The sequence below is a fragment of the Vanacampus margaritifer genome, chromosome 10 (genome assembly GCF_051991255.1).
Source record: "Vanacampus margaritifer isolate UIUO_Vmar chromosome 10, RoL_Vmar_1.0, whole genome shotgun sequence".
NCBI classification, from domain to species: Eukaryota; Metazoa; Chordata; class Actinopteri; order Syngnathiformes; family Syngnathidae; genus Vanacampus; species Vanacampus margaritifer.
The window spans coordinates 8,610,333-8,681,571 of record NC_135441.1 but is presented as its reverse complement, the minus strand read 5'-3'; the positions used below and the strand labels follow the sequence as shown (position 1 = coordinate 8,681,571).

The following is a 71,239-nucleotide window of genomic DNA, read 5'->3' as shown; positions in this document are numbered from 1 at the left end:
TTTATGATTCTCCTGCAGCACAATTTCAAGATTATATTTATATTAATTGGGATGAAGATTTTTTTACAGTGTTTATTTTTACTCCAAAATGTTGTGGATTAAATTCAACTAATACTGAGAGATCTTAACTATCGCAATTTTCAGTTTCTGCACAACGAAAAAAGAACCAGATTTGACTGCAACCTGGCTCTCTCGTTAAGTCACTGTTTACTTACATGGCCCTTGTCGTCCATCTCGTTGTTGGTGAGTTTAACTCTGTCAAAGCTGATCACCTGACGCATCCACGTCTCTCCCGCGCACGGTGAGTCCGCGTGCACGTAGAGCCTGGGTGAGATGCACGAATGGTCTGTGTTTCCTGCTACCATCCACTGAGAACTGTGGTAAACATACCTATATGGGGTGTATAGCTTTATTTTAGTTTTAAAATGAATACCTTTACTTTTGTTGTTATACGTTGGCAACTTATGACATAAATCGACTTCGGTGTTCTGTAGCTGCCTTACATTTATAATAGAACATTTGTAGGAGTAGCCTAAGCTTACGTTATCAAATACAATTAAACACACCTATAACGTTTCGAGTCTACTGGCATGACGTCCATTGCGATGTAATACTGCTGGCATGGATCCAGATTCCGCACCTTGACACGAACGGATGGAAACATTCTCCTATGGGGGGGAAAAAATGAAATTTCAATGCAATTTTTAAGTGGTTTATATCGTGCTCCTATCCCTCTCTGTGCCTCTCTGTAACGGCCAAATTCAGATCAAAGGTTCAGGTCGGGGGCCCTGTGTGGGACATCAGCACTCCCGAGATTTATGACCTGTTTTCTCGGTAATTAAATTAACGGAACCCAGATTTCAGTTAAAGCCCACTAACTCATTGTAGTGCAAATAAAAACATATGGGTTTATTTTCGACTTCAGATGCCGTTATAGGCCGGTTCCACATGCATTTGGTAAAAATTGTTTTTTTTTTTAAAAAGGAGAGAGAGAGAAATCATTAATTTGATGTGAAAACTTTACCTTTAGCTCTTAGCTCATATTGTAAATTGCAAAAAGCCACTGTTACTTTAAATGACGACAAAAATCTCAGTTTTGTGTCATGCACATTCAATTCTGTTTCAAACTCGATGTACACCAATTGTATAACACCAAGATGTCTACAAAATATTTCATGTCATGTCTTTTTTTTTCAAGCAGACAGTTCAAATTTGTTTATTGAGAAAATATTATATTTCCTATTATTTTGTGGTGGGTCTGTGTCTTTGGCATGTTCGTCAATTAATCTGCCAAATACTGTATGCTTTTTATTTATTAATGTATTTATTTGTTTATTGTATTTTATTTAATTAAAAAAAAAAATTATCATCAAAATAGCATCTTACCTTCCAGCTTTGGTGATGATCATTTCCGTGCCGATCTCAAAGAATCTCTTCCAGAGCTCTGAGCCCTGCAGCTCAACACGAACCTCTCTCTCTGGAGTGCATTCACTCTCTTCGAGTTTGCTGGATAACCCGGCCGGTTCGGCCTCCGTCACCTGAAAATCCTCTTTAGTTGTCTCATGGGTGAGCCGGCACTCGGCTGATCCTGTAAGCGAAACCTTTTACTCCTTAATTGCGCGTAGGCACTTAAGACTTTTTTTTTTTAAATAGTGGTAAACATTAATATTTTGACAAAATTGTGGATTATTTGAACGTTGATTTGAAAATTTTGAACACTTCAAAAAATACTGCAGGTTTTTCCTCAGTTATTCTTAAATTAGGCCTAAAATAAAATAAAGAAATAAATCCATTCTTATATGTTCCTCACCGGTGAAGATGCTTGCGTCAGTGTCAGTGTGTCCACGTGAATTTAAGACAAGTTCCTCTGACACTTTCATCCTCTTGCAGGGTTTCCCAACCAGCGCTTCGACGGAGAAGGCGTGCGCCTTGGAACTGAGACCTTGCATTTTGCCCGACGACATCCCAAAACTTGACTTTGCACCTTTTCGTATCCCGGCTCATTCAGGAGCCGCTGCCGAACCTCAGCACAGCAGGGAGCTGCGATCCCCCTCTCGCTTCGGGTCCTTGGCGCTTCGTAATTAATCCGATTCCATTCCATGTGTTCTCCTAGATGTTCCCCTGCATCCAAGTCCTTGATTGTTGACACGCCTCCCCTTGCTCACTATTATCCCCCTCTCCACTTCATTCGTTTCAGAGGTCTTCCTTAATTTCTCTGCCTCCGTCGGCTGTGCGTCACAGGAGAAAGTGGGTGGGGAGATCCAGCGCGCATTCCTCCCCTTTGCCTCTATTTATTTATGTATTTATTTATTTATTTATTTATTATTTCTCTGTCTAATTAGAGATTTAAATGGTGAATCACATCTTCTAAATTTTATCGATAGCCTACATTTTAAAACCGTTTCCCAAGTCCGCAGACTCTCACGTTGATTTGGTTGATCACCCCAAACCACTCCTTTTATTTGAAGGCAAAATTAAATTATTCATTAGTAGGCCTGCATTATTTTATTCTCAGTAGTCGGCGGAGGTGTGGGCAAATTCGCAATTATGAATAGTATACCCCCCCCCCCCCCAAAAAAAAAAAAAAACAACTAAAACTGCAAATCCAGTAAAATGGAAATTGTCTAACAGACGATGAAACCTCTTGAGTATGTTTGATTGAATTAAATGTCCGAAGTGCTTTGCTTTGCTTAAACCATATTGAATGTTTTTCTGTTGCTTTTAAGAGATATGCATAAATAGAGAGGACATTTAGGAGCACTAATGGTTAATTAGCGGTACAAATATTTTCGTCTGTTTATTCAGACCATCTGGAATGTGAAATATCACCACATTTCTTTTGAAGCAAACATTTCCTATAATAATTTGAAGACTTTCCTTGTCCCGCGTTTCTGTCGTGTAAAAGTCGGTTTCTTTTTTCTCTCTCTTTCGTGGTGACCGGTGATTTTGTGCGCCATAGTCTGTTTCTCATAAATGAGGAGATCAGATGGAGTTTGGCGCACTGAGGGAACTGGGCCGTAATGACAGCTCGGGATTATTACATTACTGCTCGACATGAAATAGATCCGCTTTACACAAATAAAAGTCGGCGCGGGCTCTATTTAAAATGTTTTAAATCACATGATATAATTGCTCTGAGGAGAAAACAAATGAGCGCTGTGTTTACAGCACGGTTGGTTTGGTTAGTGATGGAAATCTCTGACAACAGCCGGGAAATGGAGAACTATGACCAACAGAAATCACATGTTCTCTGTCATCATAACCCTGTTTCGGACCGCAGTTTGGATTTATGTTTATTCTCTCCCAGTTTGTCATTTGCTTTCAAAGTGCATCCCAATAAACCTGCGGTCTACAGAGAAACCTGCAACTACAAACATAACTAAGCACAGGCCTTATTCATGAACGAACATACGTCAGAGATTTTCTTGCCTTCCTTATATTTTTGGGAGATGCTACTGTCATCGTAAACAGCCTATAAATCACCATCATGAGATTATGTGATGTCAGTTGAATGGTGAAGTGCGTTCAAGTGATGTCTGTCTCGCTCCTAAACCAAACAGGAAGATCATTGTGGTTGCTTGATTCTCAATCCAGCACCAATCTGCCTTTGTCCCATGCAAGACATGCTTGTTTCCTTTAATTACGCGCAATAAACAGCGTGGGGAAGCATGAGGCTCAAATTCTATTTGACACGGGCCTCACTCAGGTTGTCGTTAATGCGGAAGTTGTGTGATTTGTTTTGCATCATCAAACCGATAATAACCCAGTTATTGTCTGTGTATGATTCAACATGCCAAAAGGGTTATTGGCTTTTAAACATGTGTCATCTGATAGGAACTGAAAGATTATAAATTAAATGTATTGCAGTGAATCAAGTCAACCCCATATTATTATTATTATTATTTTTTACAATAATTAGTTTTAGGCAGCCCCACTAGTCTAAATACGGTGTTCTGGTTAATATTGCATAAGTGGAATATGAGTTAAGCAACAAAATCCAGCCATTTTTATCCATCTCATGAGACGGCCATTTTGCCACTTGCTGTAGACTGACGTCAATGTTGCTTAGGTCTCAGGTAACAACCAATCACCTCGCAGCTTCTGAAAACAGGTGAGATCTGATTGGTTGTTCCTGAGCCCTGAGCAACTTCGATGTTATCGTCAGTTGACAACAAGTGGCAAAATGACCGCCCCCTGAGATGGATAAAAACGGCTGGATTTTGCTTCATAACTCATATTCCAAAAATGTAATATTAATCAGAATGTCATTTTTAGACTAGTGAGGTCACATATTATTGTCAATAAATGTTTCAGGTTGACTTTCACTTTACTCAGGGCTGGGGCGGATCTATAGCGTGATACAGGGCTGTGGGCCACCCCAAAATCATGAAAAATCACGAACTGTCTTGTTAAAAAATAGCTAAAAATCTTTAAAAACAAAAAACAAAACTAAGGTGGCGCTGGCACTCTTTGATTAATCTGTATGCGGCCCTCAAAGGAAAAAGTTTTGGACACCACAGATGGCCATTCAATTGTAGGACATGGTAAAATTATTGTAGATTTTCCACTTGACGACCCCCTTAAAACGTTACATTTTGCATAATAAATTGCTTTAATGCAGACTCTTTCCTTTTTTAGTGAGCGCTCGACATTTTACCATTTTGACCAGGAATGACTAAAGCTAATTTCATTTTTTTATATTCATATTTGAGCAGGCTCACTGGGCATTTATGAAAAGTCAGTAGTTAATAAAATATCCAACAACTATAATGTGTGAAACAGTTTCAAAGATCATTTTATAATAAAAGTGTGCAATTTATTAAATTCATAATGTGAAAAATCACTAAATTAAGTTTTTACCCACCCCTGAAATCTTGGATTAATGAGTGATGTCAGTTTTGTCTACACTGTATGATGTACTTTGACCTTTATGCACACATCAAGTCAATAAATGGGTGTTATTTTGACAACATTACAAGCTCGATTCACTTGGTGTGTCTATAGCACACTTGCGTGCCTGCTTATGTGCGAAAGCTGGTGCCCAGCAGTAATCGCAAGCAAGCTGGCACCCACGGCGGGCGTCTTTCTGCACTTTTAGCCAGTACATGCGCACCAAAATAATATGTGAATGCGAGTGTATAAACAGGGCTGTCTGTCCGCTGCTAAGTGCTGAGTGGATGTGACGGGACCTCCTGATGGTTTGTTTTAACTTAGGTCCTGATGCTGAGCAGTTAGTATGTGTTTGTGTGTCGGGGAGTGTGAGGGTTATTCTGGGCACGGGCTGCGGGAGCGGATGCCCGCTCGCTGCCAAGTGTCAAACTTCCAGCAGCCGTCAGCTGTGAAATATGTGGAGTGTTTGAGTATGAAATGCTGTAAACACTTAGTGCATTGTAGCAGTAATGACATACGAGTCCCTTTCTTTCTTTTCTTTTTGTATTTGGTCAAATAATGCAATCAATCAAGCAATTATTGAGAGCTCATCTGGTGCACACTTTATATGCTGTTCTCATTGTTTTCAACAGTTGTTCCTTCAGTCAACAAATTGGATGTTTGTTATTCACTCTGGCACTCAGTCATGTAAAGTGAGTGTGCCAAAACCTCCAGCGTTGATGTGGAAGAATGATGAAGTCAAGAGTAGAACGCACGCAGTAAAATCCTACATGACTGATTAGGGCGACAAATTCTTTTGACCTTGACATTTCATCAGTTGCATGCATGTGTGTAATGTCCCATCTGTAACTCATAAGCTCCCTCTTGTCCCGTCCTTGCTGGTGCAGCTGTCTGCACAATTTCTTGACACAATGCAGCAGCTTCGGCAGCTCTTAATGGGAGCGTTAGTGTGAGCTGTTGATGTTTGGGGCACACATTGGTTCACTGACCTTTGATTTTCTGTTAAAAATCATCAAATTCTCACACCTGAGAAACTCTGAAACTTTTTGATGGGGAGAAAAAAAAACATCTTAACTTGGCTGTACACGGCTGAATGATAAAGACACCAACAGGAACCAAAAATTAAAAACATTGCCTTGAAGATTTTTTTGAAGATTTTGGAGTGCGCCTGCAAAAATGTTTTTCCATGTCCAGTATGTGGATGTCGATGGTGGATCTGAGAAAAAGCTGACTGACACATGAGACGATGTTGTTTGATAGTTTGCGTAATTTAATGTATAGAGAATTGTTCCACTTTTCCTTGATTCACAATAATCTCAGCCAGGAAAATATTCAGGTTTTTCATTGGCTAAAATGGCCTTCCAGTTAGAGTTGCACCTGCCTTACCATGTACTTACCTCCAAAGGCATTTTTTCTTTTTTCCAATTAAGAAACTCAGAGGCACTAATTAGCGAACCGCCAGGCTTCCCGTTCTTTCTCTGTTGATCATTGCAATTTTTTTAGACTGTGGTCAAATTGTATGTTACAATTTTAAAAATGTGCAGAATTCCCCAATTTATTTCATGTTTAAGATTAGATAGCTCTTAATATGATAAGAAAAATGCACTTGGCTATCACCAATGTCTTATAAATGCAATTATGCCATCTAGTGGCAGAAAAATTTACTCAACACAAATTAATATCACACTCATTTTTTTACGGCACAGCACATCTTTTTAATTTTAACTCCTTTTTATGATGATAATTACTGTATCAATTACTAAAATATACATTTTTATTAGTTTAACATTTTATTTCATTGTATATTTTATTGTACATTTAGAACAGATATAACATTTGCAAAAAAATCATGAGTTCGCAGTTGAAATCATGTGAATAATTACGATTTAAAAAAAGTACCTTACACCCAAAACAAACTATACATGATTAAAATAATAACTCATTTTCTGAATAAAGATAATTCAATTTTACAATCAAAAATGTTTTCTTGTGTCAAGGTTCAGTTTATGAACATTAATGATCCTCAATTACGCTGTTTTAAAAAAAGGTCACTTTACTATAAAAAGAACACCCCCCTTACCTAGAAATGATAAACCACATATAATTGCTTGTTTGCTTGATTTCAGGGTGATCAATAAATTTATTATTGCTGGATTTTTATGATCATATTGGCATCAATATGATTTCTTGTCAACATGACAAATGTTTTCAAACCACATCATAGTGTGTAGTTCAAAATCTGGGGACCCATGAAAAAAAATATCATAAGGTTTCCGTTACTTCAATTGAGCAATCATTTTTTTCCTGTCTTTTCAACCACACGGAAATATTAAATGCCTGCCATAGTCCTTTAATATGACTACACTGTGTTTACTTTTTAGCTCTTTGAAGACTCTTCAAATTTATGGTTTAGTTTAATTTTTGGAGAATGACCAAGAATTGCAGTAGTCATCCTCTCGAGAGACTGAGCATGTGTTGTCTATACTTTTAATGTATAACCTCTGTGCTCCAACTTCAGGCCTGTGGGCTGGCAGCGTTCGTGGAGCCTTGTACTGCCTTCCCACAGTTTGGGGAGATTTAATGGCTCATATGCCAGGGCAACCAGCCTTTGCGGGTTGTGTGTGCCTCACCTTGGCCAAGAGAATAAGGAGCGATGAGGGTAAGAGGAAAAGATGAGAAGAGTCTTTCTGCCAAGCCAAGACGCAGCCGCTTCTCTCACCACAAATGTGTTGTGAATTATTTTAACCCTCTTTTGTCTCCTTTTTCCTAAGCCTCTCCTATTTGGACACGATCTAAGTCCATCCGCAACACTTTCTCATCCTAATCCTGAATACATGTTTATCTCTTTTGTTTTGATTGCTATTTTTTTTTGTTGAAGAAAACTGCTTTTTCTCTCCTTTCCTTTCTGTCCCTGGCAGTAACTGTGTGGTAAACGATTGTGGTTCAAAGAAACAAAAACAGACGTAATTGGTAATGAAAGTCAGACTCGCCATCTCAGTGGAGAGGCTTCTGTTAGTGAAGGCTAAGACGGTCTGCGCTGCCAATGCAGACTCTAATGCAAAAGGGCACGAGGATCCACAGGGCTTTGGCAAGTTGGGAATACTTTAGATCCCTGGGAACGGGGATACCCGTAGTTCTCTGTGAGTGGCTGGAAAAGAAATCCACAGGGTGTTACACTGTAATTTCCTAATACCATAATGTAAAGCTAGTATAATACAGTATAGCGTGCTGTTTGGATGGAATAATTCCTAACAATGCTGGCCCTGAAACGTAAACTTACTTTCAAGTTGTTAGCAGAATTTTGAAGAGTTATTTTGCATGCACGCTTTGCAGGCATAGTGATAATTTAGGAGGAAATCCATTGCTTTTGTGCGTGTGTGCGGTCGGAAGTTGTTGTCAAGCGTTCTGTCACACGTCTCGGTATGTTTTGTTCCCACTGAGGGCAATCATTCTGAACACTTTTTTTTCTATTGTGGAGGGAAATTATTTTTAGATTGCTCTTATAAATGATGGGTTTCATATATCTGGATGTGGCTGGGTGGAGAAGTGAAAATTTCGGAGAATAGAAAGCCAGTGGAGCCGCAAACTCTTTCAAAACAACATGTGAAAAATCAGCAGTTCTTTAACAGTTAGCTTGTCATTTTTATTTGACTCTTCAAATGGTCACAGCGGTTGTCTTTCAGGCCAGCCCTGCTTGGATTGGCTTTTGGCAGCAAGACGCAGGCCTGGCCCCGGTTAGCACACTTATTATCATCATCACCACACACTGTAATTCACATGTCAATCATAGCTGGGAGCAAAGCAGAGCCGGGGCGAGATGAGCTGCTTAGAAGGGGCCACTGTCTGAAGTGAAGAGCTGGGAGGGGCAGGGGTTGCCCTCTGAATACTTCCAGCAGGCCCTAATCAAAATGTTCATTGCTGTGTCTCTGTAAAATGGGATTACAGGGTATGATTTGTTTGATACCAGCTGAGTCTGAGCTGGACTGAATGTTATTCAAGTAAGAGTGACCTCTCAGGAAAGGTTCAACTGTCAAAATGCGGAAAGTCTGGCCATGGGTTACAATTTAGACGGTGCAGACTGAGCATAGAATTGGAATCGGGAAATGCCAACCATGTAGCAAGAATTTTTGTTTTGGAGCCAGCAGTATCAATTTTCAGGGAGCCATATCTGGTAACTTCAAATTATGGTAATAGAAATATGATCCCCTCCATTTAAGCAGGAAAATATGGCCAGAAACATCATTATTGTGAATATTATTTTTATTATCTTTGAGATAAACTTAAGAGGTCTTGTCTAAGATTTGTTTTTAAGTGTAATTAGGGATGGGCGAGTACCGATACCAGGTATCGGTATTGGGCCAAAACCTGGCCTTATTTCACGGTATCAGTACTTACTTCCATTTTACAGTCAGGAAATACACATTAGAAATCTTAAGGAAAAATGCTACGTTGGAGTACATAGGTATTTCTTTAAAATCATCTGTCATTCATTATTTGGATCATTTTTACGTATCCAAAGTACTTATGGTATTAGTATTGGCATCGGTGACTACTAAAGACTTGAGTACTCAAACTGGTATTGGACTGACAAAAAAGTGTTACTGAACATAATTTCAATGAGCAGCCTGTAAAGGGTAAAACTTTGTATTCAATGCCTTCTTAAAGTAATCGCCTACGTCATTTTTTTCAGATTTTTCAGGAAACACATAAAAATTTAACCATTTGCATCATGAGGAGATGATTTAGGCATCAAAATATTTTTTTGCAAAAAAGTAACTTGGGAAATTATTTTAAGAGGGTGACAATATTGAATATTCAAATAAATCATGACGGTACACATATTCCCACAAATTCCAACCAGAGAAATCAAAGTTGCCGGTTAAGTCTACAGTCTACTCACAAAAAATGTGTCTAATATACTTCAATGCTGAATTTTCAACTAACCACTAAACATGAACAATAGTTACTAAATAGAGAATTCCAGAAGGCACCAGAAACTTCCAGCCATTTACTCTACAGTACAGCACTGGTGAGCACATGCAAACTTCACACAAGACAGTCTGAGCTGAGATTCAAACTCAGGCCCTCACGACTGTGAAGCAGCAGTCTAACCACTATACCACTGTGTTGCTACAGGGTCAGAAACAAACAAAAACATTTGCGCATTGACTCAAGATCATCACTGTCAGCATAAAAATCTTCCTACTAAACACTGTTGAAATAGTTATCAAATGTTAAGAAATTAATAATGAAATTTGCTTTTTGTTGTTGCATGCATGTTCTCTGCACGTACAGATTCATGCAATTCTGACTGTCTATAGCCCAGAATAAAAATGTCAATGAAATGTTACAGAAAAGGTAACTTGAACAAAAGCATGCTATTTCAATCAAAAGCACGGTTGTTGCCCTCTTTGTTTGCCAAAGCACAGTGCCATCGAGACTGTGTCTCTTTTACTCTGGCACACGCACGCGCACACACAGTTTGCCTGCCAGCGTGTGGTTTGTATCCATGATGCCTGGTGGCTTGCGCTCTATCTGGACTTTAAAAAATGATTTATGAGTGACTCGGGCCTATATTTAAAGAAAATGAGCAACTGTCAGTGGTAATAAAGAGATCCACTTTCAGTCTGGAAACGCTGCACACACTAATGGATTACTGTCAATGGTAAACTGTAGTACATCCTCTAAAGATGGCCGGGTAGCGTTTGTGTTCTGTTATATTGAATTAAAGAAATGTAAATTGTAAGATAAGAGGATATCGTTGTATTAAATCTTGTGTCAAACTCTTAAGCCTCACCATTAATCACATTTCATAAAATGTGGGCAGTTTGAAGGAGTTCACTTTTTTGGGCCCATGAGACACTAAAAAATATCTATAAGCCTTTGTTACTTTTTCAATGAATGTGTCAGTCATGTAGACAAGGCCCAATGTAAGTGAGCGTGTGCTTTCATGGATGTCTATGTGTGTGTGTGCGTGTGTGTGTGTTGAAGATGAGCACTCTGGCAGTAAAGTGAGGTTATGTGACATCATTTTGTCTCCTTCTGGTTCCAATCAGTGCCATCCTCCCACCACTAATGGCAGCTGATAGATCAATGACTAGAGAGAGAAAGAGAGAGAGAGAGAGAAAGAGAGAGGGAGGAGAGAGAGGGAGAGAGAGAGAGAGAGAGAGAGAGAGAGAGAAAGAGTCCATGTGTTTAGCGGGGGTCCACCGAAAGTCTGTAATCAAACTGCTGGCAAATTAGCGCTCCATAACTACATCCTGAGCAGGGCTTAGACTTCTGAAAGGCAGGAAAGTCCTCACAGACAATCGAGCACACATGCACAAGTAAGGCTATCACTTTCTTTCATCTCATCACATTTGTCCTCATTTGTAGCGTGGTGAACTTTGACATGGCGAGAAACATGGTGTTAAGGATGTCACGTGAAACACAGGCCCACATGCATTGTAATGCTGCGTACAGTACAAAATATTTTTTGAAGTTGTTTTGAGCCACTTGTGCTGTATGTTGTGTGCTCTTTTAATAGTAATATTTCTCACAATACTAACATCCTTTGTTAATAAAAAAATAATGTATTTGTTATTATTTATTTATATATATTTTTTTTAATTATTAATCGTAGTGGTAGTAGTAGTAGTAGTAGTAGTGTTATACAATAAATATGTTTTAGTATTTTTAGTATCGAGATCATATCTTCAAGTGTTTTATTAATGTGGGTTACTACTTAGGCTATGCTAATATTGGAGCTGGCCAGATACCGTACATTTCATGTTATGTTAAAACGTTACCGCACACTAAAGCGAGACAAATTTATGTACGTGTTTTTTACGTTTGTGTTGTAAATTACAAATCAAAACTTTTGACTACCTCAAAAAGCACATATTGTTACATGTATAGAGAGAGAGAGAGAGAGAGAGAGAGAGACAGAGACAGAGACAGAGACAGAGACAGAGACAGAGACAGAGACAGAGACAGAGACAGAGACAAGACAGAGAGAGGGAGAGAGTTGTATCCATGCAAAGTCAAAGTCAACACAACCAAGTAGCTCTTTGCACCAGTCTCAAAATGGTCATTTCCGTAGCATTTAAGCTAGTTGTAAGAGTATGACCGGCCATTTTCATCTCTCCAGGTCCATGCTTGTTCTTTTGCACCATAACTGTGCCAGATCTTGTACTGTAACTGCGACTCATCCTGTATGGGCTAATAACACATGCGTCAGCCACACACAAGCTATAAAAGAAAATAAAAAAAGAATGAATACAACAAAGTCCATTTTAGCCATTTAGATCGTTCGAGAAATGAAACCGGTAGTCTGACCAGTGATGAGTTACGGTCCTAAGGCAGGTGTAATATAAATGATTTTTAGGGGGTGCTGATTAATAAAAGGCTACAACAACAACAAACGCGAATCCACTGTGTATTTTATGTAGCACAAATCTTTTCCCCTTTGCAAAGAATCTTTCCAATTACTCATTTTGTTAACTTATCGATTTAGCATCAGCGCTACGCGACCCAAATCATTAGCATCTTGACATACGTAAAGGGCCCGTCGTTGTAACAGAGAGAATCCAGTCCCTTTTCAAAATCAAATATTTTTAACCCTCCTGCTGGAAAGTTTACTGGCATTGCTCGTGTGGATCTTGGGGCTTATGCGCTTAGATCTGCTCGGCAGAATATTAGTGCCAAAAGTCACATGACTGTTTTCCGTAGTTGTAGAATTGCTTTTTTCGTACGTGAAGGATTGTTTTTGCACTTGAAAGATATTTTTTCATACTTGAAATATTTTAGTTTGCACTTGAAATATATATTTTTTGTACTTGAAAGATTTTTGTTGCATACTTTAAAAATATTTTTTGTAATTGAAGATATGTTTCTTTGTATGTGTAGAACAAAATGCATTACTTTGTGAATGATGTTTTGCATTTGAAAAACACACTGATTCTGTTTGCGAATTGCTGGATGTGAGTAAATCCCGTTTTGTGTTTGTGGGGTTTTAGCATTATTTTAACTCCATATGGAGTCCTGTAGGTTTTGGAGGTACCCACACATGGGAGGTGACAAGCGACAGCAAAATACATACCTCGTCGCCTCCCAGGTCTTCAACACACAGGACGTGGCAGCCGCGACGGCGGCAGCAGATGGCCCACTGTGTAGCATGCCCTGCGTTCATTGGCTCATCAATGAAACCTTCGTTGATTGTTTGAAGGCCCGGCGACGGAAAAGATGAACATGTTTCAACTTTCTAGTACCGTGTCGCGGTCCAACGCGTGCACGACTACGTGTATGCACGCGATTTTTCACATGCACGAATGTCGCGTGTGGCTGAGGGGGAGGGGGAAGGCGATTTTCGCCTTGTCGCCCTGCTTCCATAGGAAATGAATTGAGAGCGAGCGACGTCGCCTTCCGTGTGCAGAGCCCATTATGTAGAGCTTGCTGATGAACTGATCATGTATCAGCTGTATTGGAGAAGGGAAACATCCAAAACCTGCAGGACTCCGGCCCTCGAGGACTGAGTTTGCCCACCACTGAGCTAGAGCGTATGCGGCCCTTACAATCACTGTACAGTAGCCATGCTTTCTCGCATGTGATGTATGTCTTTTATTTTCCATTGAAGTTGAATAAAAATGCATCATATGAACTCATTCACTGCCATTGACGGCTATAGACGTCAAAAATTAATTTGAACTATTTCTATTAGTATAACATTTTTTCCTACTTTTGTTAACAAAAGTAGGAAAACCTAGATTTTTTTTATTGTATTATAACAGATAAAAAATTTGTGATTAATCCTGAGTTAACCAGTGAAGTCATGCGATTAATTACGATCAAAAATTGTAATCGCTGGACGGCACTCATTTTTCGTAATCTTTTTTTTTAAAGAAATAAAAAGATTATTAAAAATAAAAATTACAACATTTTTATTTTTATTTTTTAAAGAAAAGATTATTAAAAATTAGGGGCATCAGGCGATTACAATTTGTAATCGTAATTAATTGCATGACTTCACTAGTTAACTCACGATTAATCACAGATTTTATATCTGTTCTAAATGTACAAAAAAAATCTAGGTTTTCATATTCTTGTTAAAATGTTAAAAATTGAAAAAAAATGTTAAACTAATAGAAATATTTCAAATGAATTTTTGACGTCTATAGCTGTCAATGGCAGCAAATTAGTTAATATCAGAATACCCACTTGTGATTACATTTCTTTTATGTATTGTCAAGTAATTAACTGAACTCATTATTTGCCTTCATGTGACATGTGGCCAAAAGTTTGACTTTTCACGTGCTTGATGGCTTTAAACTGGATAGGTCAACACATGTTTCCCATACTGAGTTGCTCATTTCCTAAGTCTCAACTGGCTTATAGACATATCTCAGGTTTGGTGGTGCGCCACGTGTGCTGGCAAGTCACTCATTTGAGACTAATTTAGGAACGACTTCACACAAACGTCCCGAAAGCTGCTGCAACCGAACCCCGATCTACATGCTGACATCCTGCCCTCCCGACCACCAGCACCAGTTCTCCTCACGTTTCCCTGAGGGGTGTCAAGCACTGAGGATAAAAAGAAAAGTAGAAGACACGCAGGGCTACGCAAAAGCGAATGTAGCTTTAGAAGCTGATACTTACAGGAAAGACTCATTTGTCACCCTTGTCTGAGAGCCATGTGTGATGACCAAGACGGTGTACGCGGGGCATGCATCATGCGAGTGTGATACAGGGAGGTTTGTCTTTGAAGCAGCATCACTATTCACCACCACATGTGCACAAAGATCCATTCCCAGTCTCCTGCTCCCTGAAACCACAGCATCTCCTCCACTAAAACACATGGAGCTCATAGCGGTTTCACATGAAGAAATGTCAGCGATGTTATGAAGCACAACGCAGGACTGAACAATTTGGCCTGTGCTCGTCTTTTAATGTGATGGATGTGCGTACTGAGCGAGTATGTACATGGTGAGTGATGTTATGCGCAATATCTTTTTTTCACATTTTAAGCTGCCAGCTACACAGTGACCGATTTTTGTGGTTTTCTGACAAAGCAGGCATGGGGTTTGTGTGTGTGCTGGTCTATACACATGAATTAGCAGATGTGTGTACGATGATGTGAATTTGATTGTTTTTACTGGACAGTTACTAGTACTACAGGTTACAGGGAAATACTGGCATTCAGTACACAATTATAATGTCCACTTCGGTCTGAACAATTTATTGACAAAGTAATACCAACCCCTCTCCATTACTAAGGTCATCCGCACTGCCACTTTCAGCCATTATGAGCTTTTGTCTCGCAATTAGAGGAATTTATTTCCCATATGAAACCCTTCACTGTAAAAAATGCTTTTTTTTAAATTAAAAAAAAACAATTAAAAAAAACCTATTGCACCCCAACATGTTTGAAATTTGCTGCGATAACAGTTCTTAGCTTTCTCATTTAGAGCATGCTGTTTTTGGTCATACCTGTTTGAAACAAGCGTCTGTGTCAGTCACTGTGTCACTGTGGAGAACCTCAAGGCTCAATGCTTTGACCAATTTTCTTTATGCTGTATTTGCTCCCCCTAGGATCTACTTCAAGAAAACATAGTGTCCCCTTCTACTTTTATGCAGATAAGAGTTAAATCTACACTGTAAAAAAAAAAAAATAATAACATGTTTGGGGTTTTTTTTATTATATTTTTTTCAGCAGCTGCAGGGGTGCCAAAAAAATACAGTGAATTAACAGAAACTTACTTCTCAGCAAAATTAACTTTTTTTTCGTAATTAAAATACAGTTTGTATTTATTTTCAGGTTGTTTTTAATGTTTAATTAGAAACATCATCATCACACTTTAAAACAATTAAATTACCTAGAAATATGATAAGTAAACATTGTATTACCAGTAGTAATGCTTAAAATTTCAGAAATGTGCTGATAGTTGTTAATGACAATGAAAAACTATGGGGTTTTAAATGGCAACAATTAATTGTTATGGTAATTCATTTATATAGCAGTTACCCACCAGTTACAAGGCCCTCAAATCTCTTTACGTACCTTTAGCAGATATGAGATTAAAATAGATTAATTAATTAATAAAATTCCTGTAATTTCTGAGATACATTTTTTTAATCGCCTGACAGTACTAGTCATTTTAGATCACATGAAATGTGTACTTAGTTGGTAGTGCTGCAGCAGAGGCACTGCAGCATCCCTGTAAATTCAAGTCCAATTCTTTGCTTTGCATATTATTTACCCTCTAAAGGTTTCCCCTTTCCCCATTTCTCTTTAGATGTCCTTTCAAAATCAATGTTAATACAATGTCAATGAATGTTACTGTCTAGGACATTACATTAACTGTAGTTATTTTCAATTAAATAAAAAAAAACACTAGTCAATTAATTTATCGTATAAATACAAATGTTTCCTCTTAATTTCTCAGTAAATTAAAATGTTTTTCTTCTTTTTTTTAAAGAGTTTTTTGAAGTTGTATTTTAAAGTACATTCCCTAAAATAACAGACAATATTTGTGAAATTAAGATTAAATTGTGAACATATTTTAACTATAAATATTTGTATTTGTATTGTGTTTCTTGGTAAAAGAACAGAAATATTGTGTGGTTTCACAGTTACTGTGATTTCATGTTATTTTACATTCACTATATAAGATCACAGTCTATTTTTGAAAATTAAATGATATTTTAAAAATATAGGAAAAAATATAGGAATAAAAATTCTGCTATTTTAGGATTTCTATTCTTTTTTTGTTTTTCTTTCTTCTTCTTTTTTGTATTATTATTTTTTTACAGGGTACCTGCCTTTGCAGTGAAACAATCCTGACTACTCAAAACCTTTGTTTGCATGCCTGGAAGGTGTCAAAGCACAGCTAGATTTAAACTTTGACATGCACAGCTGCATGCCTCGGAATATTAGATGAGAGGTTTTTTTTTTACGTGTTATTTGCTTGTTCTCTCCTTTAACCTGTACAGTCCTTTGGTTTTAACTTTGCCATTTTAATGTGCTTTATAAATAAGGTGGTATGGTATGGAAATTCTACCTGAGATGTCAGCTATATGGATGGAGAGTTTAATCTGCTATTAATTAGCAGAAAACTACCCCAAGCATCAGACTGTCTGTGTTCTGGCCACTTTGTCATTCCCCTTCCAGCATGTTTCCATGTTCTCATCAAGTTCACCACCTTCCCCCCCTCACCTTCATCTGTTGTGTGGGGTGCTGACAAGCCATCAGCATTAAATTGTAAGAGGATATGCACGTAAAGATAATCTGTCTGATTTTGATCTCAATCGCTACCTGCTCAGACCAAAGTCAGCAAAGCCGCAATTATCTGATTTGGTCTAACGATTATCCTGTGGTGTGAGGTTTAACCCTCCCCAAGCTGCTTGGGGAAAGATTGGGACGACAATTGTTAATGTTAAATATTTTCAAAGAAAGCTTCTGTTATGTGGAGTTATCAGGAATCATATATATCTGAACTACAGTTTGGACTTTGAGATTGCTAAGAAGCTAACTCAAGTCTGGCACACACAAAAATATTTTTTAACATCTGACATATTTAGTGTCTGCCACACTGTTAGATTTTTATTTAAATGTTGAAACTGTTCATTTGCAATAATCGTCCACAACTGTTTTCAGGATGAGGGGTCATAATAATTTTGAGAGGCATCCGATAATCAGCCTTTTGCTGAGTTTGTTGGAAGGCGGGAGTCTAGCTCAAAATCAACAAGATTATCTTTATGTGTAGGCTGCTTGCACAATTACTGTTAAATGTTGGCTAGTTGTCGTGCAGTGTGTATGTGTGTGTGCGTCTGTGTATGTGTGTGTGTGTCCATGCATGTATGTGTGGGCAAGTTCTCAGATCAAACACAGCGTAAGACGAGCCCATAAACAAGCCTTCGGGACCATTTAGGATTATTGGAGTGAATGGTGGAGGCTAGGAGGAGAGGGAGTTAGGTACAGAAATCAGCTGCTCTGTTTATGTACCTTTCAGTGGTGATTACCGGTCCAATCTGTCTGTTTAACGGAGGAAATATCATAGTCTGGCGAAGTGCTTGGGTTGGTGGGAGTGGGAGATTCTTATGGTTGCATTTTCTATAGGAACTGGAGAGATGCCACAATTTTGCATGGAATTAGAGCGTCGGTGCAGCAATAAGTGTTTATTTCTTCATATGAACGAGCTTAACTAAGCCAAGAGAGTGAAAGCAGAGGACCACCACAGACCAGGCGATTGAGGATATGTGTCAGACATACTGTAGTGCCATGACTCGCGCCAGCGGTTCCACATAGTGCAGTGAAAGATGTTTCTTTGGGCAGCAGGCACACTGACAAGTAGTGGCCAGCCTTTTGGAGACAGCACTTTAAGCAGGTCAGTTTACAGAGAGGCGTATTCATGGAGATGAATAGGCAGTATTATGCTCGCTAAGTGGTTGTTTAAATTCATTACAGTGCAAGATTAACTTTTTTTTGTCATGTGCATTGCTGCTTCTGGGAAACAGAAGGTTAAATCATTAGGAGTATAGTAGATGAAACAATGGCAGGTATGGATGCTGGTGTCACCCTGAATGTTTCTCAAAATCTGTGTATCGACAGTTTTATCTTCTAAAATAAGTAACTTTGTATAATTTCTCTTTAGTCTCAATGGCTGCAACAGCAAATCATACCCGCTGTATGGAATTGTTAAAAAAAGATGTTGATAATAATAAGAATCCATCCATCCATTTTCTTAACCGCTTGTCCTCACAAGGGTCGTGCTGGAGCCTATCCCAGCTGGCTTCGGGCAGTAGGCGGGGTACACCCTGAACTGGTTGCCAGCTAATCGCAGGGCGCACAGAGACAAACAACCACACTCACAATCACACCTATGGACAATTTGGAGTGTACAATTAACTTGACATGCATGTCTTTGGAATGTGGGAGGAAACCGGAGCACCCGGAGAAAACCCACACAAGCACGGGGAGAACATGCAAACTCCACCCAGGAAGGCCGAAGCCCGGACTCAATCTCACGTCCTCTGCACTTGGTGGTGGACGTGTTAACCAGTCACCCACCATGCTGCCCAATAATAATAATAATAATAATAATAACGGATAATAATAATAATTATTATTATTATTATTTTTTTTTTAATTTTTTTTTTTATTATGTTAGGGAAAGGGCATAAAAATCCAATCACAGTTGAGAGAAAGACACGCGGCAAAAATAAATATATATGTATATATATATATATATATATATATATATATATATATACACATATATATATATATATATATATATATATATATATATATATATATATATATATATATATATATATATATATATATATATATATATATATATATATATATATATACACATATATAGGCTATATTGAGTCTGTTGTCAGCATGTTAATACTTTTGTCATACATTTTATGAAAACTTAGAAATGAATGCAGTCTGCCAGCAGAACAAATAAATGAAGAAAAACACTTTCTGTGCTATTTTAAGAATTGAACATTTCATCCACCAATTTTGGGCAAAAATAGAGACAAGACAACCATTCAAACACGCATTTACACTATCACTTACTGGCAACTAAAATATGTGCCTGCACAAAAAGTCAGGCAAACCACTACAGTATCCGTGACTCTGAATTTAACTAGTAGACTATAACATTTACATTTTAGAGATGTTGCGCGTGTATCCAATCCAAATACAAAGACATGACTATTCATTGTACAACAGCAAAAGTAAATATTGCTGATTTGATTGACTCCTCCTGTGCAATTTTAATATATAACCGTTCAAATAGTGACTCATTGCTACAGATGGGATTTTACTGTACCAAGTCTGCATTATTTAATTTTAGGGTCACCAGAAAAATTAGATTGCTCTTCCACTAGTTGGCAGAAGGTTCATAACTAATCTGCGTATTGTGACATTTTTCCAAATGTAAAATAACACAACACAACCGACATTTTGTGGATTGGATTAAACATTTTAACTGGGAGCCACAAGATGGAGCCAAATGCAACACTACACATCACAACCAATAAATACTACAAAAAATTCAACGCAATGGACGTGGCAATTTGTAACAATTTGCTGTTGAACTATCAACATTGCAAATATTGTTCAAATTAGCAGCTTCGTGCTTATATGTACATGTGCGTTGTGGAACCAAAGGGAATTGTTTCGGCTGCCATTTTTAATCCCAGTCAGCCACAGCCACCGGAAGTGCTGGATAAACCCAGTCTGAGGCTGCAAAGTGCGTCACAGAACAGAGCTGCTGGGAATTAACACTACAACCCAACCGACCGACACAGACAGCGCAACGCTTATTTATTTCTTCTTTTTTAAATCCGACGTATTTGTGGCACAATGGTGAAGATCGCTTTCAACCCGGCTCTGGCGCAGAAAGCTCTGGTCAAGGAGCCCGTCGTGAAGGTGAGCGACAATGCCTGCGTAGTTAAATAACTGTTAGCAGGCCTGCACCGGCCGCTGCACATACTCGGTCCGTTGCATTTCTGCCCTGTGCAAGCCGAATACTGTGACGATTAGAGGGCAATTTTCCTATTAATATGTCCGTTCGTTGTGTTGTATTTGTGGCATTGCTTGCAAGAACAGGTTTTGTTGTGAACTGTACAAATGGCAACAACAACAAAAAACAAAAAGGGGAGAGGGGGGTTGTGGTTTCAGAGGCATGTATTCATGCACAACGAGTAACGTCCTTAATTTCCGTTGTGTGCAGGACCCCGAGCTCGCCACCGCTCCGGTGGGCATCACAGGCTCCACAGGTCGTTGTTTGGTCACACTACTGGGCATCGCATTCATCCTCAGTGGACTCATCGTCGGGGGAGCATGTCTTTATCGATATTTCACTCCGAAGGTCTGTCTGATTATCTATCTATCTATCTATCTATCTATCTATCTATCTATCTATCTATCTATCTATCTATCTATCTATCTATCTATCTATCTCTGCGTGCTGATCAAATTTGTGTACTGTATTAGAACCACTGTGCTCTAAAGTATATTTGGAAGACTAGGTTTTTATTATTTCAGTAATTTTATTGCGTGCGCGCACGTGCTCGTTTTTGTTTGTTGTGCCATCAAGTGTTTCTAATATAAAATGCAGTCTAGGCTCATTAATATGGAGGACCAAAAGTGCCAAAATTAAATAAATGAATACCTCATTAAATAATTAAATAAATACTCCATTAAATAATTAAATAAATGTGTCATGTATTAATTAAATATGGAATTAAATAAACCAATAATTAATTAAATGTGTCATGAAATAATTAAATGTGTCATTTATTAATTAAATATGGAATTAAATAAACCAATAATTAAATAAATGTGTCATTAATTAAATTACCTACATATAAATAAATAAATATATATATATATATATATATATATATATATATATAATTATTTCTGTATTTATTTATTTCATTTTCCTGTGTTGCAGCGTTTCATTAATTTATTTTATTTGTCAAACTCGCCCCTCAAAGTTAGTGGGCGGGGCTGATTCACTCAAATCTTGTCTAATCGACTGCTTCGGCCTGAAGAGGTTAGAAACATGGCAGCTAAGGTGATGGATTTCTTTCTTTCTTTTTGCTGATATAGCGTGATCGAGGTATTCATTTATTTAATTTTGGCACTTATTGTCCTCCATACATTAAAGGTTGGGAAACATACATAAAGTTTAACTGATTAAATGTGCTTTGGCTCCCCCTGGTTGCATATTACGAAGGGAACACATTATTGGGGCACATAATTTAAAATTGCAATTTTACTACAATCAAGTTGTATATATTTAAGACTATAGTGTATTTTTTAGATTAAAGTTGTAATATTACAAAAATTCTAATTTTACGTTTTACAAAGGTAAATTCACTTTAAAAAAATATTTGTTTCATTATGATTTAATTTCAATTAATTCTCAAAAATAGGAAAAATTTATCAATCCACCTTAATCTTCAAAATATGTAACCATCTTTAAAATATACGTCATTCTCATTGAAAATAAATTATATGAGCTTTTAAGATTATAACTTTAACTCTTTTACGGCCAGACGTTTTCAGAAACTGGTTGTTCCCAGTGCCAGCCGATTTAAGCATTTTGACTGATCTTTCAAGGTCCACAGAAAATATTGTGTTTGGAAACACACATGCTACCAAATGAAAGATTGGACTCTCATCTTTCATCAGAAAAAAAAGTTTGTTTCTACCTTATTCCGTTCTTCAGTAATCAACAATAGAAAATGGTTACTTTCACCGAAATTCTCTGTTTTGAAACAAAAAGCGGAGAAAAACGGCTTTTTGTGAAACGGTGTTATTTCATGCACTCTAGTGAATTCTACACTTCTTTTTGTCCATGAATGATGCCACAAACACCTAAATAGTGCTTTACTTCTGTAAAACGCTTTCACCAACAATGAAAAAGTGTTTTTTGATTGCAAAATACGTTTATTTCCATTCAACAGTGTAACAATTTGACAAAACAATTTCGCAAACTATTTACAAATGTGTGCAACTGTGGTACTACTTACAATTATGTGGATGTTTCAAATACAGTTTTTCTTTTTGTAACGCTCTCCTGCGTGCAAGGAGACGCCGCTGGACTCGCACAACAGTTTACTTTCACTTTGTCCGTTTCGCGTGCAAACGTTACTTTCTTGACAGCCTTTTTTTCCGGGGAATAAACAGCAAGTAGCAAACTGTACACACTTCTCCGATCAATATGCATTGGACTCGGGGCACTCTCCGTCGTCCGATCGAACGTCCGCCTGTGCGTGCTCGATTGTGCCCCGCGTTTATGACGCCGTCATAGCCGCCGCGTCAGCGGTTCCAATTTCGCCATCAAGCTCGGATTCACCTTCATCATCATCGATGACGATCATCGTCGTCATCAATGTGCTCTTTTAGCGTTGGTCGATGCCTTTAGTCTTGTAAGTGTAGAGCTGCTTTGCAAACGGGCACCACTTCCTCCTCAGCCATCTAGCTCCCCCCCACGTCTTCTACTGCCGCGTCAATGCTTTCCATCCACGGAGTCATCATCATCACCATCATCGATGATGATCATCGTTGTCATCAATGTGCTCTTTTAGCGTTGGTCGATGCTTTTGGGCTTTGAAAAAAACGGCTCGGGCGTGAGCTCCTCGCGACCGGTCGCCATTTTTCCTTTGTTTTCCATTCTGATCTCCTGCTCGACGCTCTAGCTCCGCTTCTACTGACGCCCACCCGATCTTGTCAAAAGACAGTCATCGCTGCCCTCTAGGGGCCAAAAATAGTCCTTAGGCACAACAGACCTAATTGAAACTTTCACCAGAGATGCGGAAGGCTTCCCCCCACCCGTTTCAAAAATTGGATGACGTCTTTTGACGTCATTGGCAGTGCTCCGTAGGTTTTTACTTGACGTCTTTAAACGTCAGTGGCAGTGAAAGAGTTAATCTACTCGGTTTTTTTTTCAAATTATAGTATCGCCTTAGTACTCCTACTTAACTGTATTTCATTGATACAGGCCATTTGCATTTGCTTCTACCCGGTTTAAAAATAACAGTACATCTCTACATGTATGTGTAGGCGTCTAATTCCTGTTACTGCACATTTTGACAGTACTGTGCTCGGTGATATTTACAGACCCTGCGGTTTAGGGGTTGCACAACTTCAGAATTTTAAGGTCAACACAATTGTTACAAAAGTTCAACGTTGACCAGTCACTGAGGATTTTCAGTACGGTACTATAATTTTGAAAATCCTGCTGGAGCCTGCTTTTTATGTCCTTAACTGGTTCTCCCTCACTCACCAAAGCTGAACATTCACAAATGCAGTAGACAACAATTAAAGTAAAATAAGGCGACAAACTAATTTCCTTCAGCATAATTACCTACAGCTGCAAGCAGTCCATGATTTTAATGGCAAAAACATTGATTAATTAGCGACTAGTTGATGAAACTGTGAACATTATTATGTAGTATTAACTATAGTTAGCTTGAACAAATCTAATGAGGTTTTGTGCATCATAAGGACTTATGCCCATTAGGGGTGTGCCCAAAAATGGATTCCCATAAGAATCGCGATTCTCATTTAGTACGATTCAGTAATCGATTTCATGTAAATTGTTTTATACTGTCAGTGTGGTTCCACGCGGTCTGATACAGACTGTACCCACATTAGAGAGTAGAAGGAAAAAGTCACAATCAAGTTATTCCAATAAAAGTTGTTTTTTTTGCAACGTGGAGCCGTTCTTTTGAGTGATAAAAGTTCCGCGAGTAGAGCGCTAATCAGCATTAGCAAGTCAGACTGGAGTAGATCATTACGATTCCTTCAACATCTATAAATTGAAGCAAAAATCATTGTCAATCAAAACATTTTGAATGAAAAATAGTTCCTAATCGAAAATCGATTCTGAATCGAATCGCACCCCCAAAAATCGGAATCGAATCGTGAGACATTCAAAGCTTCCCACCCCTAATGCCCATGCCTGTGTCGTTCAGAGGCTGTATCACGGCTCCATGCAGTTCAGCGACATGTCAACTGTTGGCGATGCAGAGAGACAGCCGTATTATCTCCCACGGGTGGAAGAAGAGGTGGAGATTACCGACAGCATGGCTGTCATCAGCGTCCCACCTCCCCGTTTCAGGCCCGGTGACCCCGCTTACATCCTCCATGACTTCAACAGGGTGAGGCAGCTGTACAACTCGTGCGCAGAAAGTGCATTTTGAAAATTTTCCTGATATGCGAGTGTGTTTTTGTGTGAGCAGAAGCTTACCGCATATCTGGACTTGACTCTGAGGACTTGCTTTGTGATACCACTAAACACATCGGTGGTGCTGCCTCCTCAAGACCTCATTGACCTCTTCTCACAGCTGATGGTGAGTTCAATGGTGAACAAATGACAGTAAACTGAACGGACTGCCCCACATTACAAAAAATACATTTACATCGAAAATACATCCAGATCCATGCCTTTCAGTGGAATAATTAGTATAAAAATGTTTAAAAAGTAGTGCGCTGACTGTAAATTTAGATTGTGTGGTATGTATGAGCAGTTAATCCAATTTCCTGTCATCCTATCCAGTCTGGCTCGTACCGCAGCTACTTGGTGCAAGAGGACCTCGTGGTGACCGAGCGCATCGACGACATCAAGCCTCTCGGTTTCTACATCCGCAGGCTGTGCACTGGCAAGGAAACCTACCGAATGGAGCGCCGTGCCAGCCTACCAGGTCTGCATGCATCCATTTCATTCGACAGTGATGTCTATTAATTTCATAAGGTTACTTAGGTTTTAATTTCCATTAGTCTTCCATTTATCCATGCTGCTTTGTCAATTGTAGAAGAGTCGTAGTAGTGTTGATGTTGCTCATTATGCAGCTAAGTAGAGATAGATGAATGTTGTTTTTTTCAAGGCCAATACCGATTATTAGTAGCAAAGGAGGCCGATAACCGATATTTGGAGCCGATATTAATTTTCAGTGAAAGGGAAACAAATACTGGGGTGAACATAAAAAAAAATACAAATTCCAATTTTTAAAGTAGCACTAAGAAACTTTTCAACCTTAATAAAATATTTTCATAACTCTTCTGATGAAACATTGACTTAAAACTAGTTGAATGGTGCCTTCGCCATGGCCTGTGTGGGTCTTTCTCATTTTTACTGGCACTAAGCAACTTTGAGGAAGATGGTAAGAACACTGCCACACAAAAAACTACAACTGTGCTGACTGCTTTATCGCATATGTCAAAAGCTACCCCGGATAAAAGGACAGTCAATCAACAATGGCCCGGATTTCACTCGCAGGAGTGAGCTAACAAAACAACGCAATGCGCTTGTCCTCATAGGAAATGTGGTCTTCCTTCAGACATAACAATACCGCTTTTCTCTGTATGGCGTTTCCATAATCGACATAAACGGAAAGTTCCTTAATGTTGCTTTAACTTGAATTTATTGAACAACTTTACAGATTTGCAAAATGTTTGAGTTTTTAAAAAAAAAAAAAAAATTTAGAAAATACACATTTTAAAACTCTAACAAAAAAGTTCAGGGAGTTCCCTGGGTCATCAGCGTGTCTTTAAAAAACTAAATGAAAACTTAAGTAAATAGATCCTTATTAATTTTTCCAGTAAGTAAAGTTTTCCAAAATATCTGAAATGTAAATTTTTTACGTATCCTTGTTATAATTTCAAACAATCGCAAAAGATACAGAGCGTTCCCCGGGTCAGCAGCATCTCTTACAAAGTTAACTGAAAATTTAGCTCCGTGAGGTTAACAGTTTTAAATAGATTGTTTATTGAGCGTCACAATTTCTAACTCTTTTACCGCCAAAAACGTCAATTGACCTTAAGGACACGCCCACTGTATACCGCCAATAATGTCAACTATGGGTTTTTTTCCCCCTCAATAGGTAGTGTAACGTTTCGTGCAGCGCTGGTTTGTGAGTGGGGTTGGCAAAGTCAAAAACACCCACTAACTATGGCCAGCAGATGGCAGCATTGTATCTCTTTTCAATGGGCTGCCGTGTATCAAATTATATGAAAACATGGCGGATCTTAGAAAATGATCAAAGGGTTTGTCACATTAAATCTAATTTTCAGAGCGTCACTAAATAGAAAATTATTAGTGTCAAAGTCACTGTTGTGCAGAAAATGTATCTTTTTACAAAAAGCTTATTTTCTCCTTATTTTTTTCCATTTTCGCTTGATGTCACTCAAATTACCTATTATGGAATCCAGTCTTTGCTATGGTATCCACCATGTTTATGTAGTCATAGTACACATTATTCATTTATATTGAAAGATGAATGAAAATGCTCAAAATCGGCTGGCAGCTTGTTTTTTGGATAAACGTTTGGCAGTAAAAGAGTTAAAAAGGCCCATACCGATATTAGTCAAAATGCCGAATATCGGTATCTTCTATCCCTACAGCTAAGTCCAGTGGTGGGACAAACAAGCAAACCTTAATTAGGCGCTTGTCCTCATTCCATGTTTGATATTGACATCATTCTGCTTACATGTTGGTATGCTTTTCACTGTTGATAATATTTGTTGTTAGTATAAGCAGGGCTCTAAAATATGAGAAAACATTAGTGAATGCAATGATGCATTCTTCATGGGACAATGGGGACGTGATAACAAATGTGTTGTTAATATTGGTGATTGTAACGCAAGAAAAAAATGGGATTAACTTCTTTGTGTCCGCCAGGCGGAGGTATCCAGAAGCGTTCTGCAGAGGAGTGCTTCACCTTCCATCACTTTGAAAACAAGTTTGTAACCGAGACTCGGATCTGCAAGGCTTGATGGGAGCGCGGCGCAAGTGTGAAGGCGATAAACGGAGCGACGGATGCAGAGAGTCGGCGGGAGTAGGTGGCAGAGGAAACGAGCTTCAGATGAAGTTAGTCGTATTTAAGTGCATCTCCAGATTTGGTTTGCATTCCCTGCTTTAACCCTCAGTGATGTGTTTTGGTCTCCTCTGCTACATTCCCTTAAACATTCACTGGTCTTAGATTTCAACTATTAACTTGCAGTCTTGTGTCCAATTACAGCAACTGAGGATTTACAAAACATTAGTTTCATCTTTTTGGTCTGTAACTTCCTCTAACTCTTTGTTATGCTTCTGTATTTCAACATTTGTATTACAGCAGACCTGTTTGTGTTGGCCTCCAGCTCCACTGTTGCACACATTCAGAGAGTAGTAGAGCAACTTTGTATACTCATGACATGTACAGTATAGTTATTGTGGGTTATGTTATGTTGTAGTATGATAGCACACATCACTTTGGAAGTGTTACAGTTGCAGTGTAAACTATAGAAGCAAAAATCCAGAAGCTCTTCCCAGAAGTCTCTTCTGTCCTGCTGTAATATAATATTTCATGATGACATACCTGAAAACAGTGTAGCGTCCTCTACAGTGTGACCTGTGTTTAACCTAATTTGTGTTTAAAGCCGTGAATGATAAAGCATATAGTTTTGGTTAGGTGATCATTTGAATTATCTGTCGTAAAATAGTGGAAAGAAATTGTACAAGCTAAAAACAGTTGGGTCAAAAATAAACCAATTATGGGTAAAAAAAAAAAAAATGGACAGATCCTGCTATTGGGTTAAAAAATGGTCATAATGTATAAAGCAACCCAGAAAGTTGGGCCAGATCATCTACTTTTGTCAGTTCGACTTACCTTTGGGTGAAAAATTGGGTCATTTTCTATTAAAAACAAAACCCAAATTGAACTATAAAGTGGATCGGTCCATTTTTTTGTTACTTTTGACCCAACTGTTTTTAGAGTGTAAGTTAGGTTTGAGCCAGTTTTTCCAAAAATATAATTTGTTTTGGGTTGGATCAAGTATGCTTATTACAATTGCCCTCGTTTGTGAGAGTCAGAGGTACCAGCTATTTTCAGTGGCGTCCTTACACGATGCCTGTCTAGAAAGACAATCGAACATGAAGTGTGCTTGTAAATGTTTTTAACAGAATACACAATTATTCGATCCACATGTACAGCCCTTTAACGGATCTCACTTTTTTTTCTGATTAAAGATGAATTTAACATTCATTTCATGAGTTTGGTTGTCATTATGTAAATAATTGATTTTTTAAAAATTTATATTATATTGCAAATATCGCTGCTATGTGAAAAACACTTTACCGGTATGTCCATTTTTTCCCCTGGTGTTTTTTTTTTTTTTTTTTTAGGTGTTTGGGATGTCTGCATTAAATTTTATCCCAAAAACCTTAAAATAACAAAATGGACATGTGTGTTTCACGTAGCAGCGACGATATTAAAAGAGAAGCCAGTTTAGGAGGGTCTGTTTCTTGACACCTGTTGTTGTTGTAGGTGGTATAGTCTTCTTCAAATTTACAATGGATCTGTCATTACAACAGGCAATTTTTAAAGCAGTACACACATCTCCATTATATACAGTATATTTACAAAAAAAAAAAATTCACATTGCATTTTGCATGTAAATTACATAACCTTTTCCTCTTCAAAGTGCAAAAATCGTGGTTAGTGGTTTCAGCAAGTGGTCCATTAACAAAATGTCATGAACACAAAGTCCTCCACTTGAGACATTCACCTGCTTGAAATCACACGCTCTGGTATTTCTGGCTTGCTCAGTCGCCTCCAGAATTCTTTTGTTGTGAAGTAATACATGATGGGATCCAGGCTGCAGTTCAGGCTAGCCAAGCACAGTGTGACAGGGTGACATATTAAGATCAGTTCCCGAAGGGTGCAGCTGCTCAACGTGTTGGCCTTCGCCAAGAAGTCCAGCGGCATAGTGATGTGATAAGGCGCAAAGCACACTAAGAAGACAATGGTGCAGCCCAGCACCATCCTCAAAGCCCTTCGCTTCTCCCCCTGATCATGAATGGCCCCGGTTGTCTTCATCCGAAGGCTCCCGGCGGTCAAGCAGGTGCAAGCTAGCACCAGAGTAAAGGGGATGATGAAACCGAGGAGTTCTGCAATGATCAAGATAACCCAGGCTGCTGAAGTACTGACCATTTGCATGGGCAGCTCTGAGAAACAGACCATGTCCGCTTCAGGAGGGGCGGTGCTGATCCCTGAGGTCACAAGGTCATCATCAGGGTCCGCGTTTCTCAGTAGAGGGAAGGCCAGGCAGGTAAGGCAGACCAAGAGCCAACCCAGGGCGCATATGACCATGTCCACTTTTCGCCTGGAGGCGTTGTACCTCAGCGGTCGCATGATGAGCTCGCAGCGGCGCACGCTCACACACACCAGGAAGTAGATGGAAGCGTACATGTTGACGTACTTAAGATAGAAACAGATCATACAGAGAGTATGGCCAAATGGCCATCTGTTGTTCAGGTAGTAGTAGATCCTCAGAGGCAGGGAAAGAACCTGACAAGAAGGGGTAGGAGAGGTTTGAGGTCACATATAGCATGTAAAAGGTAGAACATGGATGAAGCAGAGAAAAGGTGTTATCATTCTTTGTCATTATTATATTTTGGATATATTACATTTGAGAAAGGTATTTGCACTGTTGTGTACAGTATATGGAAAGGCCTGGTACACACATAAGTTTGTTTCAAATCTTAAAAGTTTTTTGTTGATTATCGGTCATGTCACACTCCATGGAGTCCAATGGGGCTCCGGGCTTTCTTCACACATGAAGATTTTTGGTCGTGATAAATATATATATATATTTTTTTTATCAGAATCGCTTCTTTACTCATTGTCCGTCGTGGAGTTTGGAAAGAAACCAAACGCACTCCGAACTAGTATATCTGATCAATTCATCACCTCTGACCACAACTTGAAAGCGTGGAGGCCCTGAAGGTAGAACTCGAGCTTGTAGCCCATTGCCACGGAGGCTAAGCGAGCGGGTTTTCCTATCATTTCCGGTCAAAGTCGGGCCACAACTCCGACCAGATCAAATAAGATCAGTGTGTAGGTTTTGAATAAAAATTACACGCATTCGGCATTCACGCCCATACTCGCACTCAGGCACAGCCACAAACACGCACACACTACGCATCCCCTCTCACGCGCCATTCAAACTGTGGTCGTGATAAATATTGAGCACGTGTAATATAGTCTGACCGACCCATTTTGGATAAATCCACTCCTAACGTACATAAGACTGAAGGATAGGACAAACTTGTATCATGCCTTTTTATGCTAGCTTCAGTAATACTGTACTCTCTTCCAATCCTGTCCCTTTAGGCTACACTGCCACCTATGGGTTAGTACACATCACTACATATAAGACGAGACAGCCGGACATTTGATGTCCTTGCTCGGGAAAGGGCAAAATGGGGAGTTTAAAAACTCAGTTATCTTAATGGGCTCTATTTTTATGCAATATGTGCACACGGGCATAACAACTACCAAAAGAAACAACGAGGTTGGAAGGCATTCTCCAAGGGCCACTACAGTGATCTGTGATTGCCCTAGCCAACGTTAAATCATCTGCAAGTGGAGATCTTCTTGTAGTTCCTTATAAGCAAACATTGTGTGTGGCAATCTCTTGCACTGCAGCCTTATAGACCGCGGTGCACTGCTCCTGCCCTGAATTTAAAGGGAATGATAGGAGGCGTTTCCATTGGCCAGGAAGCAAGTCTGTCAAAACTGTGAAATGCCTGATTTTAAATCTTTGTGTGGGATTTGTCACAGAAACATCTTTTAAGATTTGAATAATCCTTACGCGTGTATCAGGCCTAAGATGCAATTTTAATGTCTTTGCTTAGTGAAATTTCCTTTGGTTTTACATCTTTAATACAGACATTAAAAGAAACCCTGACTGTAATGACAAGTTTGCTCTATATGATTTATTTGGTTGTTACTAATAACAATGAGATTCATTTTTCAAAAATCATTTCGAGTTGAATACATTTTGTAGAAACTTTATTTGTACGTACGCTGCCATTGTTATTTACGTTGCAACACATTCACTGCGTAGTGACGTGGAATGTGGCTTAATGCAAAACTGATATAAAGAAAGCGAGGAGCCTCGTAGCATTCCTAAAGAAACAACGTTCGGGAGACTCACCCGCCCCCACGTCGTACTCTCATCATTCACCAGACGCATTCAAGAGTTTCGATCATCCCTTTAGGAACGCTACGGAAGCGTACTGCCTTTCTTTACACCCGTTTTGCATTGGGGTATTTCCGTTTTGTTTTTAATTGTTATTGTCAAAAGACAAATTGACAGTTCTTTAACAAATCTTGTCAATGTAACAACAAATATGAAACAACAAAAAATGTGATATACAAACACTCAGCCTTTTCACATTGCCGCTATTCTACTTCACTATGCACTGAATGTACAGTACAAATCAAGTTTCTACAAATTGTATTGAACTATTTTAAAAGAATGAACAACCAAATCAATCATATGGAGCTAATTTGTCATTAAAGTCAGGGTTCCATTTAAGAATGTATTTTTTGGCTTAAAAGATGTGCCTACTCAAGGGGTAAAAATAAGAAAAGTAACTGTACCTGCATCAGATCAGCCACAGCCAGATTCATCATGAACGCCACCGCCTTCTTGGTTTCTCGGATGTAAACCCTGAACACCCATAGCGCCACTATGTTCCCCACAAAGCCCGGGACAAGGATGACACTGTACACCACTGCATACATATTGTGCTGATACATCCGCAGGTCCCCTGCGTTTTGGCAACTCCCATTCATTGTTGTTATTATCATATATCATGTGGCGTAACCAGGGATACACTGAGGGTAAATTTTGAGCTTGTATCAGGAATGCTGACCATAGTCCATTGATGGGTATGTATGCATGTCCATGGCAGCCATCAAAAACAACAAAAATTTCAATATCAGCAAAGAGAAAATGTCAGCGCTCCAAATGCAATCCAGGTCAGTCCTAATGGAAGAAAAAGAAAAGTGGATCACCTTCAGTTGGATTTAACTATGTGATGATGGCACCACACATCTAGAAGGCACATTTCTAGTCAACCTGGATTACTCCTACATCGTTAAGACAAAACATCGACATCAGTGTCATGTACTTACACTGCAAAAACTAAAATCTTAAGTAAGATATAATTTCTTAAATTTAACCTGAATTAGTTTATTTTGATTTGACAAGTCAGGCAAGATCATTGTGCTTATTTTAAGATACTTATTACTTAATTATCTTATTTGATCAAGCAGTCTTGGCATTGAGTGCTAACAGCCAGTTTTAAGTGCTGTGAGGATTAAAACAAGTATTTCCCACATTTTAAGATGACAACTAACCAACATCAAAGGCCCTGAACTGGCGTTTCATTAATTTTATTATTTTAAGATTTTGCATAATCTAGTAATAATATAAGTGGAAAAAAATACTTTCACTACCAGCTCAGTGGTCTAGTGGTAGAGTGCCTACCCTCAGACTAGAAGGTTGTGGGTTCAATTCCTGGCTAGGTCATGACAAAGAAAATGGGACTTGTTACCTCCCTGCTTGACACTCAGGCTAAGTTATCCACGTGTAAAAAACATTTTAAGAAAATAGTTCCATTTATTACAGCTTGAAAGAAGTCAACATTACTTGTTTTTAGTCTGAAAATACTATTTTCAAGACCGTAGTGGTTGATATAGGCCTAGTATTATTTTTCAAAATCTTACAGGTAAATTTAAGTAAAATTTTCTTGTTCTGTTGGCAGATAATTTTGCTTATTTGAAGTAATATTTTTCTTATTTGACATTTTTTTCGTACATTTTCTACAGTCCCTTTTGCAGTGTATGTGTGTTCAATTACTTACATACGAAAGCTTTAAAGCGCGCTGCGTGTGTCTATCCGTCAGCCTCTAATGGGAGTTTGTGTTGCACTGAAGACACCCTGTTGAAGAAAAAACGAAACTTACTTACAACACACAAGCACATTCACACCCACCCCAGTCTATGTGCAAAACAGATCTGATAACAGCATGGTTATTTTCAACACATATGCAAAGCCACAGACGCTTTGACACTGCACCTACAACAAAGTCCATGAACGCATGCATGCCTGTTACAAACATCTCAGTAAAAAGCATTAGCCAATCTATAGACTAGGCAAATGTATTCAGATGTGTGGTGGACCTATCAGATTGTCACATGAGCAACTCCTGGCATCAAAAACCTTCTTATTGTTTATGAGTCATGTCAGAAAAATTATAGGATTGAGAAAGATCGATAAAATCAAACTACAAACTATACCTGCCCGTAGGCACCCAAGTTTATTCCCAGGAGGTCACTTTGTATAGATGACTCTGCTCTTCAGTCACTCCTCCAAGTGGCTCGATACATTCAGTCATGGCTTCGTCTTATCTGTATTTGTGAATTGGCTTGATGATAATTCCATTGACTTAAATGTACCTAAAGAGTTCACAGTGGCTATGTGGATGTTTCATTTCAATCTTGATCATTTTATACAAAATGTATAGCTCTTTACTCATTCTAATTTGAGTATTTTACAGCAGCACAAATGTCACCGCACCTGCCTGAGCTATTTGAATGAGTGGAAACTCCCACGGTGATGCACTTCGGAAAAATTGGTGGTTCCCAGCAGAACATAGACCACAAACAAGTGGAGCATGCTGAAAATGCTATATTTTTTTATAGTAGCTTTATAACTCTCTGTAATTTCAAAATAGTTTTCCTTAATGGTAAAAAACAAAACAAAACAAAACAGTCAATAATCATCAAATAGGAAGCGGAAACGGGTTAATGGCCATCACTTAAAAATATATTCCTTAATAGGGGCTGCCTAATTAAATATCCATAAGGGTGAAATTTGTTTACCTTATTGCATCTTGGTGGACATTTTGATATCACATGGAAAGATGACTCACTTAGAGTATTGCACCAACTGGGCAATGTGAGGTTCAGATCTCTTCATTTTCTTGTCTTCTATTAAATTTACATACAAAATGACATGCTGTGCATACGTAATTACAGACGATGCCACATTCTGTAAATGAGAAACTGAATGAATGCGTTGTCAAATTTGATTAGCTTTGGATACTAATATCTGCCTATCTACATACTACTACATACATAATGCTGAGCCAAATGTCAATAATTTTCTCTGGGTAAATTAAGTGTACACAACACTCATATCCTTCCGCATGTACTATTCCAACACTATTCCAACACAGCATCAGTGTTTAGTGGGCATATACTGTATATGTATGTATGACTGTGACATTACTGTTAGGTCACAAAATGAGTGTGTGTGTGTGTGTGTGGGGGGGGGGGGGGATACACATACACATTTATTTACGCACCTTATAGACACACACCGCCGCTTGACATAACTCACATTCCTCACACTTGCGAAACAAAGCTTTCCCAACGAGGCATTGTGCCACACACCAAACAAACAGCTGTTGTTAACTCCAAACCTCACACTTTTTCTTCAGCAGTAATTTATATAATTAGCAATGAGAGCACCTCACCTCTCTTTGTCTTCCATTTTGACGCCATGTTGCGTTGCGAGAAGAGGAAGCAGAAGGTCTGACCATCAACTGCATCCTTTCGTCATTCTATCATTTACTTTCCATGTTTTTTTGATTGTTCATACTTTGGTCTGAAGTTTTTTTTTTTTTCAGATATCACCCTTTCCTGTTGCTATGGTCTAACAATGTCCTCTTTATCTCTCTCTCCCTTTGTCTCACTTGTCTATGGGCCCCAAAAGCTTTTCGGCCCACACAGAGCTTCCTGTACGTGATGTGGGTGTGCTTCATAAGAATTTGTAACACATTGTCTCTTCAAGGGCACTTAAAAAAACAACAACATATTGACATCTATAAAACCAGGGGAAATGGAAACTAAAGATGACTTGAAATTTTCTGATTACAGTTCTATCACATTTTTGTTTTTAAATAGAAATCATTAAACTATGAAGTGCTTTAAGTTGAAGGGGGGGGGGGGCATTTCTGGTAAAATCAGAAATTCCTGTACAATGTGTTGCATCTTGAGCGTATTCAATTGGTTCCAGCCTTTAACTTGAGCAACACTGTGAGTGCTCAAAAGTGGGTAGATCAGATAAAGAAAGGCGTTTTTGGTTTTGCACAGCTGCTGCCAACTGTCAACAGCTATGATGATAAGAGGAAGTGGACGTTTGAGATAAATTTAATACAATCTACATATAATGAATGGCCATAACATTATAACAACGTGGACATGTGAAAGGAGGGTAAGAGCGAAGAGTGATATTATTTAAAATAAGTTTATCTTTGTGTTTGCAGTTTGCAGTGGTGTGCAAACAACTTCTGCGGTCTGTGTAGTGTGAAACTAATGGCAGATTAATCAGTTCAAGAATTATTTTCTACTAGTTTCTATTATAATTCATATTCAAATTCTAAGAGGCAGACACAATATTTGCTTCTGGTCAGCGCAGACAGTTTTATTAGTATTTACTGTTAAATTTCTGTTCTCTGTTCAATAAAGTTTAAGAGATAGATGATGCATGATATGTTGGTGCCGCCAACATAACAAGGCACCACAAAACAAATCTAAAGTCCATGAGTAACTCACTCACCATAACGCTAAATTAAGAGCCACTCGCCGCAGAGCCCATCATACGTGGGAATCACCTGTAGCTGTAAGTCCATGCACCTTTCTTTTTCTTCTTGGTCATAGGCTCCTGTGTTGTCTCATCACTGGGCATTTCTCCGTTGCAAAGGAACTTTCTAAATTTGTCTGTTTTTTACTCATTTTGATAACATGTCTATTAGCATTAGCTGACTGAGACAATTAGCATCTTGACATGCGTCAAGAGTCCGTCGTAAACAAAGAGAATCCGGTCACTTTTCAAAATAAATTATGTTTAAGCCTGGCTAATCAATTAACCCTAAGTATTGTAAGTTTTTTATTCTTTCAACTTTGCAGTACTGGTCCGCGTCCCGGTGGTTGGGGACCACTGCACTAAGGCGCTTGTATGGGACTTCCGACTTCCGTGTGTCACACAACTGCGCTGTTTCCGGGTGCTGTTTTGTGTGCCACATCCCATTTCTTGCGCTTCCGCCCTTGTGGCCCTATATTGCGCGTTCCCATCAATGGGTGTAGTGTGTCTGTCTCAGTTCTCCGGAGCATTTCAGAGAGCTGAGACAAGTTTGGGGACTGAAGACATTTAATATTTTCAATTTATAATTTTACTGTTTTTGAATTTACTTATAAAGCATATAGATGTGATATAATCATGAGTGTTTAATAGAATACAGTGGAATAATGATTTTGTGAATTTTATTTTATCCTCTCACCCTCAAAGCTATTGAAGATAGGAATGTGCATGATGTTATCAGAGCCTTTTGTCATTAGAGACTAAAAGTCTGGGGTCAGATCCTAATTGCATTTGTTCCCCCAGTCAAGAAGGGGAACTGTATGTAAATGTCTGTTTACTAATAGCATTACACCTTTGTTTAACCTGGAATCGACATGTCTGTATGTAAACGTCTGCTTACTAATAACATCACACATTTGTTCACTAGGAGTCGACATGTCTGTCCTTTAATCAACTTAGGAGGGGAAGAGGAACCTTTTATCTTTTGAGTATAAATGAGTCGATGTTCTGTAGATTGTTACACACTTGGGGGCCCGACATTGCATTCAGATGTGGGTGTCCTGACTGTGTCTTTAGAAGCTTCTAAATAAATCCTTGCAAGGAACCTTCTTCATCAGATCCTGAATACAATTATTTGGACATGCAAAGATTACACTTAATATAGTAATCAAAATATTCCTTCAGGACGCAGGGGTGGGGGTGCGAGTGTTGGGACGCGCCCTGTGTGTCGTAGCAGTGGCTGGAAATGGCGTGGGTGTGTGACTTACGGAAGTCGGAAGTCCGTGGCATCTACCCCGTTGGCAGATTTAGACCAGGACTGCTTGCAAGTGCTGTGCTTGTTGGTGTTCCAAACAGCATGTTTGGAATGTCTACTGGTTGAAGGTTCTGGTGGTCATGCAGAATAGAAGCTCTCTGGCCATGCAGGTATACCAGCAGCCAACAGGTTCTCGTCTCTCCTATTTTGTGCTGTATAAAACGTCTGTGATTATTATTATCGTCAGCTGTTCTGCTTCTGGTGCTGGAACTCCTCGACTATTGGGATTGCACTTCATTGGAAAGCAAGTTGGCTTTATTTGACGTATAAATACCTTTTTAATACTTTTTCCTTCACTCCCAAAAATGTATTTATATGTTTGTTTGTTTTTATGTTAGAGCACAGAGAAGGTTGATGCTGCTTTTGACCTGGAGAGGTCGCTTAAAGCAATGGTAGTTATTACAAAAAAAACAGCTAGCAGGTGGCAGCAGAGTATAAGAGATCAGCCAGGGCCATGTTTCAACAAGCTCTTTTTCCCAGTGTCTTCAACAGGTTTGTGAATAATGATGAAACTTAGCTATATTCATATGCTAATTACTGCAAAGTGGAAACAGATAGAAATATACAATTTTGTCCTGATGAAAGAAGAGACTCTAATCTTTCTTTTGCTATGTTTTTATAGCAATAGAACACAATATTCTGTGGGCCTTGCAAAATCAGTCAAAATGCAGTAAAACAGCTGGGAGCTAAGGGGATTACTTCAGTCAAATTGACTGGGAGCGAATGAGTTACCCATCCCCACTATCAGCATATGTCATGGGCCATGGGGTTCTTTTAGACATTCTACAGTTTGCCATCACTGCTAGCCCCCTTTTTTTTTTCTTTTTTTTTTTTTTTAAATATCAATACACACACAAACACACACAAAAACACAAAGATTCCAAAGTTTATCTTTGTAAAAGTACGTTTGTGATAGAGCTTAGATTGCGTAACCAAATGTTTTGGCCAGAAATTGTAGCTAAGCAAGAGCTTTATTTACAAATAAAAAAAAGTCATTACTATAAACAATACATTTCTATTTAGGCAATGAGAGATTTACAAAAGACTCAAACATCTGCTTGTGATGTGCAACCATGTCTTGTGAAACTTTTGCTGACAGAACATTTTCTTAGCCAAGTGTATTTAAGGTCAGAGTATGTTCGGGTCAGTTTGTTCGTCTTGATGTTGATCTTTTACCCTCACAAGATGTTTTAGTTTAGCTAGGTCACTACTTCTCTCATTTGGAAGAGCTACTCTCAAAGCTCAACAATCTCTGCATTGCAGGATGCTGCGAGCTGACCAAAGAGGATGCGAAAGAGGAGGAACGCCTACTCAGGTGGAACCTGAACTCTGCTGTTAGAAAGTAGTAGAGCAGTGGATTAAGGCAGCAGCTCAGGCTGGCCAGACACAAAGACACAGGGTGGAACTGGCGCACGGCCACCCTGGTGGCACACTCAGACACTAAGTCCTGCTGCACCATCAGATAGAGCAGGAAATTGATGTGGTACGGGGCAAAACACAGCAGGAAGACCAAGGAGCAACTCAGCACCATCCTCAGGGCGCGCCGCTTCTCCCCATTGGCCTGCTGCTTCTCTTGGTTCTTTACAGCGCGGGTGGACGAGGGGAGTCGACTCCGCGTGGTGGGACTCAGAGTCAAGTTGCTCGAAACTTGGTCTTTCTTCTGGTAGAGGGAGCGGCTGATGCAGATGGAGCTAGAACTGATGCAAGCCAGAGGAATCAAGAAACCAAACAGCTCAGCGAGCACCATTAAGGTGACAGCCAGAGGGAGGGGAACATGACGTATGGGCAAGTCTTTAAAACAGCCGACTTGAGTTGTGTTCGTTTTGGACGACTCCCCGAATCCACTGACGCTGGAGGTCGGAGATGTCACGCTGAGCGTTAAGTAAGTTGTGGGCTGCTGGGTTAAGGTGACATTCAGAAAGGATGACTTGTTTAATAGGAGAGGTGAGTCAGAGGTGCTAGCACGCATGAGGATGAAGGGCGAGCACGCCAGAGCGACAAGCAACCACACCAACATACTGATCACGAGGTCATAGCGGCTCCTCCACCTTCGAGTCGAGAAAGGGTCAAGCAGGAAGACACATCTCTGTACACTGATGCACATCTGAGATAATAAAAAAAAAAAACAGGCAAATTAATCTTATAAAGCCAAATGTATCATAATAAATACAAGACATTTTGAGGCCTCTATTTCATGAGTATAATGTTTTTTTTCCCATTAAAACCCTGACGTATATGATCTGACACATGCATTGCACGGATAATCCAGTAGAGGGCAGTATCACCCATCTGATGGCTTTTCCAGCGACCTAGCAAGATCGCCCTAATTGAGAAAGGAGAGACACCTATAGTTATTAATAGTGGGAAATGTTTTGGGGGATTTTTGGAAATACTTATATGTTTTATATGTCTGTTTATTGATTGTTATAAATGTACGAATTTAAAGCAGTGTGACCGGATGTATGAAATATGACACAAATCAAAAGTCATATGTGGAAGTTGATTTTCCAAAAAAAAAAGTTTGTTTGTTCAAAAGGACCAATAAATACTCTATTTACCAAAAATCAGAATTGTCTCTCATATATTTCATGGTTCAAGCTTTTATAGGGTTAAAAAGACCACTCGAAAAATGCATTTGACAATTGATTGATTTTTAAGGGGATTTATCAGAGGGCAAAAAATGCTTTTAATTGTTTGTGTACAGTACAAATAGTACATAGTACATATAGGTTAAGAGGAAAAACGAAAATGTATTGTATAGACATTTACCTGTACCTTGGGATTGTGAAAAAAGACTCTCGAAAAAGATGTACGGTACTTTCATTCCAATGTCATATTTAATGCCTATTGTTACAAATCTATAGGTAGGTACAGCCTCCATCTTTATGTCAGAGCACTGTGTAGTTTTGAAAAGTAACACTAAAAAACAATTTTCACAACTCACTGTGAATCATAGCAAGTACAGATAAATGTAGAAGTTGAAATATGTTTATCATCAGGCTCAGCATGTGCAGCAGTGCAAGTTAGGCATTTCCAGTTTTCTGTACTTCTAAATAAATACAATAATAAAATACAAATTACAATGCGGATAACACTTTAATTTGAGCAGCGAGGAGAGATACCACATTGTAACATATGATGGTTGCACTGGTTCATTAAACTAACCGCAGCTCATGCAAGAAGGCAAGACACAGTCCCCCAACCTTGACTGCATTACCAATTATCCGCCAGTAGAGGGTACTACTAGACTATGAAGCGTTCATGGGGAGTTGGAATACAGTTGACCGTTGGATGTGAACTGAAAATGTGAGGTTACCCAAGAATATGCCACCATCAAAGCAGCTTTTGTAGCTGACTTATTGATGTTGTATTTTTTCCATATCTCTACGGCAGGGGTGCTCAAGTTCGGTCCTCGAGAGCCCCTATCCAGCCTGTTTTCCATGTTTCTCTCCACTAACACACCTGGTTCATGATCAGGATCGTTATCAGGCTTCTGCAAAGCTTTCTGATTAGCTGATCATTAGATTCAGCTGTGCTGCAGCAGGGAAACATGGAAAACAGGCGAGATAGGGGCTCTCGAGGACCGAACGTGAGCACCCCTGCTCTACGGAATAGGTAACAACTAGCAAATCAGGCGTGCGTGGTATAGATAAGCTTTTTAGAAGCTATTTTTAGGGTACATGTAATATTTGAGTGCATGTTCACAAGAAATTGTGGAACCCGCCTTTTTCTAAAAATGTGTCTGTGAGCAAGCCGTTCTCTACTTCTGACACACTGTTACGTAACAATGGGAGGAACTCAATTTACAATACATAATAACTGCCACCCGTTGACTTATCTAGTTTTGTATCTTTGTTCATCTACCAATATACCAGCAACTTTAAGTGACAGGCATAAGAAGTGAACACTCTTCCGCTAGATGGCAGAAAGTACAATTAATCCGTGTACGTATCTGTTTCCCTCATACAACAGAATGGTATCTCTGTGTTCAACTAAACAGACCTTGAAATTTTGAGACAAGACCATCATTATTCCTGTTTCGTTGGAATCTGTTTTTGTGGAGCTGTGCCGTAAGATAATTTTTTAATATAGAATATTTGCCTTGGTTTAAAAAAACGGACGTGTTAGGAGTTTGATTCCTGTGTCTTGTTTGCATATGCAAATTTGGCTAATTAGTGGACTGGTTTCACGCTCGCTCCTGGTTGGCTGCTGTCTTTGGCTCCCTCGAGCTCAGTTTTGAATGTTGTGTTTACAAAAAGCAAGGAAAATCCATCGGACAGTACCTAATGCACTAAATAGGTGTATGAGTGTAATTTGCTGCTTACCAAGAATCCGATGGCTGCATACATGTTGAGATACTTAAGGTAGAAGCAGAGCAAGCAGATACTGTGTCCAAATGGCCATGTATGCGTCAAATAATAATAAATCCTTAATGGCAGAGAGAGTATGTGAATCAGATCTGCTAAGGCAAGATTTATCATGAAGATCACCGTTTTGGTCTTCCTCCTGTCATGCAGAAGAACAAACATGAGAGTTAAGTGATAAGTGTATTGTCCAACTTGTAGTGTGTGTGTTTGTGTGTGTGTGCGTGTGTGTGTACCTAATGTGTCTACAGAGGACCCACAGAGCCATGGTGTTGAGCAGCAGCCCTGGGAAGAAGAGCAACAGGTAGAAGTATGTGTACAGCTTGTCCATGTGCTCCTCCCATTCACTCATGTTGTGGCCACATGATGAGTTAACTTGGGACTCGTGCACTGATTGGGATGTATTCAAGGTCATTCCCACTGTCTTGGAAAACAACAACAACAAAACAATCCAACAGTTATTGCCTGGAGTCTAAGCTTTAACCCTGGTATTAGTAGACATATTCAGCAAAAGAGATACAGTATGTCACTTGTATGTTGTATATTTTAATGTTTTGTTTTGTTTTCCCAGATACAGTCATAACTTGAATAATCAGATTTTTGGGGGGACAAATTATGATTAATTTATTGGGGCCAAATACAGTTACCTCAATACAATTGAATAGAAGATCTCGCCGAGGATTCCCAATTCAAGATGGCGGCTAGTTCAGCACTAAATACCACTCCAAAAAACGGAAACTTCTGCTAGAAGAAATTCCACTGACATATGTAAAGTGTCTGTGTGGTTTTGAATGCAAGGATAGACATAAAGTGATTTAAAAGAAAATACAAACTGAATACTAATAAAGTATCTAAGTTCCCCTCCCTGCTCTCACTGTACCATCAGCCAAAAGACAGATAATCAACTAATGTGTTTTATATGCATTGAGACATGCTTATAAACTGATACATTAATCCAACTTACATCATTAAAGGATAGAACATTTAGCTTACCTTAGCATGGCACTCGGTTGCCCACAGACCAACCCCCCAATCTTTTTATATCCATTAGCAGGGTTGGTGAATCCAGGTCCAGAAAATTAAAACCCTGAAAGAGTTTGGCTTTAGCTACAGGTGCTTCTACTCAACAGGTGGAGATGAGCTTGTTTACTTGACAGTTGGGGAGAAGCACCTGTGGCTAAAGCCAAACTGTGGTAGGTGTTTTTTACTTTCTGGACCAGGATTCCCCAACCCTGCACACACACGCACAAACTAGACCAGGGTTTCCCAACCTTTATTGAGCCAAGACGTATAATTTACATCACAAAAAAATCTCTTTACAAAAACTTGGTGTACAGGTTATTCAGTCATGATTGTTCTGCCATTTAATGTATGTGGTTGACGTAGATGAATTAACAAAAACATTTATTTTAATAGAAAGATATTTTTTTCATTAAATGACAGCGGAATTTCCTGCGACACACCAGATCTCTCATGGTACACTTATGTGTCACGGCACACTGGCTGAACTAGACAATAGCATACAGGCTTTAATATTAAAGGACACATTGCATAAGCTTATTTCTCTCATTTCAATAAAAAAGGGAAGTGTCAGGTCTACTGTTTGACCACCTGTAGTGTTCCCTAGCTTGGAAAAAAAAAAACTTAGCCCATGCCTACCTAGCAACTTGTTTGAAGCACACAAAATTTTGCCTGGTAATGATTACAATGCGTTGGTATTGAACAAATATGTAATATGGTTATATTAATATAACGTTTCAACTTTCAATGTACTCTTCTTTGCAATTTTCTAGATTGCTAAAAAAATAACACAGATAATAATAATAACAATATAAAGATCTCTAAAATTTTGGTGACTTGCACACATTCATTATATTAGAAAGACTGTTGAACATCAGTGCGTGCACGATATATGTGAGAAACCAAACACTATGTCTTTTGTATGAGGATGTACCATTAAATAGCCTGTACCGACTCACGTGTGTGGCATTGCTTGAGCCACACACCTTCTAGCCCGTGTGTTTGAAAAGAAAATCCACAAGTTCAGCTATTTCAATAATGAAATCATTGACATTATTTAACATTTGACAAAGAAAATCAATGAACAAGAACACATACCAAAGATTTAAAATGGAAATTAAAAATCTTTTTATTTTTATTTTTTTAACGTGTTTTTCTTTGTTAACGCTTCACATGGGACAGGGCGGCACTGCCTCCTCTTGCCAGCCCTGACCGCAAGTTCCCTCATTCAGTAAACACACTATGGATGCATTTTCTTTAAAGTAGGAAGAACTGGATTACTCAAATCAGGCAATCGGTAGACTACATAAATAACCATTGGACAAATTGGAGTCTTCAGTTTATCTAGCATACGTTATTTTGGAATGAGGGGACTTAATGGTCTGCTGTGCAAGAAATATTAGAGATCTTTTTTCCAAGTGGATCAATAAATACTTCAATAAATGTGAATGTATAGCTTCGATATTTCCTTCAAGTATCACCAGCGACTTTGATATCAAGAACACTAATATAAAGTCTTCTAAATCACAAGTTTTCATAGCAATGGTTAATACAGGAAACAGCAGCCATCAAGCAAAGACACTTCCCTTCCTTTTGAGGCCCAACGAGGAGGGTCACAATTGATGAGGGATGGTGACCTTATTTTTATCATTTATCCTTTTATACAGTGTCCCAGTCAAGATTGCTTCATGCCTGGGTAACACTGGACACAAACAAAAGAAGTATGATTGAATTGTCTTAAACAAGTAATCACAGTTTTTGCTGTATGCCAATTGTGATTGGTATAGAGTGACCAGTGAACAAGACCTAAAAAACAAACAAACTTGAAGACAGTAATGCTGTAAACAGCAACAGTGTCATTACCTTGTAGTTTGTCTTCTCTCTATGGGCACAAAGAGGGCAGATCAGACCAAGGTGTGACCACCAGCAGCAGTGCGTGCTCCATGCGACTGTTTTGGCTTCGCACTCCCCTGTAAACAGTGAACTGACACACAGTAGTACTGTGGGTTCAAGGTGCCAACCTCCTTGCAGCTGTAAAAGCACGTCACGTGGGCATACAGTTTGTGTTTGAGTGTTCGCCACACTCTGGCTCAAATATGCTTTTTTCTTTTTTTGCTGATACAAGAAGGGGAAGTGGTTACCTCAATGCAACGCCACTCAGAACTTGCACAAAACTGTGAAACAGAATCAGTGTCAGAGCAGATTAGAGGTCAGCAAATTCTGCCGCTCAATAAATGTTTGATAGTAGTTTTCTGTCAACAACTAATACACAAAATGGGGCCTACCTGTCTTGCACCAAAACATATGCTCACAAACCTCACATTGAAAAAAAAAGTGAGCGCACACCCTCTTACACTCATACAAATGCGCATTCAACCGTTTACTGAACAACAATAAAGTTGCATTTAATCTGTGAATGTCAGAGGAAAATAGTACATTGAAATAAATGTAACACATGCAGTTATAGGCATATCTATTTACTAGGGTTTTCATATTCAGACTATAAAGTATAATGAAATTATTTAAGATTTTATTTAATACTGTTTTATTATTCAATATCAGCATCATTGCCGTAAAGGTACAGAATACTCACAGTACGCGTGAGTGATCCCAAACCGTTGTACTGTTCTCATTAAATCTCTAGAGGTCATCATTGGACAGCATGACGACCACATGTCGACGAGCTGCTTGGAATTTTTTGACACACTTGTTGTCCTCAGTTGAATTGTAGTGGCCTCCACTTGCAAATATCTCGGTTGGGCTTTGCATTTGAGAAACCTGTCTGCTTTTATTGGCTCTGAAACCTGTCCCACTGCACTTGCTAATTGGCAGCAAATGTGGCTAGGTGGTGCTATAGCTGTTCCAGAGTGATCTCTCTGGCAAAATCATAATTGCACCAGCAAAGTAAGTCAAACCTGTTGCTTGAAAGTTACCATGGATAGCCTACCAACAATCCAGTTGTCTTTAGTAGCTTTATGACCCAAAAACTTAAAAAGGAAACGGAGACACTGGAGCTGTCCAAAAATACAGTAGCTCTTTGCAATGTCATCATTATCAACCTGCTCACACTAGAGTTCAAAGTAACACAGTGCAGCTTGTGTGCACATCCTATACTGCAGTTTCTCAACCTTTATTGAGCCATGACACCTATTTTACATTCAAATTAATGTCATGACATCACCAAACAAAAAGTATAGATGAATACTGAAATAATGTTAATGACACCATCTCAATTTACTCACAAATGTATTTATTCAGCGTGAGACTGTTTAGTTGAACACAAAGCTATTATTCTTTTCTATAAATGACAACAGGTACTTATGTTAACTGTACCCTCTCCAATCTAGCGGAAGAGCATTATTGTTTTCCTATAGCTATATGTCACTGGCATAGATAGTTATTTGTAGTAAATACAAATCTTTTTCAAACCAATTAAGTAGAATCGGATAATTTCTCGTGACACGCTCGACGTGACACAAATGTTAGGAATCCCTGCTGTACTGTATGACAGGCTTTATTTAGGCCTGTAACAAAAGTTACAGCTTCTGTGTTTGAGCTTGTAACTTTTTGTAAGACTGTATAGATTCAAATAAAACACTATAGTTGGCTTGCCAACCGTTACTATGCCAACAGTTCTCCACTCAATAAACTATTTGTTTCTACCTTCAAAACAACCACTTCACCCCCCCCCCCCCCCCCACGGAGGTTCCCATCTGTTAGCAAGCTAGCCATTTAAATTCACTTTGAGCACAAAAATGTCAAAATGGAAATGAATCATAGTAAAGGTAGTATAATCCTCATTAGAACCTTTAGGTGTCGCAACCTATGCTGCTTGTCTAAACAATAGCGACCTCGATCTCCAAGATCTGCTGACTCATGCATTTACTTTTTTTGTACCCTATTATATGTGCTTGAGGGTGATTATTTAGACAACACTGTTTAGCCGTACTTTGGAGTGTGTACACATTTCTGCGAGACTTTGGGCAGCTCTACAGTCTAAAACCAGATTAGGACAGAGAGACCTCATTCACAAGCGAACAATGAACCATTGCTTCGGCCATAATAAGCATTTGGCCTGTGACACAGCAAACAAGCCAGAGTCCTCAAATGGATCCCAACCGCCTATAGCACCTACGACAAGAACACACTGGCTGCCTGCTGAAAACAGAGTAGGACAAACTGCTATGAGAGTTCAAACATCTAACCATGCTGTTCGAGGCCTGTCCGCAGTCGGTTTGACCAAACTAACAAACTAAGAGGCAGGGGAGCAAAATAATAAATGCAGCAATGAGAGCAATTCATAACATTTTTAATGGCCCCAAACTTGACACAACACATTTTTATCTCTCCCGCTTGGCTAACAACGGGACTAAACTTGTGTCATAACACTGATATTTGACTGCAAAAGCCTGTGCTTAAAACGATCAAACAAAATGGGCTCAGGGTGTTATAAAAGTCATTAGTATCATATTTGGAAATCCAGTGTGTTAATGTCATTGTGTCCCAAGGACCATCACTGTAGTCCTACCGTGGCTTCTTCTCGGTGTTAACTTGTAATAAGCACATAAAGTACATTCCTCTGCTCCCAAGTGGTGGATTAATTGGTACCGGTAAATCCCAGACCATAGTTTAGGATTTACCACAGGACTAATCTGCTGAGTTATGCATTTGCCACTTCAAGGACCAAACAGCTGATGCTTTACTTTTGAAATCCCGGGTGTCTTATACCCACTTGTGCTTTTCATATAGTCAAAACTGACTCTCTGATTCTTTAGTGTCTTTTCCATTCCTTGTCAAAGTGTCTCCTGTGTGCGTGTCACTTGGGAAAGTGGTCACTGGGTCCTGTGTCTCTGTGTCGCTACGGGGGATGCTCTCAGGCCGTGAGCCAGATCCTTTGCTTCCCAAGGTCAAACTTTTTTGGAAGCTCTCAGAAGTGAAGTAGTAGACCACGGGGTCTAGGCAGCAGTTGAGGCTGGCCAGACACAGAGTGATCGGGTACAAAGTTCGAGCAAAACGCTCCACGGAGCAGTTAGCTAAGGCCTGGGTCCTCACCAGGGCATACAGAAAGAGAATGGAGTTATAAGGGACGAAGCAGATGATGAAGATGCCGAGATGGACGAGAATCATCCTCAAGACGCGTCTCTTGCTGTCACAGCCGTGGCCAACCGTCACTGGCCGACGCAGTGTTCTTAGAACCAGCGAGGAGCAGACCAAGTTGGCCAGGAGAGGAAGTAGGAATCCCACAATCTAGAAAGACAAGAAACATGGAGCGCATTTTTTCACTTTGTTTTGGTTTAGGGAGGGGGGGGGGCTCATAAAAGGAAGGAGTATGTCATCACACTTAAGAAATAAAAATTGCTGTTGCGAAGAAAAAAAAATCATGTTATGTTTAGTACATGATTTTTGCCAGTCTTGGCATCAAACATATATCAACATGCAGACATAAAAAGCATGAGCATAATTCACTATGTTTCAAGATGCTTGTGGTTGGTGTGATACACGTCACATTGTCGTTCTGCTCTCAGAGCGGCTGTAAAATAGGGTTTGGTTTAGACCTTAACCATGCATGAAAATAGTGTGGTTTAAAGGCAGAGAGCGTATAAGTGTATTTTGCTATTGTTATACACATTTAGGACTACATTAATGTGTCACTGAAAAATTTATGACAGTGCATGATATACACCTCCTATGTATCTCGAACAAACAAAAAAAGTAATGTTAGAGTGGAACCACTCTAGTTTAAAATGTTAACATCCAGGAAGTTATGGAATTTGCTAACCATATTTGGGACCAGGGGAAGACTGGCCATCGGGAATTTTCCCGAACAGCTGGTCCACTTTCTGGTCTGTTGCAGTCCCCGGCCGCCGAGCGCACTAATTGCTGGATAGTCGGCTTACCCAACTGCACCCCCCATAACGATTGACGATTCAATAACGAATATTCTCTCAGGCCAAATTTGGTTCCCAGTCCATCCTTTTCTTACACGAAAAGTCTTTCTGAAGTCACAACAGTTGTTTTGAGTTTGAACGATCATCATGCATGGTGTAATAACATTGCTGTTAGCATACGACCAGATCTCAGTTAAGAGAGGAATAACTTGTGGTGTATTGCTTCTACTTTGGATTTTTTGTGACTTTTGTTGCGACAACCCCCCACCCTAACTCTATATGAGCATCTATGGTTCGACATAAAAATGGCTCCACCCAATGTGGCTGAACTTGAGGTTGTTGCAAAGAAGAATGGCCAAACATTTCTGTCTATATGTGCAAAGCTAGTTAAAAAGTACCCCAACAGATTTCAAAATTTTCTGACTAAAATTGTGAAAGCTATGTACTACATCATTTATAATTCCACTTTAATTAGGTGGCAGAAGGACTATTTTTTTTTTTAGAGAGTGAGGGCAATATTCTGAGAAAAAAACGCAAATTTGCCACTTTGGCAAGTATAAACATTTTAACAAATGCTTGATCCTCAGGGTGTCGACATTCGCAAAGCGGTCTCTTTGGCTATGTTCACACTGCAGGTCTTAATGTCTGTCACATAAAATGTCAATTAAAAAAAAAAAAAAAACGGGTAAGTCAACCCAAACATTTCTTTACAACACTCATGCAGCCTCATCAGTATAAACATGGTATTCTGATCACTATTGCATTTGAGGAATATTAATTAAAATCCACCCATTTCTAGCCATCTCAGGGGCGGCCATTTTGACACTTGCTGTCGACTGAAAATGACATCACAGCTGCTTAGTGCTCAGGTATTGACCAATCACGACTCAGCTTGTGAACGCCTCATGACCAAACTCAGAAGACAGGCGAGTCAAGATTGGTCATTACCTGAGCAACTGCGATGTCATTTTCAGTAAACAGCAAGTGGCAAAATGGCTGCCCCCTAAATTGAGGGGAAAAAAAATCTTGTTTCTTCATACTCAGTCAGTATGAATTAGAATGCTGTTTGTACACTAGTGGGGGCGCATAGAACCTATGTAAAGAAAATGTTTGTGTTAACTTCTACTTTAAGGCATTGTATCTAATAATAAAATTAATCAAAATGTAGAAAGTTATTTTAAATCTGTGAGAGCCCTACCTCAATAAAGATGGTGATTTTGGAAAGGTAGGTCCTCCAGGTACTCTTGGAGAAGCCTTCAAAACAAGTTGTGGCTCTATTTGTGCTGTTGATGGTAGAGAAGAAGGTGACTGATATCCCACCTCCCACAATGGTCAGCCACACAGCTGCACACACCATTGCGGCATTCCTGCGCGTGCGGATGGAGCGGGAGCGAAAAGGGTAGACTATTGCCAAAAAGCGGTCAACGCTGATGCAGGTGAGGAAGAGCATGCTGCCATAGATGTTAGTGATGAAGGCTGTTCCTGAAATCTTACACAGTCCGTCTCCAAATGGCCAGTGGCGGTTAACATTGTAGAAAACCTTAAATGGTAACGTAAAAACAAATACTAAGTCAGATAGTGCTAAATTAGTCATAAACATTGTGGTCTCGTTACGCATCTTCATGCGAAAGCAGAAGACAAAGAGAGCAGCACAGTTGGTGATGAGGCCCAAGACAAAGACCACACTGTAGACCACGGAATATAAGTTGTACTTGAAGGAGTCGTCAATGCCGCAGTCCTCCATCCCAGTCTCATTGAGCACCAAACTCGCCATGGTGACTGTGGAGAGGAGTCCGAGAAACGGGCTCACGCCAGAAAGTTGTCGTGAACAGGAAAGGGCGCCGATATGTGTGGACTTGACGTATCAGCGGGAGATCCCTCCAAGTCTTCTCCATGCCATCATGGACACATAAATGGAGGCCGTCAGGATGTTCGGTTCTCCTGTGAAGGGAAAAGGATGAAGTTGTCATCATTGTCCAAACGCCAAGAAGCGACAGACTGCACAAAGACACATTTCAAATCTGTAGCTGCAGAAAGTCCAAGCAGTTCTCATGTTACATAGCTGGTTGCATGTGCATAACACATACATGCTATTCATATTGACCTCCATAATCAGATGTGAGAATGGGAAACGGCAGCTATGAGCGGACAGAGGTTGAACTCACTCCGACTACATCCACTCATGTGCAAACTCTGCTCAATCTAAATCCACTCACAACCATAAAAGTACATACAGCAGAGCTGAGGTTGAGCTTCAACTGGTGTCAAATCTAAAACATTAGCTGCTCAGACCACGACCAGAGGGCTGCATTCTCTGCTTTCATTGAGGCAGTTTGTTATGGGCTTTACGTAGCTCAAGAAATAAAATAAAAAAATCGAATAAGTGAATCCACAGGTGCCGAAACGCGAGTACACAGGTCCACTGTATAGAACATGTCACAAGCCATAACATTAAATGTGATCCAGTACATTGTGTTTAATACATTTATTAGAACACCTGTTATACAAATGAGAAGAAAACATTCTGCATGATAAAGTGGTTTAATATGGAGACTTTTAATTTCATAGATTTTATGACCTAGTACCATTTTGAACAGGAATGAGGAATGTCACACTAAATTGACTTTTTATGACCAAATTTGAGTCAGCTCACTGGGCTATATTTTAAAAAGTCCAAAATTAATCAAGCATAATATTCAACTAAAACAAATTTCTGTGGTCAGGAGTGAAATTTAATAATTTGATCCAGATTTTTTTTCTATTTTTAATTTGGGGCATCTTTAGCATAAACGATTCTCTGGTGGTCTTCTACTAAACATGTTGCGCACTGTAAATAATAGAAATTGGATTGCATTAATTTATTTATACAGTACTGCTTCAGTGAAGGAAATTGGAGCAATGGTGAAAAATTGTCAATTTTTCACTAACAAGCTCACTCTTATGTGTTTTTTGCTCAGGAAAATTTTGATTATAGATTTTAAAACGTCCTTATTGGTGCTACTTGTAGAGAAAAACTTAACATCCATAGTCTAAAATAAAAATAAATAAAAATAGTTTGGCATGGAGTAATAATTCAGTAGTTTAAGTGAGCATGAGTAAAGATGTGCACATGAATTTTGCTGACCATTAATCAGTTTTCAGACATAACGTGACATTAAGCTCTTTCACATTGATCTTTTTAGACAGTCCTGTTGCAGACAATCCTCTGCCGAAGTCTCAATGGACACGAAAGCTTAAATTGTGTAACTGCCATGGATCCATGTTAAAAAAACATAAACATTTCATTACAAACTCCGACCAAAACCTTCATCTTCAATGTCAGAATCATTTTAAAGATTGCTGCAAATACTCCTCTCATTTGACCCATGCCATTCTGTTTTGACTAATTCTTCAACTTCACAAGAAAAAAAAAAAAAACACCTAGCAACCAAGGAAACAATAGCGATTGGCTGGCGTTTTCACGTTGATTTCATCAGGCATAATTCTTAAGTCCAGAAATATAAAGTGAGAGCCAATGTTCAGACCATAAGACAAAGTCATGGTTCGGATCGGATCACGGATTTGAGTCACAGATTGGATCGTTTTTCAGATCAGCAAAAAAAAAAAAAGAAAGAAAAGAAAAAAGAAAAGATAAATAGTACTTTGTCTTTATTTATTTTGTAAAACGCTTTTGCTCATTAAATGTCTAATAGGCCTATGTTGTTTAGGATTTACCAACACAATTAACTGCAACATGAGGCAGATACACTCTCATTTATACACGGTCCATGTACAAAATGAATGGCTTAAAGTTATGTTCCTAAAATCTAAATGGCTATATTGGCATTTTGGGTTGAAGGTTTTTTTGCTTTTGCTTTTGTTTTTTTTATGAGCAAAAAATATTCAAAGTTGTGTTGAAAAAAGTTATTTTTTTTATAATAATGAAAAATACCTCAAAGTCACATTCAAGAACATGGATATATTGAAAAAGTAAAGAATGAAAGCCAGGTACCAGCTGTCAAACTCATTTATTGTTGCCAGCCAGGCTAATGCTAACCGCTAGCTGCTAGCCACTAGCCACTAACATCGGAGATTTGTGCCGAACCACACAATGATGGCTTAATTAACTAGCGGTTTTTTAGCGTCCTAAATTAGTGATGGAATGAGTTCGGGATAGCGCTGTGTTGATGTTTGTCACATTGATATAATGTCAATAAAAACTACCATAAAGAAATCCGAAACGTCAAAAAGCTAAGTCAAGTTAGCCATCACGCCACGATGTGGCCAACTTCAAAGTAAAAGTCTACTAAGACTTTTTGCTTTGCTGTCAATGTATTATTTGGTAAACTTTATTTTGAAGTTAGCGTTAGCAGAGGCGGAGTGTTACGTTGAGTATGTTTCCAACTTCCTTGACATCTCTGAATGACGGTTCCGGAAAGAGGCAGGAAAAATCCTGTATCATTATTTTGAGGACTCATTTCACCCTTAGTTGCCAAAATACTCCAATACATATGATTTACGTGAGCCACAAGGTTTTTCAACTTCCTCTGCTGCTGTTATAGTGAATGCGGACTGATCACGTTGCTTTCGTGTGAATGCGTAGTTTGTTTGTTTTTCCCACCAACCAATCCGCGGATCGTGTACGATCCAAACCTTTGGGCCTGATCCGTACGGATCACGGATCAAAGATGATCCGTTGCACCACTAGATGTGAGTCACTTGAATATACACCACCACAAAGGAAACGCTGTGAGCTTGCGCAGTCCATTAGCAGTATCCTGTGCCAGCGCTGCAGTGACATCTTTACGGCGTTTTCACACGCCTTTCAGAAAGTCCCTGCCGATGTTCACAATGCCCTCACTGTACCCATCTGCATCAAACACTCTCATAGAACCTACGCTCAAGAAGGCAAACACTGACATGTGCCAGTCCTCACAAACACACACACTGAGAAACCTTGACCGCAGCGGTTTCGATGGCTGCTGTGCATGAGAGCGCTACAGATGGACATCTCAGCATGCAGTGGCTTATGTTGGCCAAAAGATTATAGCCTCCGACATGTGTGTTTGGTTTCATGTACGGGTGACGGACAGCTGCACTTGCAGGCAAACCCCCTTAGACGGCAACGGTGACAGAAACAGGCCTCTGGGATCCGCTGATCTCTGTGGCTTGAGTTCAGCTTGAGCATCCAGCTGTTGCCTTCCTTCAATCACATGGCTGGCTGAAAGTGTCCCACTTCACTATCACTGGATAAGTTCAAGAATGTATTTTTGAAGAGTTCTGAACAGATCATAGTGGTGACCACGAGCTGCCATTTAACTGCTATTTACGTTATATTGCCTTAGCTTGTAAATATCTCTATCACGTTTTTCAGTTGTATGTGTTGCCGCTATCCACTGAGACAAATAAATGCTTGTTCTGTTCAATTTTGTTCTGATATCATTTCAAAAGAGGGAGTCCGCTTACATCAGGAGGGCTTAGCCGCCAATCAGTTAATAATATACAACAACTTCTTGTTTAGTTATTTAAAAAAAAAAAAAAAGCGTAAAAAAAAGACACCACAAAATATTGAGATACGTTTAGCTATAGCAATATATTAAAAATGTTTGAAAGTTTGATAATTTAACATCATTGACCCATTGCTTGACCTTTTAGTTGAAATTACTTTTAATAGTCAGTTCTAAAGTTTATTTATTACTTTTTCTGCTGACTTTGTTAATGTGAGCGTTCGTTCTTCTATAGCTTGACGGCGCAGATTATGTATAAAAGTTAAAAATAATATGTTACCACAATATATTCTAAAAATGTTTGGAGAGAAAGAGGGGGGTTATAAATTAACATTGTTCCATAATTTCACACCTTTTCCTATTTGTTCAAACAGTCTATATAAGAACTTAAAACAATGTACAACTATAAATCAATTTAAAACTAAATATTAAAATTATGTATTTATTTGTATTATTATGGCCATATATATATAGGGAAGGGAGGGGATTTATTAAGTCTTACGACTTCTTCCCACTCCTTTTTGAACATGTAAAATCGCTGTTAGGGGCGCTTTTTTGAATTTTTTGTAGTTTTTTTTTAATATTATTATTCTGTTGCTGTATGTTTATTACTCTTATTATTATTTTTTTTTTCATGTTCACATAAACTCAAACCACTTCACTAAACACGTATTGACTATTGAATTGAATTAAATTGAATATAAACCCAGTAGAGCTCTGAGGTCTGCAAACTGGGATCAATTAGTGGAGCCCAGAGTTCAAAGCGAACATGGTGAAACAGCATGTTGCTGTTATGCTGCACACAAATGGAATAAGCTACCAACAGCAGTGAATTCAGTCCCGAGTGTAAATGTTTTCAAATACAGTTTAAAAACGTTACTGATCAGCTCAGCAGCAAGCTCTGCAGGAGCCTGATAACGATCCTGATATGAATCAGGTGTGTTGAAGAAGGGAAAACTCTAAACAAATGTCAGACTATGACCCTTGAGGACTGGAGTTTGAGACCTATGACACTGTACTAAGTAGCCTGTTAGATAAATAAAATCGCAGTCCAAATAGAAGTCTGTAACTTTTTTTTGTTGCCTTTTATGGTGAGAAGACAGTGTTATATTTACAACATAACAATAATGTCATATTTCTAAGCATAAGAGGGCTGAAATAAAATATAGGGATACTTGAGATTTTTTTTTGTCTATGTGGTTAGGAGGAGCTAGCGTTATTGTGTTCAATCACAGATATTTGTCGACACTGTTGATTTTAAATCAACACCCTGGATAGCTTGATAATCAGTTACAGGACAATAATGTCATTTTCAATTTCAACACGGAGGAACAATTAGGACATACAGCTTTTAAACTTCAAGGAATGAAAATAGAATACATGTAAATTATGGATTTGTTTTGCAAAATGATGGCTCATTCAGGGAGGGTGAGCTATTATTTTTCTTGCCCCCAAACAATGGTTCGGAAAACTTCAATTAAGTTTGCTATAGTCTAGTACTGCTTGTCATTAGGGTCGCAGCCTTGCAGGTGTGCTGGAGTCAATCCCAGCTGACTTTGGGCTACAGCTGAGTATCCTTGATTGGATGTCAGTCAATGGCCACATATGAACAAACAACCATTCACACTCACATTTAATTCAAGGCATTTCAACTTGTTGCTTCTGCTGATTTTGGGGAATGCTGTATAAACTGCACAAACCAAATGAATAAATGGAACAATTGACGCTTGCTAGGCTAAGTGACAACGTGCAAATACTGTACTTGAGTAGATTGTTCAGGTATCTGTTCAAGTATTATTTATCAAATACTTTTTAAAGTTAGTGAATAGATCATCACATGACACGCAAGAACATCGGAACTCTTGCTGTATTCGCACAAGTACAAACATAATCGAGTGTAGACTCACTGTGATGAACGAATGATGACATCTCTCCCCGTTGGGAGCTGCTATGTGCATTTACAGCTGTCACAAGAGAAAATCCATACTTTGCACTTCTCACTCTCTCCAAAACTTGACGAGCTTGGACCTTCCGTTATAAGGTGGAATCCTCGCTTTTCTTGGTTTGACACCCACGCGAGCCTCTTTTCCAGGGATCTTTCCAGGCGTGCGTGTTTTCTGTTTGTGGCGTCTGCAGGGATTGCCTCGCTTGCTCGCCCCTGTTGCGCGTGCGCGTGTGAGCGTGCCAGCGAGCGGAGCCAAGCTTCCACGGCCACAGGAAGCCAGACAATATCACCTCGGTCAGGCCGCAGGGGGGAGAAGGGGAGAGGGAGGGCTGGTGGCCAGGCTTGCGGACAAACACTTTTATTGCCCACCACGACTGGCACTGGTGTGAAGTACTGTATACTGCGTGTACTTGAGCAGATTTATCTTATCAGGTACAGTGTGGACCCCCGCATACTCGCGGTTCGGCACCCGCGGATTTCTGTTGATTTTGTATTTCTGATCATTCTGAGTACACTAGGCCTATTTCGTTTAGATTTTTGTTATTTTGAGATTACATTGTTGTTGTTTTTTCAGTACATCCTGATTCCCTGCAATTGGGTCCTACACCACCTAACCGTGCAGACAATTTAATATTTTATTCCAACAAAGCAGGGCCGAGAGCACCCATTGCGTAACAGGTGTTGTGCCAATGTAGGGGAGACCGGGGCTAGTTGTATCCTGGGTAAGTTGTCACATTGCAATTTTCTTCTCCACCACAGAAAAAGTGGAATACTAGTTTTCTTCGAATAAATGGTCAGGGGGTGTGTACTGTCTGAGAAGAGAATATCGCATTGTGAGCTGATATGAGTGCAAGTTATCCGTTTTGCTCAACACATAGTAACAATTTTCAACTTCATATATTTTCAAACGGGCGTCGTACATAGACACATTCTAGCAGCAAATCATGTGGACTTGTTAGAGGAGAGATTCAGGCATCTTGTCATGCCTCAGTCACTGCTCTGTTTTAAGCTAGCTTTAAACTAGAGCAAGTATTACCCAACATGGTAGTTTGGGGCAACTTGTCTCAGTCATTTTGTGGTTTGTTGTCACATATGCAAAGAATAGGCCAATGAAAAATGCAACTCTGTTTTTGTATGCCAGAATTGTTCTTCAGATGATGAGTCTGAAAAGTGAGGAAATTAATCTTCCAGGTTTTGTTTCATTGTTTAAAAATGATTTTCCAGTTGTTGGAACTACAATATGCCCACATGTCAGAATTGGTTTAAATTTCAGGATGAACCATCTGTCCATTAAGCGAAATGCTTAATTTTTTGAAATTCAATTTAATCTCAAATTTCCAGTTTAAGGGAAGCAAAATGAGCATTTGAGTCTGAGAGCTACGACCTACATGCCAACAGTTCCTAAGGACTCTAATTTATTTCATAATATTTTATGTTTGCTCAATTACTATGGTAAATTTTCAAGATTAACGGAAAAAAAAATCTCTGGCTGTAAAAAACAACAACAAAAAACACATAAACAGGAGAACAAGAATAATTTTGTCCTTGTTTTATTAGTTGTAAAATCCAGTGTGATATTGTACCCCATATAGTGTGACAACTTACCCATTGGCAGCAAACTCAAGGTGCATTCAATGACCACTCACACAGTAGGACATCTCAAATTTCTATAGAAAAACTCAATTCAGTGCACTAAACAGCGATGACTAGTCCTACGTGAGCACATTGCAAAGGGGTACGTGGAAACATTCTATTATTTATTTGCCCCATCATCACAGATGACTGATAAAAATAAAAATAAAAATGCTACAGCAGGTCTGATTATTATTCTCTTCAGTGTTCTGTTCATGCAGTTAATACCTGCTGTCAAATTCGTCTCTTCGATTTGTCATCAATCGTCCTGGGAGGTTGGCTGTGGATCTTACATTTCTGAATAATATGTGCAAGTGTAGTCAGAGGAACATCAAGCTGCTTGGAGATGGTCTTATAGTCTTTACCTTTAACATGCTTGTCTATAATTTTATTTCTAATTGCCTGAGACAATTCTCTCCTTTGTTTCCTGTGGTCCATGTTCTGTGTGTTTACACTTTTGCCACTGAACAGCACAGTGACTGTTCTGTATGGAGGTAAATATGGTGCAAAGCTAACTTGTAAAAAAAAAAGTCTAAATTTGTATCTGTAAAAGTCGTGATTTGTACCTGCAAAAAAAATGTGTACCTGTAAAAAAAAATTTTGTATCTGTAATAAAAATTTGTACCTGTAAAAAATTTTTTTGTATCTGTAATAAAAATTTGTACAGTTTGATCATTGTTTCTGGTCGAACCCTTCATTTGGGATGGACTACTTGTTAGCCTTTTAATAGGCGGGCTGACTGCTGTATATTAGCGGACACACCTTGTTTGTCCTGTGGTCAAATTATTTCAATATTTTCTAAGTTTACCATCATTTTTGTCCAGACCTGCTTAATCAAGAGGTGTTTTAAAAAATAAATGTATTCTGTTGAATCACAATTCAAAACCTATGTCTGATTTTCATTAAACTTAGATTTATTATCACCCATTTTTTTTCTTTCTTTTCTTCTTTCATTAACTCTTTCATTAACTCATACATTTTCTGTCAATAAGAAGTACCAAAAAGTTTGTCCATGTTTTTATATTCAATTTAATTAATTACAAAGACAAGATAATTAACGTTCAAACTCATAAACTTTACCAGTTTATTGGGGGGTGCAAATATTCACTCAATTTGAATTTAATGCCTGCAACATGTTCCAAAAAAAGCTGTGACAGATAGGGGACTGTTTACCACCCTTTTGATCGGGTGTTAAATTGCCTCTCCATTATCTGTTTGGCCCAGAGGACATGGCACACATGATTTCCAAAACAATTTGAAATTTGGACTCACAGCACACTTTTCCATTTAGCTTTTCTGGGTGTTGTTGATATATTGCTCCGCATGGTATAATTTCAACTTGCATTTGTAGATGTAGCGACGAACTGTGTTAAGTGACAATGGTTTTCTGAAGTGTTCCTGTTTCCTATTAACCTGTTTACCTTGTAGACTGTTCCAAACAACAACAAAAAAAAATTTGCATTCCAACTTTCCCAGTCTTTTTTTGCTCCTATCGCAGCTTTTTTGGAACTTGTTGCAAGGGCTGAACTTTCAAAGGAACGGAAGGGAACAAACAGTTTGAGATGATGGAATGTTTATTTTACAACAGATGGAGTGAGAGCTCTCTCACAGGTGTGCGGTTGTGCAGGAGTCTGGATTGACAGGACGTTTGAAGAGAGCAGGCTCGCTGGGAGCATGTGGGCAAGGTGACAGGTGGTGAACAAGGAGTAGAAATCTGGTGGCGTGGTGGAGTCTGAGGCTGGCTTAACAAGGGCAGTTGATGAAGATGGGAAATAGCTGAGTGACTCCAAGGCACCACACCTGAAACGACACAATTATGCACACACACACACGTGAACTCAGGGGTGCTGACACAGCAGACTTAATAGAAAATCCACGTATAAATGTGGCTCAGTATAGTATAATTGCATTAGGGGGAAAAAGTTATTGAATAATAATAATAATAAAAAAAATACAAATTAATATAACTTTGTAGCTGTTATACAATTTTTACTGTATTATTATTATTTATCCATCCATCCATTTTCTTAGCCGCTTTTCCTCACAAGGGTCGCGGGGGGTGCTGGAGCCTATCCCAGCTGGCTTCGGGCAGTAGGCGGGGTACACCCTGAACTGGTTGCCAGCCAATCGCAGGGCACACAGAGACGAACAACCACTCTCACAATCACACCTAGGGACAATTTTGGAGTGTTCAATTAACCTGCCATGCATGTCTTTGGAATGTGGGAGGAAACCGGAGTACCCGGTGAAAACCCACGCAAGCACGGGAGAACATGCAAACTCCACCCAGGAAGGCCGAAGCCCGGACTCGATCTCACGTCCTCTGCACTGGGAGGCGGACGTGCTAACCAGTCAGCCACCGTGCTGCCCATTATTATTTATTATAAATAATAATTATTTATTATTGAGCATTGATTATTTATTTTTTATTTATATTTATATTTATATTTATATTTATATTTATATTTATATTTATATTTATATTTTTATTTTTATTTTTATTTTTATTTTTATTTTTATTTTTATTTTTATTTTTAGTGGCAACCAGTTTGGGGTGTACCTTGCTTACCACCCAAAGACAGCTGGGATCGGCTCCAGTAACCCTTGTGAAGACAAGCAGTTACATAATGGATGGATGTATTATTATCATTATCATTATTTTTTACTGTATTACAGTATATTTTTACTCCCCCTTGGCCTTATAATAACTACAGTTCTGCAAGATTTTTCGAACATTTTGTTGTTTTTACATAACTCCCCAAATCGACGTATTATGCATATTGTACAAATGCATGTTTTCTTGATAAAGAACTTTCCATCCAACAATAACATACAATATTTGTTACCATGTATACAATTGACTTAGCGTTTACTTTTTTGCAAATGTTCTAACTATTGTAAAAGCGCCAATGTCATTTTTACTAATGCTGCTACATTGTGTATTGATTTACCTGATCAAAGTTATGAAATCTCATTGTTACTCCATTTTCATGTCATTAGTGACCAAAAAGTTATTTTTAGTAAGCTGACTGGGTGGTGTTGGACATGTTCCCATTGTGTTCAGGCTGGCATGGAGCTGTTTGTGTGTGTATGTCTGTATGTGTGCAAGTATATGCATGTCTGTGTGAGTTGTGTGTGCGCGTGTGTGACAAAGAAAAAAGGACATTTAACTGAGGGGAAATGGTTTTGGGGGTAGCGTCTGGCCACACCACAATAGCACCAGGGAGGACAGGATATCCTGCTTACTGCATAGGCTGAAGTCACGCACACGTGCGCTCACACTAACGAAATACAATGCACACCGTCAGATGCTTAACATCTCCATTGTTGGTGTTGCCTTTAGTGTGTGATATGAGTCATGCATTGTAATAAAAATATGATGGGGATGTTCCATATCACAAACCAAAAGCTTGTGTTCCTTCTTTTGAATTGTGTGACCATCACACTTGTTTCCCTTCAAAATAGTTAAGCCCATTCAATTTCTGACAGCAAATCATCTGAATCATCTTGAAATGATGAGGTGGTAGACATATGTGTCACACATTGTGAAAAACACATTTTACACGTAGTATTTCTTCATGCCAGTACATAAACATTGTTTCATGATCGAGTGATCACTGTATTTTCAAATGGCTTTTTTTATGGAAGGTGTGAATGTTTGGTGGTGGTGGTCGTAGGGGCCGTAGGTGCACACTGGCAGCCACGCTTCCATCAGCCTGCCCCATGGCAGCTGTGGCTACTTAAGTATCTTACCGCCACCACTGTGTGAATGTGTGTGTGCATGTATAATGTATCCATTCCATTGTAAAGCGTCTTTGAGTATCTAGAAAAGCGCTATATAAATCCAATGCATTATTATTATTATTATCATTATCATCTTGTTGCTCTCTACCAATTATTCTCAAAGTATGGTAAATGTACCACTGGTGGTAGGCGGTTTCACAATCACAATATATATTGTTTAAACTGCATCATGTCCATCATGACGCCATGTTGCTACCCTCGGTCACAGGACGGGGCGTGCGCTTAAGCGTGTAGCGAATGAGCATGCCTATCGTTTTGCATGCAAAACACTCGATAATACTTTCTTTCACAAACTACACAGTCAATTCTGTAGAGTAAATTCGGCTCTATTTAGAGTGGGACCAAATTGACTCGTTTTAGAGTAAGCTAATCTTTACACTTAAAAGAGAGTAAAATAAAGAATTGAAAAAATAAAAATAAAAGTCACTCAAGGGTTGATGAATGAACTCACGACCTTCAGTTTGGGAGGCCGCCACACTACCACCTGAGCTATGCCCCTCCTACTGTTTGCTTATCTCAAAGAGACCAAAAACGATGCTTTGGTCTATATATGCTAAACTATGCGGTCCCTCTAGAGTTAGGAAGATTCCAGCTGACACGAGCGATATACTAACACACAGCAGGAGCTGCGTGGCTCAGGGAGTAGATCGGCTCTTTCCCAAGCTTAGGTTAGTGAGTTTGTTCTTCAACCCTTGAGTGACTTTTATTTTGTACTTTTCCAATTTTTTATTTTACTCTCTTCCAAGTGTAAATATGACTCTAAAACTGAGTCTATTTGGTCTAAAAAATCATAATTTACTGTGTAGGTGTACAGTTTATTTTATATTTTCCCCTTGTTTTATTTGTTTAGCCTTTGAGGTATTTGACAAGCTGATTACTAGTACAGTATATGGTATATTTTTTACCGTACATGGATTTTGATTTTCAACGTTGTGAATGCTGAAAATTTATCATTGATATGTTCAAATAAGAGATCTGATTACATATACTTGCTTTATCTTCTGTCTTTGGCTGCTGATTTAACAAGCAAATTACCTTAGTAATAATAAAGCCATTTTCTTGTCTTCAAATCTGTACAGTCTTTTGCTTTTCGTTTTTCAGACAAAAGGTTTTCGTTTACCTTGACTAGTTTCAGTGTCGACTGCCATCTTCCTCAGCTGTCAAACTGAGAGTTGTGACGTGTCTTCTTATCAGCTGATGTTTCTTATTTTTATTTTTTTCTGAGCTAATGTTTCTGGGCGCAGCAGTACAAACTGTGCATCACGTTATGAGGCCTAAACTTTTACAATACTGCCACGCCGCCGGCTACGCCCAGAAACATCAACTGATGAGAAGACACGTCACAATTGTTAGTTTGGCAACTTCTAAAGAAGGTGGCAGTCGACGCCGAAACTGGTCAAGGTAAACCAAAACCTTTTGTCTTAAAAAAAGAAAACAAGACTGGAAGCCATTTTCATGGTACCAATGAATGTGTTATAACAGGTTCCTCTGTAAAAAAAAATTAATAATTTATATATGGCCCTAAAATTAAATTTAAATGTGATTTCATTGTAACTGAGAACTGAATGTCATATTTTCTCTTTCAATGGCTTTCAATTGTGCATGTACAATATTTAGTCACTTTTATTTACAACACAAAATCCACAATAACTCATTTCCACATTATGGGCCCTATTTTATCAAGAGTTAAAATCAATAGTAATTTTATTTTAAGTCCATTCACGTAGTACAGGCTTATAATTAAAGCTGTCAAACGATTACATTTTTTAATCACATTAATCAAATATTATAATTTTGATTAATCACGATTAATCGCTTAATAAAAAAGCCTTTTTATCTAAATTTTCCCCCCCGCCAAATTTGAAGAGCACTGGTTATGTGTTAATTCTTTTGACATATAATGTTATGAGGACGTGTTCATCCTCCTCTCTTTCTAATCAATTAATTACTTGCATAACTTAAAATGGGAAATGACCCCGATATTAAGACATGAACAAATATTCTAAATGTGATACGAACACATTCATTAAATACTTTACTTTAATGGATGAAATTATGTTTATTGCTCAAACACAACCTGTGCTACCTTAAACGTAGCCATCCGCTTTCACGCTAAAGGATCATCTATGGTCAAAATTAATAGTGCGATTAATCTCCGAAATTCATAATTAATGCGATATTTTTTGTTGATTAATTAATCAATTAACGCTTTAACTTTGACAGCACTACTTATAATTGAAATAAATTATAGTTTTATTTTTAATTATAATCCTTGATAAAACACAACCCAGAACATATAGACATATCATACACACATACATATCCACAATGAATAGATGGCAAACAACTTTGGATCATGGTAACACAAATTAACATTTTAATGAACACATTTGAACAATATCAAGTTTATGGTTTCATAGGAGAATGATGAAAACTTTTTGGGAGATGTGTGAAAACAAATGTACTGTCTGAAGCTTGAATGCAATACATCCAATTTCATGATACCGATAACTGCATGGAAATTATTGTATTTCAAAGTAAACAATAGAGGAAATGAACATTCATCTTAATGCAATGAGTTATGTCTTGCTTGACTTATTCATCTATTGTATGAAAAAGGATTGTCATTCCAATTTTGATCATCATCATTAGAAAAGTTTTACTTTTTTTAAATATACAATATCTTTGGATTTTGGCACAAAACAAATCCTTGCTTTCAAACGATCGGTGGGATGGCAGTTGGTTCCAGAAACATTTTTTCAATTAAATTTCTAATTGCATTCTGATTAAATCCACTATAGAATTGTGCTGTAATTCTCATTTTAAGTATGCCACATGGAATAATCAAAACATTCTTTTTCCATTTGTTTGTGCCATTTTTCAAAGATTTCCGCGTTCTTAATTCAAAGACAAGTGCAGGTCTCAGCAGGGCTTCATTGCATTTGACTCACCAATTGTTTGCTCAGGCGATGAGGTCAGGAACCGGGTTATGGATGTTGGGTAGTTTGAGGAGTTGATTCATATACAAAATTAATCCTTTCATCTTGAAATATTGCAGAATATCGTAAATAATGCTAATTTCGCTTGAAAAACCTTGACAAGCCGAGAGGCCTGCCTACAGCTTCTCTCCCCTCCCACACACACATACACACACCCAGAGCTAAGGCACTGTGTCACACAGCTGTAACTCGGCTGATCTGAGTAACGTAGTGGAGCATGTAAACAGCTGATTGGAATAGATCACGTCACATGGAAACAAGTGACCAGAGATCTTCATTCTGGGTGATTTCAAACAGAATGACAAAAAAAATGTCTCCATGTAAACCTGGCTAGTGCTGGAAAATAATGGTTCATTGCTCTATACTGCAGATGTGTACAGACGTAGGCCAAAAATAAAATCTCGATTCCCCCCAGTCATTCAGGACGATTATGATTTAAATCGATTTAAATCTAATAAACCCAACAAACATTTATTTAAAGGCTTCATTTATTCAAAAATAATTCCTGAGCAAAATGTTCAGACAACAATCGTGTATTCTGATTCTAAAACATGCATAGTTTGTATTTAAATGCCACAATTAAGTACGGGGTAGTTGGTAGCTATTGTAAACATGTCTGCATTCTGCCAAAACTACAACTCACAATAACATTTGGATATATAAGAGAACAGAAGAACAACAGCTTTTAATAATCCAGAAGACAAAGATTAGATTTCATGATTTAGCAAATTTTCAACAATTGGATTTTCAAAATAACGATTAATGGAATTAATTTAATTTGAGTATACCATGGACCATCCAAAGTTTAAAAAGTCCCAAAAGAATTTGGGATTGCAAACCCCCATCAAGTGCGATGTAATACAAAATGTCAGCAAACTTTACGAGAGTTCAGCTCAGTGAGCATATAAATTATTAACTCCACAAGTGTAGTTTCTTTTTCTCTGGCTTTATGTGTTGCCAATGCTACCACAGAGAGGCACTAATGATAAAATAATGTAATAATGACCATCAGTTTGGAATTCTTAAAAACAAATTTAACCAAAGCTAGCAAATCCATTCACTTTAAATTGTTAATTACCAGCACCACAGAACAGAAAGTATTTAACTGTATGATTAATATTTGGAGCTGAAGGCTGGCTAACTTCTTCCTAAAAGAAAAGGGTATGTTCATATACTGATAAAATGTCGTTACCCATCTCGAAATGGAATCTGACTTTTGGATTCAAGTTTGTGAAAACGCATTTAAAATGACAAAACACACAAATTTACAACTTATCCAATATAAAATTATTCACAGAACATACATTACTCAATATATGATGAAGAAAATGGGACTCTCAGACTCCGACATTTGTCTCCAATGTTTACAAAACACTACAGACACTTATGTTCATGCTTTATGTTTATGTACTCCGGTTATGTATTTCTGGACTAAAGTCTTAGAAAAACTTTCCGCTATTTTGGACTGTAGGATACCTTAATCTCCAAACTTGTGTTTGCTAGGTGACCTAACAACAACTGACTTACCACATAAACAATTTCAATCTACACTTGTAGCCCTTACTATCGCAAAAAAAACTATTCTTGTTAACTGGAAAAATAAACAAACTCTGAATATCGAACAATGGTCTAACCGCCTCATAAATCACATTTTAATGGAAAAAATATCTGCCTCAAATAAAAACCAAATATCAAAATTTATAGAAACATGGTCTACGTATATAAATTTTTTTAACCTAATTCTGGTTACTTAATTCTGCCTGTTAGCGAGAGCCACCACATTGTGATAACTTACATTGATGTTTCTGCATTTGGCAATTCATTATTATATTATATTATTGCTATGGGATTTTTTTTAATAGGCTTTAGGTGAACTGATGAATACACACGCTCGCACGCACGCACGCACGCACGCACATACACATACTCACCCACATACAAAAAATAAAAAAATAAAAAAATATATATATGTATATGTATAAAAAAAAAAATATATATATATATATTTAAAAAAAAAAAAAAAAAAAAAAAGGAGAGCAATGATGATGTCAAATCGAATGAACAATACTGAGCTTTCCTGAGAAAAAGAAAAAAAAAAAAAAAGAAAAGAAAAGGGTAAGAGTAAGCCATAATATGAAACCGTAGTTGAAATGTCACAAGCGGACAAATGCTGCTGACAAGATGACAAGAGAGCTTTGATTTGCCTACAGCAACACCCGCCTTGCACACAAGCACGTTCCTCCCGCTCTCTCTGTGTTTGGTAACGGTAACTAAGCTGTGCTGCTCCAGCCAAGGCTTTGTGAGTCACACCAACTACAACAAAGACTCTATTACAGCTCCCTGCTCGGTACCCTCCCTCAGTCTCCCCTCTTCTTCAACCCCCGTGTGCTGCCCTCCTTTAATACAATGATGAGTGTACTTCCTTCACTTTTCTCCCCTTGCCCGCATCCATCCTCTCATTCATGTGCACCAGGAGGCTTTAGCGGCAACCCCATCGTGCCATACATACCTCTGCCCTGACAACAGGACCAGACAAAAGCAGAGAGGCGCTACAACTCGGGAGACTTGAGTTTTATGGGCTTTATGGACTAACTGACAGGTCATGACTTACTGATGTCGGCAAAGGGCTGCCGTAGCGTTTGTATGTGTTTGTCCACAACAGCCCCCTGTGGTCTATTATTCAACTCTGACCACAATCCTCATGTATTGCTGACCGGAGATCAATCTCGACTGAGGCCACATGAGGGACACCCAAGCTTGAACAGCAGGTGTTTACATTACATCACTGAGAGATTAAGAATGAATACTCAAGGTGGGGCACTAACAAGATGGATCCCGTACAGACAATTACATAAATGAGAGTGGGGTAAGATGCAAACGTCTATGTGTCTTTAAAAATATAAATAAATTGAATGCTAATATAATATGTAAAACAAGAAGTATGCCTATGTTCACACATCTGAAAGGTAGTTACATCACACAATACAGCATTTAAAAAAAATAAAAATAAAAAATATATATATACAGTATATATTTGTTTTTAACAGCTGTTTGATCATTGCCTATCACAAATCAGTAAATCACACTTTAATATTATTTTAAATCATATAAACAGTTGATGATGTGGGTGTTTATGGGTACGTCTTTCCCACATTCATATTTTACATTTCACATATAGAAAAACCAGTACCTGGTATCACCCACCACAAGACTCTCATATCATTACCGTCTAGGGGTTAAAAACAAGTTTGTTTTTGCATCCTTAAAAAAAACACACATAGAGGCTTTTTTTTTTAGGTGTTAAAATATAACATCAGCTTAAATCAGTTCTTTGGATTCTGCTAAACAATGTTTAACAAGACCGCTGTGATCAAGAGTAGCAGTTGAGATTGAAATTGGTTCCATCTAGTGTCCAGGGTGGGAATTGTTTTACCTCTAACCGTTCTTTCCCCAAATGTTTGAGAGGGAGAGGCCACAATATGAGGATATCAGACGAGATGTGATCTGCCCCTCTCCAACTATGGTCTTCCTGATTCAAAACCATGCATGGCCTGAGTGCATAGGGGCACTAAATCTGCTTGTAGTGCACTTCGAAATCATCCACTCAGAACCGAAAGTGGAAACTACAGTAATCTAGGATTATGCATGTTCCCCTTGTATTTATTTCTGTAACTTCCAGTCATTTTCAATACCGCTTGTCCACATTAGGTTTGGGGTGAGCAGGAGCCTAGTTGTGGTACACCCTGGACTGGTTTCAAGCCTCGCACAGGTAGACATCTCCAGCAACCTTTGCATTAACTGAGTTTGTTTTAGGGGCTCCTCAAACCTGTAAAATAATCCACGTTTTTAATAAATGCACCTGAAATCTGATTATATATATATATTTGTAACTAAGGGATTATTAGAACCACAAAAAGGCATCTGGCACTTGTTCTTTGCTTTTGAGCCTCAGTTGATGAGTTCCACACACTCTCACACTTGCATACACAAAAGACTGTGATTTATTTAATTATTTATGTTTTTATCTATTTATTTAGTTTTTACAATGAAAAACAAACTCGGTCCTCAAGGGCCGGAGTCCTGCAGATTTTGGAGCTTTCCCTCTTCCAACACAAGCTGATTCCAATCAACAGGATCCTTATCAGGCTTATGCAGAGCTTGCTGATGAGCTGATTATACATCAGATGTGTTGGAGAAGGGAAACATCTCAAATCTGCAGGACTTTGGCCCTCGAGGACCGAGTTTTCCCACCCCTGCTAGCCTGTCTCTATGTCTGTCCTGTTTCCTTGTGTCATATCTCCAGAGAATTACTTTAATGCAATTCAAAAATGACTGCAGCAGCTGATACGGGGCCTAAAGGCTTCGTTTGTTGAATAGGACTGGGGTAATTTACTTGACCCGTGTTTGACTCATACAAGCTGGAAATATACTTTATCTCTATAAAGTATATGAAACATATTTTCATTATAGTTGAGTAAATGGGTGGAAGACAAACACTAGTTTTTAATGACTGTGCCCTTACAATTTCCACTATCCAGTAATGTGTCAACTATTTCTTAGAAAATTATATCAGAGAGAAATTTAAATACGGTGTGCTTGTTACGGTTACACCAGGGATTGGTAAGTGGTGGCCCACGGGCTGCATACGCACATTCAGAGCGGCCCTCAATCCATTTTTGAAAAGAAAAATCTTTAATATAGCTGAGCAGTCTTAAGTTATAATAATAGTTTTCACCACAAGATGGCAGACATCGCTCACCAGTGCCTCCAGTGTAGCTGTGCATCAAAGAAGAAGAGAGCATCCTGGCAAAAAGCCATTGGGTCAAGAAAATGGGTGTCTTTCAGGTAAAATAGAAACCATGGTTGGTGAATCCAGGTTCAGAAAATAAAAATCTGAAACCATTTATCTTGAGCCACAAGTGCTTTTACTCAACAAGTGGAGATGAGCTCGTTTACCTGCCAGTTACGTAGAACTACCTGTGGCTAAAGCCAATATGTGGCACGGCTTTTACTTTCTGGACCTGGATTGACCTGGATTCCCCAACCCTGGGAGGCACCTGATTGGTAACAGCAGTCTAAGCCGACTGCAGCTTTTGGGAGTTTGCTGGGGCAATTTTTTTGGCATTGGAGGAGGAGTTCGGTGAGGCCATTCTGGTGCACCATACAACATCTCAGAAGGGGGTAAATGTCCTCTTTTCCACTGATTTCTTGTGAGGAAGCAGAGTCTGGAAGTTTCTGGGGTTGAGGTCACAGAGTTAATAAAAAAGGTTTCCAGCCGCCATTCAGGTGAGGAGGGAAATTAATCTTGGTTTGGGAGAAGCAGTGCGGGATTTGTCCTGTCTGTGGAACAGTGAACCAGCTCTACACCTTCAGCAGAGTTCTGGAGTTCATTGGAGTTCATTCAAGCAGTCTGCTCCAGCCTTCATGGACTTGGAGGGACATTTGTCAGACTTTTGAAAGAAAGTTGAAATGGCTTTCGTTGAGTGTTAGGGTTATGAATTTCTGGTTTGCTGGCCTCAATATTGGATCCATGCTGTTTGAAAATATTGAGGTTCTATTGGAGTCATCAAACGGCAGTCTTCAACTCCAACTGGAATGGTTTGCAACCAAGTGTGAAGTGTTTTGGAAGGAAACTACTCTAAATCTGAGGCCATGGACTTCAGTCAGAAAATGGTGGACTACCCTCGATCAGATCGCGGATGAGATCCTTTCCCAAGAGTTCAAGCATCTTGGGGTCTTGTTCACAAAGTGAGGCATGGAAGGCTGCAGAAACAGATCGACAGGCGGTTTGGTGCAGCGCCTGCAAAGATCCAGACAGTCTGTCGTGGTTAAGAGGGATTCGAGCCGAAAGCGGAAGCTCTTGATTTACTGGTCAATCTAAGTTTCCACTCTCACCTAAAATCCTGCCATTAATGAAAGAACAAGATCACAGATACAAGCTCATCCTGAATTATTTTTCCTCTGCAGGATGTCTGGGCTCTCAAGAAAGGGTTCTTCATCTGGAAGCGCTAAGGGAAAAAAGGAGCCAGATGAAGTAGCTCGGGCATCTAGTTAATATACCTCCTGGATGCTGGGGAGGTGTTCGGGGTGCATCCCACCGGGATGAGGACCCTGTAATGACCCAGGACATTCTAGCGAGACTATGTCTTCTGGCTAGCATTGATGCCTTTTGAAAAGTTGGATGAAGTGGTTAGGAAGTGGGAAGTCTTGGCTTCAGTGCATGTTTTGCTGCCCCCGTGATCCAACCCTGGATAAGCAGAAGAAAATGGACAGATGAGTGGATATTGAAAACTAACATAACTTAAAATAAACAATATTATCCAGGGTGTCACAATACATTTTTATTACGCAACAGCATAAATTTGTTGAAAAGAATTGTATATTTTTACACGTTTTTCCTAGGCTGTCTTCCATATTAAACAAATGAGAGACTGCAGGATGAGAGTATGTTTACAATACAGAGCAGATCAAAATCTCCTGCTGTTAAAATTGAAGTAGAGTTCACAAGGATGTCAAATGAGAGCTGAGGAAACATTTCAATACACAAAGCAAATCCACATTTTGACGAGCGTGTTCAAACTTTCATATCTTCTTTTGATTCACTCTTATTTGCTGATCTTCCAGTTTTCTGTGCTTGTCTGATTTCTATACAACATCTAAGCCAGACAAATAACTTTAATAGTGGTAACATTTGTTAATGTAATGCATTTTGAATAATTGAAATTACACCAAAGTGTCCCAAAAATGACTTGGTCTCATAAAATATTGAACAAAAGCAAATCTCTCTGTTTTGTGGCTTGCTGTGGAGAAGAACATGATTGAGCCATAAATTACCCAGGCACAATGTTTTCCTCAGACAGAAGGAGAACATGTGAAGGGAGAAGGGAGGCACCAGACCATGA

General features: G+C 38.8%; 5 protein-coding genes, 1 long non-coding RNA gene and 1 other non-coding gene across 14 annotated transcripts in view; 1 reads left to right on the top strand and 6 right to left on the bottom strand.

Moving 5' to 3' along the window:
• Positions 1-1,949, bottom strand: part of tbx22 (T-box transcription factor 22) — a 5,660-nt gene extending 3,711 nt beyond the window's left edge. The window contains exons 1-4 of the mRNA XM_077578463.1: positions 1,811-1,949; positions 1,387-1,588; positions 567-668; positions 216-390 (exon numbers count right to left, since the gene is read on the bottom strand). Coding sequence (XP_077434589.1) covers positions 216-390; positions 567-668; positions 1,387-1,588; positions 1,811-1,949 — 618 coding nt within the window. The remainder of the gene's footprint in view (positions 1-215; positions 391-566; positions 669-1,386; positions 1,589-1,810) is intronic.
• Positions 1,950-20,085: 18,136 nt separating this feature from the next.
• Positions 20,086-28,428, top strand: LOC144058809 (integral membrane protein 2A-like). Its single transcript, XM_077577363.1, has 6 exons — positions 20,086-20,317; positions 20,622-20,759; positions 24,379-24,564; positions 24,646-24,756; positions 24,963-25,107; positions 27,084-28,428. Exons 1-6 carry the CDS (start codon positions 20,252-20,254, stop codon positions 27,176-27,178), a joined length of 741 nt encoding a protein of 246 aa, XP_077433489.1. The 5' UTR covers positions 20,086-20,251; the 3' UTR covers positions 27,179-28,428.
• gpr174 (G protein-coupled receptor 174) lies at positions 27,928-34,963 on the bottom strand. Of its 3 annotated transcripts, XM_077577360.1 has the most exons (4): positions 34,779-34,963; positions 33,102-33,178; positions 31,834-32,221; positions 27,928-29,733 (listed from the first exon to the last, which is right to left on the bottom strand). In XM_077577360.1, exons 3-4 carry the CDS (start codon positions 32,041-32,043, stop codon positions 28,948-28,950), a joined length of 996 nt encoding a protein of 331 aa, XP_077433486.1. In that variant the 5' UTR covers positions 32,044-32,221; positions 33,102-33,178; positions 34,779-34,963; the 3' UTR covers positions 27,928-28,947. The 3 variants fall into 3 exon arrangements, with proteins under 3 accessions (XP_077433486.1, XP_077433487.1, XP_077433488.1); XM_077577361.1 differs by lacking the exon at positions 34,779-34,963 and having other exon boundaries at positions 33,102-33,237; XM_077577362.1 differs by lacking the exons at positions 31,834-32,221; positions 33,102-33,178; positions 34,779-34,963 and adding an exon at positions 30,470-30,539.
• Positions 30,045-30,430, bottom strand: LOC144059777 (small Cajal body-specific RNA 2). Its single transcript, XR_013295769.1, has one exon.
• A 3,188-nt stretch (positions 34,964-38,151) lies between the features above and the next one.
• Positions 38,152-44,590, bottom strand: p2ry10 (P2Y receptor family member 10). Of its 4 annotated transcripts, none has more exons than XM_077577354.1 (4): positions 44,447-44,590; positions 41,800-41,987; positions 41,525-41,705; positions 38,152-39,303 (listed from the first exon to the last, which is right to left on the bottom strand). In XM_077577354.1, the coding sequence occupies exons 2-4, from the start codon at positions 41,976-41,978 to the stop codon at positions 38,416-38,418; spliced, it is 1,248 nt and encodes a 415-aa protein (XP_077433480.1). In that variant the 5' UTR covers positions 41,979-41,987; positions 44,447-44,590; the 3' UTR covers positions 38,152-38,415. The 4 variants fall into 4 exon arrangements, with proteins under 4 accessions (XP_077433480.1, XP_077433481.1, XP_077433482.1 ...); XM_077577355.1 differs by having other exon boundaries at positions 41,800-41,983; positions 44,447-44,578; XM_077577356.1 differs by having other exon boundaries at positions 41,800-41,848; positions 44,447-44,575.
• Positions 44,591-46,871: 2,281 nt separating this feature from the next.
• On the bottom strand, positions 46,872-56,184 carry lpar4 (lysophosphatidic acid receptor 4). Its single transcript, XM_077577359.1, has 3 exons — positions 55,865-56,184; positions 49,670-50,412; positions 46,872-47,830 (listed from the first exon to the last, which is right to left on the bottom strand). The coding sequence occupies exons 2-3, from the start codon at positions 50,243-50,245 to the stop codon at positions 47,333-47,335; spliced, it is 1,074 nt and encodes a 357-aa protein (XP_077433485.1). The 5' UTR covers positions 50,246-50,412; positions 55,865-56,184; the 3' UTR covers positions 46,872-47,332.
• Positions 56,185-68,627: 12,443 nt separating this feature from the next.
• The window catches only part of LOC144059256 (uncharacterized), a 5,199-nt gene continuing 2,587 nt past the window's right edge, over positions 68,628-71,239 (bottom strand). Inside the window, exons 3-4 of one of the 3 annotated variants that reach the window (XR_013295615.1) lie at positions 70,233-70,584; positions 68,628-70,137 (exon numbers count right to left, since the gene is read on the bottom strand). This is a non-coding gene — a long non-coding RNA (uncharacterized LOC144059256). Of the gene's footprint in view, positions 70,585-70,782 lie in introns of those variants that run through there. The other 2 variants (XR_013295614.1, XR_013295616.1) reach the window with 2 other exon arrangements.

What these genes read in the sequence shown, in the direction of transcription:
- gpr174 (XM_077577360.1), bottom strand. Translation starts at nt 32,043, where the DNA reads ATGATAATAACAACAATGAATGGGAGTTGCCAAAACGCAGGGGACCTG. An exon ending in CTGTGGCTGATCTGATGCAG is followed by an intron (nt 29,734 to 31,833) that starts GTACAGTTACTT and finishes CCTTCTTGTCAG; the next exon opens with GTTCTTTCCCTGCCTCTGAG.
- lpar4 (XM_077577359.1), bottom strand. Translation starts at nt 50,245, where the DNA reads ATGGCGAGTTTGGTGCTCAATGAGACTGGGATGGAGGACTGCGGCATT. An exon ending in AAATCACCATCTTTATTGAG is followed by an intron (nt 47,831 to 49,669) that starts GTAGGGCTCTCA and finishes TTGTCTTTCTAG; the next exon opens with ATTGTGGGATTCCTACTTCC.
- LOC144058809 (XM_077577363.1), top strand. Translation starts at nt 20,252, where the DNA reads ATGGTGAAGATCGCTTTCAACCCGGCTCTGGCGCAGAAAGCTCTGGTC. An exon ending in TCAAGGAGCCCGTCGTGAAG is followed by an intron (nt 20,318 to 20,621) that starts GTGAGCGACAAT and finishes CGTTGTGTGCAG; the next exon opens with GACCCCGAGCTCGCCACCGC. An exon ending in TCCTCCATGACTTCAACAGG is followed by an intron (nt 24,565 to 24,645) that starts GTGAGGCAGCTG and finishes TTGTGTGAGCAG; the next exon opens with AAGCTTACCGCATATCTGGA.
- p2ry10 (XM_077577354.1), bottom strand. Translation starts at nt 41,978, where the DNA reads ATGACCTTGAATACATCCCAATCAGTGCACGAGTCCCAAGTTAACTCA. An exon ending in GTCCTCTGTAGACACATTAG is followed by an intron (nt 41,706 to 41,799) that starts GTACACACACAC and finishes TCTGCATGACAG; the next exon opens with GAGGAAGACCAAAACGGTGA. An exon ending in ATGCAGCCATCGGATTCTTG is followed by an intron (nt 39,304 to 41,524) that starts GTAAGCAGCAAA and finishes TTATTATCTCAG; the next exon opens with ATGTGCATCAGTGTACAGAG.